Raw genomic sequence first — 67,488 nt, forward strand, 5'->3', positions numbered from 1 at the left:
TGTGATATCAATTTTGAATAGTGCCAAAGCCAAAGCGTTCAATATTCTGAATGAAAATCTTGGCAACGTCTATAATGACTGCATCTTCCTTTTAATTATGGATGAGCCAATTTATTAAATGAATGATCTAAACTTTAAAAAAAATTGGTTGATTTTCCTCACTCTAGGCTCTAACAAACAACATATGAGCTTCTACCAGTTATCTATCACAACTTTGTCTTCAAACTGTCATGTCAAGCCTTTATTATTCAAAGTAAAACTGAGGCTGAAGTCAAATTCATGTACAAAAAGATGCACCATTTGCACTGCAAACTTGTTGAAAAGTTCTACTATACTTGATAGTCTTCACAATATATGCCCCTTTGACATTTACACCTTATTTATTTTTTTGAAATTGACATTTACACCTTATTCTGTAGGGACAAAGACTAATACAAATCTAACCTTCTTGTCTATGTATGTACAAGAAAAACGATGTCTAAGCACCTCATACTCATAGCTAAGCTGTAATTTTGAGCTGAAGATAAATACAAATGTAAACTTAGTTAAGCATCCAATCCAGATATAAAAGGTAAATTCAATGATGTTGAAAATTCCAATTATTGCTTTGTAATATGATTTTCTAGGAATTGATTGGCCTTTCGGAGATTTAGACGCCAACAAAAATTATAACGAATTTCTGATACTTTTATATTATATTGTTTGCTTGGTATGTTAACATACTAATAGTTTTATATAGTAAAGATTTGAGAATCACTAAGACTTGATACCAGTAACTTTTATTCTCCCCATATCCAGGAAGTTTCACAGCATTTTTTATTGTTGACGTGTATGCATATATATATATACATACAACAAAACCAGATCTTGGTTAGTATACAAGTCTTGGTCCACTGATGCCCTATATAAGCAGCTCAGATATAACAACACTCTCTAGTTAATCTAAATCAATTAGTACCTCCTTGAAGAAGCAATGAACATCACCTTCCATTCCATTCTTGTTGGTCTCCTCCTTATTACAATGAGTTCCGCCTTGCGTTGCTCTGGGGGCTTGGATGGCAACAACTCTGTTATTAACTTTCAAGTGGGTGTGATTCTTGATTTGGAGACACAGCTTGGGCACAGGGCTTTCAATTGCCTCACAATTGCCCATTCTGACTTCTATTCAAGTCATCCAAACTATAAAACAAGACTGGTTCTTCATGCCAGGGACTCCAAAAGAAATGTAATTGATGCTGCTGCTTCCGGTAAGTAGACTTTTCCTTTAACATCCCTATACACTTTGTGTCAGAAACAAATGTGTAAATGTCCACTGTCCAATAGAGTACTACTAAAAGGGAAAAATAGGAAAAGAAGTACCTGCGAGGATCAGTGTAGAATTCAGAAGCAAAAGAATCTTCTTTAATCCAGAAACACTATGCTGTAGTTGATAACAGGAATTGCTAGCTTTATGGGGTTACTGAGGTTCACTATACCATCAATCTCAGGTCATCATGCCTACAAAAACAACAACATACCTGGTATAGGTGGGGTCGGGAGAGGGTAGAATGATCGCAGGCCTTATCCCTACCATGTAAGGGTAGGGAGACTGTTTCAACTAGACCCCCGAATCAAGGATAGAAGATAAAGAAGCAGTAAAATCAACAAGATAATAAGATAAACGAAGTGAAACAAACAATCAGGTAATACTAGCGATCAAAGAACAATGATTTTCCTTTCCTTTTTTTACTTCATTTAACGACTACTACCTTCAGCCAGGGTGGAGCTATAAGCGAGACACGAAATAGATCGAGTTCAGTAGCGTTTGTTCAAACAATATATTTGTGTTAAAAAGATCCATCAAATATAATATTATTTAGAACCCAGTTACTACCACTTGAAGTCATTGTTCTAAAATCTAGAACCCATAAAGCTGAAATCCTGACTTTGCCTCCAACTTGTAGTTCCAGCAAGTATGTGATAAACGCCTTGAACACTAACTACCAATTTCAGTAATTTACTCGCAGCCAGTCTAATCAATCCATATCATGATATCTGGTCTGCCTGAATGGACTGTATGCACCCCTAAAATAGGAAAGTAAACCATGCCTTATTAGGAGAATTAAATTTTTAATCCATCTTCCTTTGGCATAAAAAATGCAGGTCTTGAATTGTTGAAATATTTAAAAGTCGATGCAGTAATCGGGCCTCAAAAATCAACACAAGCCAACTTCTTGATGAATCTTGGAGAGAGAGCTCAAGTCCCGATAGTATCTTTCTCTGCAACCAGCCCTTCTCTTCAACCTCCAAAATTTTTTGTTCAAACAGCCCAAACTGATGACACTGAGGTTGGTGTCATTGCTGCCATTGTCAAAGCCTTCCAGTGGAATCAGGTTGTGATCATTTATGAAGATTCAGACTACGGTAATGGCATTGTTCCTTACTTGTCTAATGCCTTGCAAGACATCAATGCTCATGTTGCCTACAAAAGCCTCATCCCTGTATCAGCTGATGAGGATTTTACACTCAAAGAGCTGTACAAGATGATGACCATGCAGACTAGGGTATTCATAGCACATCTGTCGCATTCTCTTGGGGCCAAGTTCTTTCTAAAAGCCAAGGCAATAGGTATGATGAGTGAGGGCTATGTCTGGATCATCACCAGTGGTCTTATGGACTTCCTTCCTTCCATGAATTCACATGTTGTGGAAGCCATGCAAGGGGTATTGGGGGTAAAGCCACTCATTCCCAAGACTAGCCATCTTGAGACATTAAGATTGCAAAAGACAATCTTTGACCCCGTCAATCCTGGTTATAAATCAGCAGATATGGTGAGCATTTTTGATGTATGGGCATATGATACTATGTGGGCACTAGCTATGGCTGCCGAGCAAGTTGGAAGTCACTATCCAGAAGCTTCATATCAGGACACAACTGCCGACCTCAATTCTTCTGACCCATTCAAACTTCCTATCTCAAAAACAGGTCCTAAGCTTCTCAAAGCAATTCTGACAACTAGGTTTAAAGGGCTTAGTGGAATGTTCCATCTCGTTGGTGGAAAATTGTATCCCACATCATATAAAATACTGAATGTTGTTGGAAATGGAGAAAAAGAGGTAGCAGTCTGGACACAGGCTCATGGATTCAAAAGGGTGAGACACAACACTAGCGACAAATTTGATTCAACCCCAAAGGAGGAATTTAATAGTAACATCATATGGCCAGGGAAATCTAGAGTGCTACCAAGGGGATGGGAAGTTCCAGTTAGGGGTAAAAGGCTAAAAGTTGCAGTGGCAGTGAGACCTGGTTTTGAGGAATACTTGAATGTGATGAAGGATTCGAGGACAGGTGCTGTTCATTTTAGTGGGTACTACATAGAAGTATTCAAATCAGTGATGGCAGCTTTACCATATGCTGTGCCTTACGACTTCTTTCACTTTGAGAAGCCGGATGGCTCATGTGCAGGGAGTTACAATGATCTTGTAAATCAAGTGTTTCTACAGGTAACTAGAGTATAAACTAGTATTGGTAGCAGAATCTTATTTTTACTATCCAGCTAGTCGTTCCTCTTTTTCCTTACCAGATTGTGTTTCTGTTCTTTGACCCTGCAAAATCAGAAATATGATGCTGCCATTGGAGATATTACAATCACAGGAAACCGATCAAACTACGTGGACTTCACTCTGCCATTCGCAGAAGGAGGAGTGGTTAGAATTGTTCCAATTACTTATGAGGATGACAATAATATGTGGACGTTCTTGAAGCCCATGAAGAAGGAACTCTGGCTCACAAGTATAGCATTTTTCTTTGTCACGGGATTAGCTGTTTGGATTCTTGAACACAGAATAAGCTCAGCTTTTCGGGGTCCCCCTTCTCACCATCTTGGCATGATCTTCTATTTTCCCTTCTCCACTTTAGTATTTGCACACAGTGAGTTGATCCCCTGAAAACGCATCTTCTTCATCTCCCCATAAATGACTCTACCTGACTAAATTTATTCTGACATCTTATTCTGCAGGAGAGAGAATAGTGAGCAATCTGGCTCGTCTGGTTGTAGTAGTATGGATGTTCGTAGTACTCATATTGAACTCCACTTACACTGCTAGCCTATCATCAAGATTGACCGTACAGAGGCTACGACCAGCTATTGCAGATGTGAAGGAACTCATCAGGAAAGGACATTCTGTGGGCTGTTACCAAGGCTCATTTGTATGTGATATTTTAAAGGGGGTGGGTTTTGAGGACTCAAAGATCAAGATGTACAGGTTTCCAGAAGATTATGAAGAAGCTCTGTCAATTGGAAGCAAGAGTGGCAACATATCAGCATTTTTTGATGTGGTTCCTTACTCCAAACTCTTCCTAGCAAAGTACTGTGACAAGTACACCATTGTCGGCCCTACCTATCGCACGGACGGTTTTGCCTTTGTAAGCATAAAAGAAGCTCTACTTGCTCTAGTCTCCTTGTAGTATATATGATGATTATGATGTCTGCCCAGCTTGCGAGCAACTCGACTAATCCACTCGATACCTGCTACCTCCTACGAGGACAAGTATCAAGTAACTCTGCCCACCATGGTTTAGATCCACTAGGATTTGAACCTGAGACCTCATCGACCATGGTTCCCCCCTACCCCAATTCATTGACCACTAGGCTATACTCTATTATATATATTAAGAATTGTTTCATCCACTCCCCCCTTGTAGTATATAGTAATAATAGTTTCATCCCTTTCCGCAGCTGGTGTACTAATTTGTCTTTTGAAAATGAACAGGTTTTCCCAAAGGGAAGTCCTTTGGTGGCTGATGTCTCTCGAGCAGTTATCAACCTAACAGAGAACGGTGAGATGCTAGACATCCAACGGAAGTGGTCTGTAGGTGATCCCACATGTAATGGTCCAGACAGCATTGTAACCTCAGTCAGTGTCTCACTACAAGGTTTCAAAGGGCTCTTTGCCATAACTGGCACCATCACATCTTCATGCGTACTTATTTTCATAGTCATCTATGTTACCAAAAACAGAAGTTCTCTTCAGCAAATTTTGAATTCCAGAAGTACCGTTTGGTCCAAAATTAAAGAAATAGGTCGACACTTTGACCAAAGAGACCTCTCATCTCATCCTTCTACCATGGCAAGAGACCCCCAGTTTAAGTATCCAAAAGCAGAAGTAGCAGAAATTGTTTCTTCATCACAGTCTGTTGACTTGTCCAACTCTAATCTAATGGTACTCAGTCTGCCTATGAATATTCTTTCCACTCACTCCAACAACATTGCATTGCCAAACATACCTACAAATGCTACTTCTTCAAACTCCACCATCTTGGCACCAATTTTGCCAGAAGAATCAAACACCGCCATTGATGTCACTGACAGGTTACAACAGCAATGCTGTGATGCACAACTAGAATCTTAGCAGCTGCGCATCAGTCATAATTTTCTATCCAGCTTAGTATATATTAGTCATATACATGTATAGTAGATTTTCCATTCAAAATTCCAGTTCATGAAGTGTAGATGTAGCAAAAATGGGAAGAACAAAGATCAGGTTCTTTAGCACCTTTCGCAACTCAGATATCAGGCCCCCAGTAGAAACTGCAACCTGTTATGGATCTAGGAAACCAGCTTACACCCAGTAATGAAAGGCAATAAATATGCACCATGTCTCCCACTATGATTACAAATGAACCCACACACTACCACAACAACCCAGTTCCCCAATAAATTTGATGAGAGATGGCAACATCACATCAACAAAAAAAAAATATTAAAAAAATCCATGGCATTAATTAGATTTATTTACTTTTTTCCAGAAAATTTTTCACTTTATTTCAAAGTCGGTGTTGGTTATAAAACTTCCAAATCCAACTTGGAGTTGGATTCCAAATTTGGAAAAGAAATGCTCGAAACATGCTTTCCAACCCCATCTTCATGAAGTCCAAATAAAGGGCTCTCCTCTCATTTTCAAAAAGTATAACCAACATAACTCCTACCTAATAAATTCCAAATAAAGTGAAAAATATTTGGAATCTATGCCAAACGCCTACTTACTTTACAGTAGGTTTATGTTGGAAAGGTTGCAAAGAAAGCAACGGAAAGCAGGTATAAGATTCCATGCGAAGATTTCAGCTATCAACTACTACAAATGATTATCAAGTTTCACAAGGAAAAAGAAAAGAAAAAAAAATGCTTAAGAAAGCTTATTTTATTGGAGTAATTGTACAATTGCAAATAGCTAGGGAGAAAACAATATGGCTTTACCATAACAGATCCTGCTAAGAATGGCAAAAGGAACTGCTTTCTGCTGAGAATATGATTAACTAAGATGAAAATCAGTTAGTTATCTTTAGTTTTCATCCATGTTCATGTGATGGAAAAGAACATTTACAGCTACAAGGCACACGCCTTCTCTTTCTAAACTACAGAAGTAAATATATTTTTATCACCCTCTACCAATAAAAAGATACTGAACCTACAGGGAGCATTTTGTAACATGGATTCAGAAAGCTGGAAGCTAGGACTACTTTAATCTGGAAAATAGAGTACCTAGAACACATCAGGCGTTTATATGGAACCCCCTCTGACTGATACACTAGATACTACATGTCCCTGCTAGCTAGTACTTGCTTCGTATACTCGAACTTGACCTTGTTAATAGCTTGACTACCTCTTTCATTGAGGGTCTTTTGCTGACTTTCTTCTCTGTACATCTAAGAGCTAGTGAAAGCACTTCAATTACTTGTTCCATGACACTTGAGTCTATGAATTCGTCCAAAAGTCTTGGATCCACAATCTTCTCAATTTCTTCAGTTTCAGTCCAAACAGACCTAACCCAACACATAATATCTGTATCCCCATAGAGTGAACGGTCCAACACCTTCTTTCGAGTTATAAGTTCTAACAGGACAATACCATAACTATAAACATCTGACTCCTTGCTCTTCGTAGCTGCAAATGCAGTTTCTGTCAACAAAAACAGACAAGACACAGACAATATTATTTTTCTACAGATGACTAGATCTCTAAAGAGACAGCTAACTGAAAGGAAGTGTGAGAAAAAAATGAAAATTACATACCTGGAGCCATGTATCCAACAGTGCCCTGAAGGGCATTGGAGGCGGAAGTTGCTGCAGACTGATCCAGAAGCTTGGCAATACCAAAATCTGATATGTGAGGCTCCAGATCAGAGTCCAACAAGATATTCATGGGCTTGATGTCTCGATGCACAATGGCAGGATCACAGTCGAAATGGAGATATGACAACCCTTGAGCAACTCCAATAGCAATTCGGTACCGAACGCTCCATTCTAATGTTACAGGTGGCTTAGTCTCATGGAGAATATCATGAAGGCTCCCGTTCTCCATGTAATTATAAAGAATCAGCCCATAATCCTTTCTCAGCCAGAAGTCTTCTAATTTGACAAGATTGCGGTGCCTAACCTTTCCAATTGTCTGAATTTCTCTAACCATACTTCTGCTTCCATCCTTTATGCCAACAAACACCAGCTTTTTCACAGCATACACTTTCCCTGGACCCAAGATGGCCTTATATACAACTCCATGAGCTCCCCTCCCAATGACATACTTATCGTTTAGGTTCCCAGTAGCTTCCAATACTTTATTAAGCAGGGACGATGCACCTTCTTGAGCAGAGATTGCAACTCCTTTCCCAGAACTTTTGCGCCACAGAAGCATGTAAGCAATTACTAGGAGTAAGGAAATGGTAAATATCAGTGCCCCAAGTGCAATCATTGTCGTTTCTGCTACACTTAGGTGCCTTCCATTGTTTGATTGAAGATCACAGGGCCTTAACGTGATATTCTCAGGGCAATTTGAGCCTTCTTCTGGATCACAGTGCACGCAAAGGCCCGAGTTTCCCGAGAAAGAGGTAGGAGTTAAGTTGAGGAACTTCATCAGATGTGCAGGTACTGGACCAGAAAAGAGGTTGTATGATACATTGATGAATATCAATGAACGCATTCCATCAAGAACTCTTAAAGTTCCAGAAATGTTATTGCCAGCTATATCTAACTCCTCCAGGAAAGTAAATTTTCCTAGCTCCGCAGGAAGTTCACCTGTCAACCTGTTACTACTCAGATTTAAACACCTCAGTGTTTCTATTGATGCAGTCGCAATTGCTGAATGAATTTCCCCACCAAGTGCATTTCCACCAAGCTGCAGCTTGGAGAGCTTCTTGAGTGCAAACAAGGAGGTTGGAATACCTCCTGAAAGATTATTCTCACTCAGACTCAAAATGGATAGCTCTTCCAAGCTTCCAAAAATGGATGGGACCGATCCACTCAACAAATTATGACTTGCATCAAACTTCAACAGTCTCTGCCAGTTTGAAAGCTGAGATGGCAGTACACCTTCCAAACCATTGTACGAAAGATTCAAACCCTGGAGGTTGACAAGGTTTGCCAGCTCTGGTGGTACAAACCCTGAAAGCTTATTCACTGATAAGTCAATTGATGTAGCATTTCCAAGATTCGCCAAACTTGGGGATATTTTCCCACTGAAGCCATTCTCACTGAGATCCAAGAAAATAGGATTTATATTCTTAACAAAATCTGGAATGGCACCTGACAGATTATTTTTTTTGAGAATTACTCTCGTCAAAGTATAACATTGTCCTAATTGAGAAGGAATGCCACCTTCGAGATGATTATAACCTAAAATAAGCTTCTCAAGTTTCTTTCCAAAACAAAGATTAGGTGGAACAGGACCTGTGAAGGTGTTGTTTGTGAAATCCAGCAGCGTTAGACTGCTGTTAATCCCCAAACCTTGAGGTATAACTCCGGTAAACTGGTTTTCAAATAAGGATATGTTCTTCAATTGTTTTAACTCAGTCATTTCAAGAGGTAATTCCCCAGTCAGGTTGTTCCGATAGACAAGAAGATGTTGAAGACTTTGAATCTTCCAAATAGTGCGGGGAATCTCACCACTCAATTTGTTGGAATATAGAGAGAGATACTGCAACTGGCTGAGTGATCCTAGTTCACTAGGGATTTCACCTTCCAGTTGGTTTTCCGGTAGAAGCAATTCCTGCAAGGCCTGGCACTTCCCCAGCTCAGGTGGTATTTTTCCAGAGAAATTGTTGTCAGTAAGGTAAAGCTTCTCCAACTTTGTGAGCTGGCCTAGAGATGCAGGAACAGGGCCACTTAAACCAGAAGAAAAAGCAGCAAGAACTTTTAGGTTAGTACAATTCATCAAACTTGGAGGAAGTTCCCCATTGAAAGTGTTGGATGACAAGACCAGAGTGTCAAGATGTTTGCAGTTACCTAAAGTGAAAGGGATACTTCCTTGTAGACTATTATTGCTCAAGTCCAAATAAACAAGGTGTTGTAGCTTATCAAAATTCTCAGGCAAACTACCAACTAAATGATTATCATTCAAATACAATTCTTGCAAGTTAGTACAGTTTCCTATGGAAGACGGAATTGGACCGGACAAGTCATTCTGATAAAGATAGAGAAAGAAAAGGTGAGTCAAGTTACCAATGTTGGATGGGATGGAACCATTTAACCTGTTTTGGTTAAAGTAGATAGTTTTCAAATGTGGGATAGAAAACAAGGAATCAGGAATATTACCAGTCAATGAATTAGAGAGGAGGCTTATGTAGGTTAACTTGTGTAAATTTCCAATGTTTGAAGGAATTTCTCCAGTAAAGGTGTTGTAGGATAGATCCAAGTACTGAAGAAGAGTGCAATTAGTGAGGTGAGAAGGAATGGAGGCAGAGAAAGCATTATAACTCAAATCAATGGTAAGCAAGTGTTTCAAATAAGCAATTTCAGGTCCCAATTGGCCAGAGATATCATAGCCAGAGAGGTTCAAAGAGGTGACAAAGTGGTTGTTATCACATTCAACACCAACCCAAGAACATGGAGTGGAATCTGAAGCATTCCAAGAAGAGGGTACACCAATCCAGTGACTAGAAAGGGAGAGTAAAGTGGTGCCATCAGAAGTGAGAGCAAATACAGCATAACCCCACAGAGAGAAACAGCAGCAGTAAAAAAAGATGGAATTTTTAACAGCTATCTTCATAATTTGTGCTACTATGAAAAATGATTTAATTTGGGGGAAGAAAAAGAAGTGGAATGTAGCGAAATTTGAAGTGTAATTTAAGGAGGGGAAAACAAATTGGGAATTTTCTGGGTTCAAGTGTGAAAAGAAATGGGAACACAAGTGGGTAACTTTAACTACCTTAATCAGTAGTGGAGAGAGAAAGAGCGGGGGGGGAGTTATTCTTTATTCACAAAAGCATACCATACCATTTTTTTAAAATAGTTCCGTTCACTTTTACTTGTAAAATTTTGACTTCACAAATAATTATTGCTATAGATATTTTACTAAATTATGTTTTAAAAAATGATTTTTTAATGATGAAGATAAAACGTGAGAAAGAATTATTATATTTTCTTAATATGTAAAGGTGGCAGATAAAAATAAAAATCTAATTTAAAAATAAATGACAAGTAAAAGTATTAAAAGAAATATTTCCTCTCTCCTGTAATAAATTATAAGGGTGGAACTTGCCAGAAGTATTCCGGCACAATTTTAGCTGTTTGTGGACTCTTTTTGACCTTGTTTTACTCAATTTTCCATGTCCCACGACACGACCAAGACCGACTCACTCTAACAACATTCATTCATTAATAAAATGTAGATACACCAATAAACTTTTACCATTCTGGTGATTAATAATGCTTCAAGTGTTATATATATTATATTATGCATTCTTACTTCATATATGTAACCTCCCATTGTTCCATAAATATTAAATATCTCTCCGAATTGGCTTTTCAATATTTTCTTCAAAATAAGTAGTACCCACCCTTCATTAAAACTGACACACCTAATATTTTTTGCTTCTTATCATCTATAATATAAATAATAATAAATATTGGTACGTCTTCGAATTATTGTCCTTTTCAAAGTTTGTTGGGAGACCTGCCATAAATTCCTTTCCAAAGAGCATCTGTATTCACATTGCCAAAAAACCAATCAAGTTGCCGTCAATCATGATTCCACGGAAATTTGGAACCAATATTACAATTGGATTTTAATCACCAATTAGCACATCACTTTTATTTGTCCACCACGTTTGAAATACATTTTCACTTTTACTAGTTAACTTGAGCAATCACGGTAAAAACATGTTATTCCCTTATCTTGTTCCTCAAATCATTTTTCAAAACATTAAAAATCAATTATTATGACTTGTGATAAAACACCATATCAATTATTATTTCTTAAAAGGATGTGCAAAAATGAACAGATGATATAATAGTAACAGCAGCGCACACTCCAACTCAATCGAAGTAGCCAATTAATGAAACCAAAAATGTAGAAAAATTACCCTGTTTACACCAAAACATAATTTGTCATGATCAACTGATACATTAAAGTGACTATAATTACTGGTTACCAAGTACGATTTAGTGGCAACGGGGTATCATCACATATTCATTGTTTTTATGTAAACACCAAATGCGGATAAATTTTTACTTTACTCAACCGAACTTGTCATACTATAACCCAAAGCGCATCACTGCTTAGGATCATTTTCTGTGCTTACTAGTTACACGTAAATTTCAAGGCACTGATAACTTGCCTAATATATAAGATAAAATGAGCAATAATTATGCAGTATATAGTACTCCACACAAGTAATGTTACATAGATATATCACTTACTTTAAAGATATATATTCCACATACGTTAAACAATTGTACAAAAAAAAATTAACAACTCAATACGAAAAATCATTTAATGCAACACACCAAACATTGCATTAGTTTAGGTAAAAATTACTAGATCTAATATAGCCAACTAAACACTGCATTAGTGGTAAAAGGTATCTCGTATGGCCAACCAAACACTGCATAATCATGCGGAGATCATCTTTTCAATCCCTCCAACCAAACAACCATTGATCAAACTTACGGCTGTGATATTCAGTGCAGGCACTGCACCATGATGATTTCATGTAGCATTCCGAAATATTAGCCAATTAAATCAAGTTATTCGGTTATCACCTTTATATTTTTTTTAAAAAAAAAGGTAGAAATACTGGCTGATTTAGAAATCTAATGGATTTACTAATTCCTACAAAATCCTCTAACTATTGCTCTTCAAAGTCACTCACTCTAAATTGTTACAGATCATTTATCCACAACCAGTCAACCATGAAAAATCAAGGAGTCCAACTTTTGTTTGCAATTGGAGTTAGCTGAGCAAAAAGGAAACATGCGAGAAAGCTCAAACATAGCACACCAGCCTGAAACAAACAAGAACCATCTTCTCACACTGTGCTGCATCAACATCTATACGATCATGCACACTCTGCATGAGGAACAAAATACCTGGATAAAGCAACTCCAGCAATTGCCAATCCCCAAGTAAAAGGAAGTCCCCTCTTTTTGCACAAATCCTGCATAACACAAGCACAATAGAATTTCCAGGACAATCCAGTCTTCCAGGATCTGAAAACCTGGATGTTATAGCGTTATCATCAGTTTAAGTAAGGGGTTAAAGGAGTGACTGACAACCCTAACCAGAGAGAGTTGAGATGGATGCTAATCACACTAAGATCTCAATTTATGATGCAGATTCTATTTCACTCACACATAATACGTTGTTAGAGGTGCTAAAAAGTCACTTAAGGTTTAAAACATATGTTAACACAAAATAAAGAAATTCCCAAATGTAGAATACAATGCGACACCACAGACCAACAAGATTCAAGGCCAAAAATTAAATGCATCTTATGACATGTCACAAAATGTGAACCCTGAATAAGCTGACAATGTTGAGATGACTGTGCTTCAAATGCATGTCTTGGATAAACTATGATATGGTCCAAAAAGATGTTCATGTCAAGATGATAATGCTCATGACTTGATGATAGCAAGGATGCATGCAACAGCTGCATGATGCATTTGTATTTGGCAGAGCATAGAGAACAGAATACATCCCCTGCAGCTACTAGTATGTCAGAGGTGGAGGAGCTCCATTTGCATTGGGGGCAACAGCTGGGTGGCCAAAGTCCTTCCTTTTCCCAAATGGATTCTTTGAATATGTAGCTAAATATTAAGGAGAAACATGGTCATACAAAGAATGTTACAATAGATTACAAATTTATGAAACTCAGATTCCTAAAAGGAGTACTTTGCATGAGCTGGTGATCACACCTTTGTTAGATAAATTATCACATCTACTTCTCACATACATCATGGTTTAATATGTATTTAGGAAAAGGCTACAGGAAAGTGTAAGCTTTCAAAGAAGCATAGCCCCTTCTCAAATGTCACATGCAGAGGCACACAAAGCACTATCATCATTTTCTCTTTTCATTTTGGATGCTAGGGAAGAAAACGAATGGGGAAAGGATGAAAAGGTTGGCCACAACATTTGCAGAGGAAGATTAAACCAACATCACGAATAAAATGTTAGTAAGGTGTCGGCCTGTTAGCAGCAATCATAATGATAATTGCCAAACATCAAGTCCACACTATCAAGTAAACAGTCAGACTCAGACCGCTAAAACAATAGAGTGGCAGAAACAAAGTAAAAAGGATGACTGAAATATCAAGCTCCAGTAGACCATAGATGAGACAGCTAAACAAGAAAAAAGGATATTGAATTCGCATGCCAACTGAACCAGAGCTCGGTATGACAGCACCCTGCAAACTGTGATGTACATTGGTGGCGCTATTCACATCCTGCATATACCACGGGCAGAAGTTGATAAGAGGAAGAAGCATAGAATGTACGCAAAAACTAAAGATGAATCAAGAAGAATCTTGTACAGGATAATACGAACTTACTTCAAATTCAATGAAACACACTGTATGTCTTTCCTGTCTCAAAACCTTCATCTGCTTAAAACCAGGTTGTCTGGTAGTACATTAAGCAAATGAATAGATTAGGCATTAGCGGGAGACATAAAAATAAGAAATAGTACTTCCGCATAAATGGAATAGCAAAATGCAGAGCCATACCCGCTGATAAGGCCCCTCAGCTCTTCCTCATTTATATTCTCTCCAAGATTACCAATGAAAAGGGTATTGCAGGGAGGGTTGTCTTTAGTATTCTACAAGAAGAAGAAAAAAATAGATCAGTGGACAAAGCAAAACACAAACTACACGATACAAGATGCATTAATCATCAAAACAAGCATATACTGCAGAAATGCTACATCCACCAACTATATAAAGCATAACTCTGTCCCAACAAAACCAGCCGGTAACAGCCTCAAAAAGATCTGCAGAACACAGATACTATTATACTGAAAGAAGTCGGATCCAACCAACTTAACCATAAAGTCATATCTAAGCCGTAAACAAATATGCCATAGTAAACCCAGATCAAAAACAAAAACAAGACAAACCTAAAAAGGAAATGCAAAAGAGAAGGCATGCCGGAAAAGAAGTCAAGCCTTAGCTCTCCGCACAAAACATTGCAAATCTAACACAAATGACAAGAGGCAGAGACATGCATGCATTACCTGGACAGGCGCATAACTGCTTGGTGCTGGCACAGGAGCAGGTGCAGCCATTGGCATGTGCGCAACAGGGTAGCCTCCATATGGATTGTATGGTGGAGGAGCTTGAGTTATATACCTGAGAAATACAATCCCTTACTTTTTTGTACTTGGGGAATGGGTTTTGGGGGGGGGGGGATTGGAAATAAAGGAGATACAATCATTTGATACTAATAAAAGAAATCATTGACCTCCTTTTAACTTTCTTTTCTTTTTTCTCCTAGAAACTTGACTATAAATAGTTCAAAAATGAGCTCTATGTTGCTAGAACAATCAATTCCTACTGTTATCACACTTTTCATCATAATGTTGTCTTAAAATGCAAAAGAAAATTTTGCATTTAAAAAACTCTTACCCATGTGGTGCCCAGACAGGTGCGGGAGGAGGGTGGAAAGGAGAGGGACTTGAATAACCACTGTGTGTGTAATCACCTCCAGTACGCATACGTTTACTCTGGTCATGTGCATTTGAATCAGCTACAATTCCTGCAGACAAATCAAATAAGAAGAATCTAGTGTAATGTTGTTTTGTCATACAAATAAAGGTGGGTAAAACCACTAGAGCAGATTATCTCTAAGGCGCTAAGAGATCACCCAAAAATTAAGAAATTTAAGAAAATCCGCAGCAAACAGTGAAATAAAAACTAATACAAATCAGAAAAAACGATAAAGCTGCAACATTGAGGAAGTCATCAAAGTTCATGTGGTCCAAAATATTCCTCCGATTAAAATAAAATCAGTGAAGTGCCCCAAAGTATTCCCCTTTCCCTTGCTTAACACTTCCGTGAAAATTTACAAGCAATGTGAGTAAGCAGTTTGCCAGATTAACAGCTATTCTGGCTCTAAGAAACATTTTATTTTCCAATATGGTCTATAAACAATAGAAACAATCATTTTTCCCTGCTGCTAATCTTACCCTTAAAAATGTGGGTTGGCTGGCAACATGCGCGGGAGGAAGAACATGTAAAACTAATGTAAGCCTTTAATTCCCTAATCTTCTGACAGAGTGGTTTAGATCATGCTTAGTATCCACGTATAAGATATTTGAATTTTCCACTGCTACCATGCCTAAGGAAATCTCATTGTAAGTTTATCAAGTTCTTTTCATTGGACATCTATTCAAAAGAATAAGATTGACCCCTCTGGGTACATATAGCCTCCTAATCTCCAACAGACAATCCCATGGAAATATAAACTCAAAATTATCAGCCAATGCAATTCTATATATGTAAACTCAACACAGTTCACAACACATCTCACTTAGTAATCACAAGCTAGCATTTGACACATAAAATAGCTTGAGCTTGTAAGATTGAAGTGAATAGCTGAGGCTGCTTTAAAAATAAACCAAATTCTTCATTAATCTTCTCAAGCACCTTAAAGACTATGATTGCAGAGGCAGATATGGATTTAAAAAATACAGTAACCCATAGGCAACCAAGTGACAATCTCCCTAAGCATTTATTTATTTCAAAACAACATAAAAAGTACCTATAAGTCAATATAATAAATATTTAAAAAGAATTTAAGAAATTGTACTCAAATAATCGATTGACTTTCTATATATTAACACATTCACATAAAATGGCTTCTAAAAAGGTACTATTTTGTGCACTGAATAAAATGGTATTAAGTCTTTATACTTGCATTATTCAACCAAAGAAATTAGCCCTTTTTTCCTGCACTAACCTCGACCACAAGGACATGTATATAACTTTTTCGAGTTGAAAACAGAAAGAAAAGCAAGAAATAAAGAGAGAAGTCAAGAATAAAAACTAACCTCTTTTGACAAAGAGATTTTTCTTGGCCATCTCTGTGTGCAGAACACACTTCCCCTCCGTATCAAAAATCAAACCCTACAGCCATCCAAGTAACAGATCATGCAAAAAGACATTCTCAGGGGCGAGAAAAAGCTCCAGAAGAGTCATGAAAACTGACCTGAATGGCTTCCTTTGCACCGATTGCGCATTGATGGTTAGAGAACAAGGCAAAACCCATGGGTAGTTCGCCTTTGAAATTGAGCTGAGATGCTTCGTAACCTGGTAACCACCTCAGAAGATTCACCAATTCTCTCTCCTTTACATCCTGCGGTAGCCCGGAGATGAAAATCGTCCGAACCTAAAAATGAATGACAGCACCCGTAATTGATTAACCTGAGAGTAGCGGAAAAAGCAAGCAAGAAACTGCAAGTGTTTGATATGGGTGTTTACCTCATCGATGGGCATTGAGTGATGGTGATGATGTGGAGGAGGGCCAGAAGGAAGAGGAGGGGCTGGAGCTGGAGGCCACTGTTGGTGGAATGGGTGAATAGCATTACCAGCCATCTGCAATCGAATGAATCCTTAGCTCAATTACAAGTTTACAACCACACCCTAAACCCTAGAACACCGATTTGGGAACTTTTGGGTGGGATAATAAGAAAGACGACAAAAGGAGAGGGGTTTTGTCCAAATACATTATTATTTATATAGTTTCGATACATCTAATATTTTTAGGTTGATTGCACCGTCTTTAATGATTTGCTTCAGACTTCAATCGGATATTTTTTTAAAATGTAAATATACTATTTTCTTTTTACTATATCATGATTCAAATTTAATTTGTAAAAATTATCTCAAAAAAAGTTGATTTTGGTACAATTTGATTTTTTAATGTCATCTAACAACCATAACAATTGATAGATTGAAATACTCAAAAGTTACAATAGCATAAAATAAAAATACGTTTTCCTTTATAATATATCCTAAAATGACAAATCCTTTGTAATATGGATAGTTTGTTTTGACTTTCATTATTCTATTAACTTGGTTTTAAAATATTTATTTATTTAATTTTGTAAAAGACAAAATAATAATCTGTAATTAAATATACAAAGTAAATATTGTAAAATTTTCACTATTATCGTTAAATTGAGACTATCTTTTGTTGCGATGCTAAAACTTATTCCCTCCATCCACTATTGTTTGTCAGGTATACTAAAAATAGTTTACCAAAATTAATTGTCAATTTAAACAATGAAGAAACAATTAATCACTTTTTTTTAATTCTGCGCTTAATAATTACATAACTACTACTCCTGTTTATAACTTTAGATAATAACAAATTAGTATTGAGTACTTGGATTATCGTAACAATGACCTTAGGTTTTTGAATTTGATGTTTCTTTTTTAATAAAATTTATTGCAACCCCCAAGTATACCAAGGTTTGAGGTACGCTTATAAATTTATATACAATTCAATTTGATTGATTCAACCAATTTTGAAAAAATCATTGGCTTCTCTCTTTCCCATATTTCAAAGCTACTGTTTAATTTTTGTATCTTAAAATAGGTGATCTTTAATTTGAAATAGGAAGGTCAAATCACTTAATTTCGTTTGTGGAGTTGAATATAAATTCTTTGGAGAAGTGGAATAAAAATTACTACTACTAAATGAAAAACAGCATCATTATGTCGAAGAAAAGCACAAGGCATAATTGGGTCACCACCCCTGCCCGCCCGTAGTCTTATGATTAAGTTTCTTTTGATTGATTATGATACTTTTATTAAGAGAAGAAGATAAGAATATTACACTGATAATTAACACCGTAGCCTTTGCGATGCTACTTTATTCGTGATTAGCATTTTTTATTCATGTCATCCTTTTATTCTTACTACTATTTTTTTTTGCCTTTGTTGTTTTACCTAAATAGAGCACATCATAAAGATTGTGGAGTAAAAGAGAATAAGTGTTCCTTGTAAATAGAAATTTTTTAAGGAGTATTAGGATTACAGGAGAAAGAAATTTGACCAACACCTAAATCCCCCACATTAAGCAGACACATAGCAAATGCTCAAATTTCATTACACTTTATCTTTTTCTTAATACTGGTAATACATAACAAGTTCCTTCCATCAGCCAGCAATATTGACTATAGTTTAAGGAAGACAAATTCTTCAACTGCAGACACCTCTCCAATCTTCTTCTGAGTATCCTTGTCTGGTTCTTCGTCTACTCCAATTGCCATAATAGCCTGCTTTCCCTTCACCGTTCTCCCAACACTCATAAAACTCACATTCACATTACTCTCACCAAGTATGTTCCCAACTTTCCCTATCATACCAGGTTGATCCACTTGTTTGCAAAGGATGAGGTTACCCTCCAAGCTCACATCAACGCTAAATGGCCCAACACGTGTAAGATGGGGAACTCCATACTTCACTTTACCCTCAATACTGATGTTTCCATTCTCTGATAACGCACTTGCAAATCTTGATTGCACATTGCTAATCTGCACCTGGATTGACTCAACAGGGTACTCTGGAGATGAATCAACAATAATCCTTTCTTCACTAATGCGAAGACCCTTCTGCTTTGCACTGAAATCTGCATTTACAAGGTTGATGATTGTATCGGATATAGGCTCAATAATGCCTTTTGTTACCATGGCTCGGAGAAGTCTAGTGTCCAAGCTGTCAGGGTCCCTAGCCGATTTGTAAACCACTTTCACACTCTGAATCCCACTTCCTCCAGTCACTAGCTGTACTGCCAATCTACCCAGTTTCTCAGCAAGCACAACGTAAGGAGCCAACTCGGACAAAACCTGATAACAGAAGCAGGAATTTCATTATCCTTTTCCTTCGTATGGGTGGAAACCTAAAAGAGAAAAATAAGCAAATAATGCTAAAGCTTACCTCAGGAGGGACCATCGGAGCATTCACAGCGGTAGCAGAAAGTTCCCCATTTAGAGCACCAACAACAGCCTCGGCTATTTCAATTGCAACTCCTTCCTATGAAAACAAGATTTTGAAAACACAACAACTCAAGGGGCAGGACAGAGTATAATAAAGCAAATGCATAGGACAAGGAGGTGCAGCAAATGATTTAAACGTAGATAATAATTGTACCTGTGCTTCTTTTGTGCTAGCTCCAAGATGAGGTGTAACAGTAACGTTCTCATGCTGCACTAGTTTACTATCTTTTGGAGGGGGCTCCACAGTGAACACATCAAGTGCTGCCTGTGAAAGAAAGGGATGACTAGTGAATATTGGAGCTTCAAAGTTTATACTAATTGAATAAAGGAATATACTGAAGTGAATGAACTGAACATACCTGAGCAACTATTCCACTGTCAAGGGCTCTAACTAATGCATCCTCGTCAATAACACCCCCTCGAGCAACGTTTATTAGTCTGACTCCTTTCTTCATCTTTGGAAATGTGTCATCATTGAATACCTTGTTTGTAGCAGGTGTAAGAGGCATGTGGAGTGAGATGAAGTCAGCAGTAGATATGGCCTGCTCAAATGAAACCAAATCGACTCCAATAGCACGAGCTCTGTCAGCTGGAGCATAAGGATCATGGGCAATAACATGCATACCGAGGCCTTTTGCACGTCTAGCAACCTCGGAACCAACTTTACCAAATCCCATAATAGCTAAGGTTTTCCCAACAAGAGAAACACCCACGTACTTGCTGCGCAGCCATTTTCCTGTAAGAATTGATTAATTTTTTATTGAGACCATAAATCAAAGTTGAGATCTAGCTAAGTCAGCCAAATTTAGAATACAAAAATGTCACAATCTTGGACTATCTACTCCCAGAAACCAACAGATCTGATTCCAAAAATGCCCCCACCCACTTCTTGTTATTTCTCCTCTCAGTAGTCAGGCTAAACTTGGAAAAATGAAGCTTCAGAATAAATTTATGTGACTAAAAGTGGTTATGGTGAAAACGGAAAAGAGTTCACAACTTTCTATGCCCTTTTGTCTTTTTAAGTAAAAAAAAGATGGTTTGTGCTAAATACAAGACTAACCTCTATGGAAAGAAGTGATGATCTAATTTTTTTAGTTAATACCTAACCTTAAACTTCAGCACCAAATGCTTCGTTTTATGTTATAGAATCATTAGTAGTCCAACTAATTAATTACTACTAAATTAGTAGAGGTTCAAATATTCATTCAGATCAAAGTCATAGTAAAAAAAACTACCTACCAGAATTTTTTAATTTCACCTAAAATTTCTGTTGTAAATGAAGACTGAATACGATCCGTTTCCTAATTCATAATGAGAATTTTGCAAATAGGACTTGTTTCCAGATCTATAGAAATTGCTGATAGAAATAAGTTTTGCTAGTACATTAGACGTACCAGCTTTCATGGAGGCATCAGACTGAGCAACGTTACGGGCCATGGAGGTGAGCAAAGCGATTCCATGCTCAGCTGCAGCAATAGTATTAGCTGTGGGTGCGTTAACGACGAGGCAACCAAATTCAGTTGCAGCTTGCAGATCCACATTATCTATGCCAACACCAGCTCTCCCGACGACCTTGAGCCTTCCCTGAGCAGCCTCAAACACCTCACGGGTCACCTTGGTACCACTACGGACGATGAGCGCGTCGCACAGCGAGATCTTAGCGCAGAGATCCTGAGGAGACAAGTCGTAAGAACAATCCACGTTGCCGAAACTCCTCAGCAAATCTAGACCCGCCTCTCCAAGCTTCTCGGATACGAGAATGGTTGGTTTGGAAGTCGAACCGACGCCGTGAAGATCTCTAGAGAGGGAGATGTCAGCAGATTCAACAGTTTTGAGGACATTACAAATCGCCGTCGTTGAAGAAGAAGAAGAAATTGATGGTGAAAATGACGACGAGTGAAGGAGTTTGATGGAAGATGGATTTGAGGAGGCATGGAGGAAAGAGAGATTTGAAGGTTTGTTGTGATTGACGGAAGAAGAAGAGAGGAGAGAATTGAGGTGGGCTGTGGCGGCAGTGTTAGGAGAAGGGGTGGACGCCATTATTATGAGCAAGAAAACACTGACTGGAAAACTCAAAAGTTGTTGGAGGCTTTGAGGAGGGGTTTGGACACAAAATGAAACTAAAACATGTTTGTTTATATAGAATGGTGAATGAAATTACTTTTACTAATTTTGTATTTTCAATCTAATACCACATACTTACCGCTCTTGACTTTTCTGACAAACTTCCTAATTTTTTACATAAACATTTTCTCTTATTCACTTTTCTTTTTTTTGGAAAATAGTTTAAAGCATCCAGAAAACTAAGTAATAAGGGGTCGTTTGGTGTGAGGGATAATACCAAATAGTCCAGGGATTAAATTATAGTATCGCTTATTTTGTTGTTTGGTTGGCAAGTTCGGGATAACTTATCCCGGGATTAATAATTAATACCGGGATAAGTTATCTCTCTCTTTGGGTGGTATAGTAATCCCGGGATAACTTATCCCGGGATAAAATAGGTAAATGACAAAAATGTCTCTTTCAACCCTTTTGTTATATCACTTTTTACATTAATGAAGGGCATTTTTGTAAACAAATAAATTGTTCTTAAAATTTATTATTTTGAATACAACAAACCAAACACTCAATAAAAAATAATCCCAACACAACTTATTCCATCATAATTAATCCCAACATAACTTATCCCATCATAACTCATTTTCAAACCAAACGACCCCTAAAAGTACAACAAGGAAAATATGGGAACAAGACTTTAACTACAACAAAATTATATGATAGTCAAAATACAAAACAATAAATAACAGAAATTGAATAACCTGAAACTATATATAAGAGCAATACGATAACTATTAGTATGGACGGAGGACAAGACAACATACTACTACCCACTAACCTTCTACTCTTCTCGATGTTATTCACAGCCTTCTATCTAAAGTCAAGTACTCGGTAAGTTGGAAAATGAGAGTTTTTAACTGGCTAACATTTTGCTCCATAAAATATAGGTGGTCTAACTACCATTGTAGAACTTTCCTCACACAAAACTACGGATACAACACAATTTCATCTCAGATGCGATTAGTGGCATCCTTGTCACTCTCCCAAATTTCTTGAATAATAGACCCAAAATACTTAGAATTTTCTCTCTTTTGGATGACAAGAGTATCGAGCTTCACCTTCATATCTTCTTTATATATTATATTATTGAATTTGCACTCCAAGTATTTTATATTGGTCTTGCTCAATCTTATCCCTTCGGACTTTATAGTTTATTTCTAAATCTCCAACTTAGTGTTAACCTAGTCGATCGTGAGCAGTGTTAATAAAAACTGTCATCTGCAAATTAAATAACATAAAAGCATGACATTTTATCCTAAATTTGTCGTGTTAATGCATCAATCGCCAAGACAAATAAAAACAGACTTACGTCGATCCCTGATGCAACTCCATCAAATTTGAAAAGTGCTTCAAGTCTCCTTCTGTCCTTATATTTTTACAAAATATAAACTTGTGAGTCAATTTTGTATTTGAAAAATCCCCAAATAATGATTTTTGGAGAATTTGGCATTTCATTTCATGATATGAAATCATGGGATGAAATCAACATGAAATGGCATATCCAAACGTTGATTTCATCTCATAATTTTATATTACAATTTCATATCGCATATCCAAACGCCTACTAAATATATAATCAACATTGACCCATAAAAAATCTTTAAGAAAACTATCAACAATATTTCTATTTAGACATTTGTTATTTAGCTTTTCATCGACTATGGATGGATGTAGCCAAAATTCTCATTGTCATTACCTTACAACGTTTATTTTTATTTTTATTTTCGCTTGGAAAATTCGCATATACTTGTAATCTACTTCTCAAATATTCTTCCTCATGTTACCATTAAATTTGATCTGAGTATTCATAGAAAGTCGTTATTCATTGACTAGTCAACTTTAAGTTTTACCAAGAACAAATTATTTTGAATAGTAGCATTATATATATATAATAATTTTATCTCAATTATAGTGAAAATGGCGGAAATTATCTAAGAACTACATCATACCTTCAATCAAACACAAGATAAAATAATTATATACTTTATTTTGAAATTATTATATCTTATATCACAAACCAAACGACTCCTTAGAGTACGCCACTATTTTTTTCCGCAATCTAGAAATTATTGATTGTTCTACAATATTTTTATACATGATTAAATACTTTTTATGTATGTATAATATATATATTAAATGTTTTTTCTTTTTTGTGTGTGTTTATTTCTTTATATTTTGGTGAAAATTTATATAACGCTATTGCTCTCACTAAGAACTTTTAATTCCTTACAACACCATCCCAAAAGGTTGTATTTGTGTATAGTCCTCTATTTTTTAATTAATAAACTTTAAATTTAATTTTTTTATATATAAAATCATACGGAACACCGAAGAAAAATGACTTAATAGGGTGATGAGGAGATGTATGAGAGTTGGNGGGGGGGGGGGGGGGGAGTATTGCAATATTATTGGAATACAAGTTTATGCCATGTGCCCACATCCTTGCCTCAATTTGTTATGCTTCTGTATTGGGTCCCGCCAAAAGATTCATTTACGAATTTTAGAAATTATTAAAGTTAAATGCACATGGACTTAATTTTAATTTAAAAACCTATAAGACGGAGTAGCATTTTCATAAGTATCATATTAATCGAGACCCCACGATAGATTCGGCGTTTGCTTGGATATGTGATATGTAATAATGAGCCAAAATCATGATTTTAAATTGAAAAACTTTTGTTTGAATATATAATTTAAAAATTTTTATACGGTATATTTTGATATAAACATGAAAAATACGCCGGTGGTGAATTATCAAAATTTTCTTTATTCTTAAATAAACAGATCATAATTCATAGATAAAAGTATGAAAATATACTAAGGCGGCGTGCCACATTGATGAATCGTATATCTTCATGCAAGTTATCAATTCCACGTGTTAGGATACTTTAATCTTTCATTTATGAATAATGATTTGCTCATTTTGTAAAATTGTGTAAGAATTGAGAAATTTTAATAATTTTCACAACTTATGAAAAAATATATATATAACTTAAGAAATTTAAATTATATATCTAAATAAATAATCTTATATTAATTTAATTTCAGATCATAATTTTAAATTGCATTTCTAAACGAGTTTTCACAGGACATTGCATACGACTGAACGTGGACCATTTTTGTTGTTGTTGTTGTTGTTGTTTATGGGTGAATATGGACGTAAGCACATAGCTAAATGAGTAAATTATATATATTGTGCATGCAGTGACAGATACACTTACCAACTCCATCGGCCTTTTCCTCCAAGAATGGAAAATTAGTAAAAAAATATACGAAAAAGAATACTAATATATTTGTACATTTAATGTATTTTACTAGTGAAATGGAACTTTATTTCTACCTAATAATTTTATGTTAATCAAGTAATTATTCACCAGACAAACGAATCAAATAATGTAATTTTACTAAGTTCAACTATATGATGTCCTTTCAAACATGCCATATAAAATTAGTTGAATAATTGAACTCAAACGTCATCTCAAAATCGAAAATTAAGTAAACTAATTACAGACTCAAAATTATATCCCGCCTTAATGCTTTCAACGAAAAAGCAAATATGTTACATAAATTGTATGACACTTTAAATAAAAATCTGCAGAAATTTTGTATAATTTTATGGTATTTGTTTTTAAGAAATAAAAAAAATACTTTAAAAGTTATATTAAAAAGAGAAAATTTGATTCATATAAATGTGTCCATAAAATAGAATAAAATATATTGGGTTTTATGATATGGACATTCTACCAAAAAAAGAAAGATGTGCAATTAAGAAAGTGATTTAACATGTGAAACATACATCATAAAATTTATTTGCAAGTAAATATCCGAATGTCATGAGTTTGAATATAATTTTCTTTTACTTAATCATACATAATTAACATTTATTTTTATTAGATGAGTTATTTATGATTTTTTTTTTATTCTTCTTCCCACGAGTTTGCACCTTTTAGTGATTCAAATTCATAATTTTAAGATTGGAAGTGAGGGATCCTTACTATTTGAGCAACTCTTTCTGATTTGATAAACTTTATTAATTTTGTGTAAATACTTATTCGAGCAATATTTTATTGATATCAACTATCTAAAAAAATAACTGATATATATATATTTAACATAAATTAATTTCACATAGTTAGAACCATACATATCTTGTTCTTCTAATATTGATAAATTATATGAAAGTCACTTTACCAAAAGTTGGTATGTTTTATAAAATCAAATCGTATGCCGATCCGATCCGAACCTTACACTTTTAATTCCACTTCGAAAAGTACTTTTATATGAAATTCATTACATTTGAATTTTTTAATACGATTTCATTTTTATTTTTAATTAGAGGTTTTATTTTGTTAGAAGCATACCTCAAATTAAAAATCAAATCAAACTACATAAAGTCGTTTTTTTTTTAATTTTGGCTTTAGTCGAATCTTTTGGTTTTTTCGGTTTTTTTGATTTTTTACAACTATACGGTATTTGAAAAAGAGATCAAATACTTTTCACTAACCTGTGTGATAAGCTAAACTTAAAAAATGTTAAATGAATAGAAATTTTCGAAAAGACGGTAAAATTCACATGGATACAAAATATTTTTTTTGAAATATCAACGTTCATTATGTTAAATTAATAAGATTAAAGACTAAACGCAAACTGAATACAAAACAAAATATTTACAAAGTAAATTGTTAACTTCGAAGTTGAAAAACTATAACAATATTATTGTAACTTCGGATCTTAATACAAAATAAAATATTTATAATTTTTACAAGCCCAAATTTGAAATAAAATATATAAACATTGAAAACTATAAACTAACTAAAAATATATTAACAAAGTAGATTATAAATAATATTTTTAATCTATAAATAAAATAATATTATGTCGGATTGATTTGGGTTCGGTTTGATTTTTTTTCTTTTAATATCAAACCAAATCAAGAGTGATCATTTTTTTTTTCAACCGCCAAACCAACCAAACTAAATCATAAATCAGTTTTTTGTTTTTGGGTTTATATGATTTGTTGATTCAATTTGACTTTACGATTTGACTTATACACCCCCGAGTGTGAGATAGTACCAAATAGAAGAAAAAAAAAATTTTAATCGTAAAAGACAATGGCCCACTAGGCACGAGTAATGAATAAGGGCCCAGAAGCAGCAGCTACCTTTCCCTTTTTATTACTCCTAAGTCCCATGTTGTGTGGACGAGAGAGAATATGGCGCTGCTTTTTTTCTCGTACCATTTTCCACAGCCCAGTGCGGAATGTTGACCCTTTGCACTCTTTTCTTTTAATTCGACTCAGCTTCGATTTTGTTTGAATTACATTTGGGATTTTTTTTTTCAATATAGAGGGGTGCGGGGTGTTAATAGGACAGTTTGGTTGGTTATTTTTTAAAAAAATATACTATCTCTATTTTTTTTGGGTATTTTATAATGTATAATCAAAAGTAGATTTTTTAAAGTCATTCTAATCATATTGGTTTCTCTTCGTTTTTGCTACGGTTGTTTAATTTTTTTACTTATAAAATGTCACCTCAATATATACTATTATTAAAATATTTCTTTCGCAAATATGTTTTTGAAGAAACATTCAATTTTTACCAAGAAGTCAAGAATGTAAAACCTTATTGCTGTATTTTTTTCATCTTAAATATCTTGCATATGTTTTGTCATATTGTTTGATGGAGTAGCCATTATAGTATCTTTTAATTTTAAACACCTAATTAAAGAACAAAGACTCAAGTTGTCCAGTCACCACCAGAGACCTAGGACCTAGGTTATATTTATATTTAAAAAATGTTATAAAATATATATATACACTAAATTTGACATATTGTTATATTTACATACATGTAAGGTTATTCAGTTTGAGAATTTTTTGGGGTTTTTTTTTTTTTATAAATTAAAAAAACCATCCCAATTGTTAGGTTAAATAAAAGTCGAACGGTTTTATTGAAACCAATGATATAAATCGGTTAAGTAAGGTTAGTTGTCGATTCAATGGATTTTTCATATTTTTTTGATTATGATATGCTAATGCTAGCACGATTCATCATTGATAGCTTAAGATAGAAGAATTTGTGATGTAGGAAAGGATTGTATATATAATCCGGAAGTATGTAGGAGTGTAATTTAACGTAATGTGTATCATCATGTAGTTACAACAATAGTAGTAATATTTTACCTGGGGATTTCGATTCCATCCAATGGATAGAGAAATATCTTTTACCTTTGCCTCCAATTGAACATGAAGATGAGGAGATTTGTTGGAAAAGTGTGAGTAGTGAAAAGAGGTTCAATTTTGGGATACAAAACAAGTTCAACTATTGCATAAACGAGAAAGAGACGATTGAAACTGAAGAGCTCAAATGCTAGTATTGATTGATGTCGACATTTTTTTCTCTACACCAAAGAAAAGAAAAGAATTTTTTACTAAACAAAGCCTATCATCATTTAACAACCTGATCACTAGTTCCAAGCGACCATTGATGTTTCTAAGACTTAGCACATGCTCCAACCCACCATTCATTACTTACAACAAACAATAAGCACAACTACTTCTATGCTAGTTAGAATTCATCTAAATTCAAAGGCAAAGATAACTATACCTGACCCACCCCTGATTTGAAATAGTAATCCATTAGTCCACAACTGTGATCCGGATTAACAAGCAGTAGTAATAGCAATTCAGATGCAAAAAACTTGAGTATCATTTCTCATCATGCATTTTACAGAATTAACAAGTTGCACCAAACATTACAACAGATATCACTAGTAAAAACAAACCATTTACAGAAGCAGCAGCAATGTATAACAGAAAAAAGAGTCTGATAGTGTTCAGCACACATAACAGCGACTATCTGAACCTCTCCCTGAGCATCACCATACCAACATACCTGCAACCAAAAATCTTAATTATCAAACTCTCCACCACACTATAATTAAAGTCAGACTAACAAATTAACACTCACCGCCCAAGCATGAGAAGAGTAGCCTGGGGATTCGTCCCTGGTGACACTCTGAATATTGAACCATCAACAACTCTCAGGCCATCAATCCCAAGCACTCTCAAATTTTGATCAACTACCTTCCCCACAACACACCCACCATGATAGTGCCAAATGGTACTCACTGTCTCATGGCAGAACTCCTTCATAAGTTCATCATTTGACTCATCAACAGGCAAAGCAGGACCAACGTACCTAAAATCCCTACTGCCAAACCACTGATCAAACTTGAAAATCTCCATTGTTCTGCTTCTCAGCACTTGTGCTATTTTTCGGGTCCCATTCACACACCTCTCTACATCTTCCGGGTTGCTGAAGTAATTGAATCGAACAATAGGGTTCAGTTTAACATCTGTTGATGCCAATCTAAGTGAACCAGAAGAAACCGGTCCAACAATCTTTTCCATGAGGGTGGCCACTGTAAGATAAACTGGAGACGGGGAAGTTCTGATAAAAAGGGAGCTAGCAGGGGAAGCAAATGGAATGACATTAGAGGCAGCCTCCAAGTAAGCCCCCGAATTAGTGATCCCCACAACTTGAATCAAAGAGTGTTCTAGTGGCATCGGTGGCACAATTGAGATACCATTTCTTGGATTATCAAACAGAAACCTCCCCACATAAGGTAAATGGTGAGCAACTGGTATACCCCATGTAGATAAGTAAGGCCTTGGACCAACACCACTCAAGAGAAGCAACTGTGGGCTACCAAGAGCTCCTGCAGATACTAAAACTTCACCTTTTCCACGCAGCATGGCGTGGTGATAGCGCCCAGATTGGTCACTAAAAACTACACCAGTAGCAGCCTGCTTAGACGGAGAATAATCTGCGGATGGAGCTAGCAGAATTCTCTCCACACTTGCATAAACGGCCACGTGAATGTTTGAAGGATTTGCAAAATTGAGAAGATCAGCAGCACTATATCTGCGGCCAGAGGTATCAAAGGTGGAGCCACCAATCTTGGTACCAATAACATGATCCAAAGTGAACCCATTGAAGGGATCAATGCCGGACTCCACTAACCCATCCCTGACAGCCGACTGCCAATTCTTGAGTTCCGGCCTAAACACAATAGCCTTCTCAACCCATTCATAAGATTGATTTACAACTTGCAAATCCCAATTCAATTTCGACCTAGTGTAGAAATCTTGATCAGCCCTACTGTAAAAACCGGCATTAATTGCACTACTTCCACCAAGAATGCGACCTCTGGCATTTGGAACTCCCTCTTCGGAGACGAAGGCTTGGGCAGGGGACTCAAAATCATCAACATCTGTAATTACAGTGAGAAAGCCTTCTTGGGTCATCAAATTAGGTCTTCCATATGGAACACCGCCTCTTTCAAGGAGTAGAACTCGGTACTTCTCCGACAATGTCGCCGCCAGTGGACAGCCGGCGGTGCCACCTCCCACAACGATGTAGTCGTAATAGTCTTCTGATGGGAACTCCGTCGCGTTGGCCACAAACCCCATATAACTTGGACCTGTAAAACAAAATTTAGACAAGAAATCGTTAAATTCTCAAAGAATGTATGTCGCAGTGCAAAACTGTAATCAAAGTTGAAAAAAGAAGAAGAAAAGAAACAGAAATTGAACACCATACTTTCGTTGGAAGAATGAGAGTGCGTAACCGGAAAGGAAATTAGTATGATGATGATGGTGAAGAAGAGGAAATATGAGCTGGAAAGAGCCATTTTTGGAAATCAGAAAAAAGGGGGCGGCGGCGATGGGTTGTGAAGAGAAAGAAAGGCGGTGGTGGTTACTGAAATTAGCTTAGGAATTGGAGTAGTAGAGAGGAGAGCAGTGTGTTTTTGGTGGGAAATTCAGTTGGATAATCACATGCATCTCTGACACCCAAAGAGCGTTTCCACTTATTACTGTATTTATTTATATTTCTTCCCTACACTTCACATTTTACTATTGTATTTCATCTTTTCACAATGCCAACAAATTGTCTTCCTCTTATTACATTCACATCTTACTATATGTGTGTTTGCGTATTCCACATTACCTAATATTAGGTAATTTTGTTTATCAAAATCAACTTTTCATGATTTTAATTTCACTTTATTAGCTAATAGAAGGTGCACAAAAGGTGTGAGAGGATAGCTATAATAGGTAGGTGTAGGTTCAAGAATTTTTGTGAAAGGTGATTATATCGAAATGGTACACCTGCGACTTATCAAGTATATGTCTTTAGATAGGAAATATATGAACGTCAAGAGTTAGGATATATGTTAGTAGATAGTTAACATTGATTAGTTTCTTTATTGGTATTATTATTACCCTCTTACTATCATGTTCTCTGATATATAATATGATATTGTTGTAGCTAGTGTTGTCTTCTTCATTGTTTTCAAGATGATTTCTTCAATAGATTAGCTTTACATACTTGATGTTTGATATAGTACTTTACTATAGCTGAGAGTCTATAAAAAATAGTTTTTCTATCTTCACAAAATAGAAGTACGATCGTGTACATACTTATCCTAGAACTTCACAAGTGAGATTACACTGAATATATAATTGTTTATTATTTTTTGAGCTTTACAAATCACATTAATTATATATTGTATCCATCGTTCTCTTCTTCATCATTGATTGCTATTAAGTTTCACATCTCACAACTCTTTTTTTTTTTTTTTTTTGCTATCCTTTATCTCCTCTTAACGATTTTTATGAATTCAATGTTGACTATTAGGCCATGAATATTTGAGTTTCTGGTTGAAATATTACTTATTTAGTTTTAAATTGAAATATTGGAGACTTGCAGAAGAAGTTGAGCCAAAGCCCAAATCAATTGGAGCGGAAGTACGTTTCCCGGCCCGGCCCATATTGGATGAGAGAGGTCTCTTCACTCTTGACTCTTGAGAATAGTAACCAAAAAAGTCTACACGTTTTCCCCCATATTCCGACTTCCGACTTACCGGCGACTCAGGTAAGCCTTAAACCTTTGTGTTTTACTGTAAATTTGCGTCCCTATTGTTCGTACAAAGTTATTCTGCACGATCATCGTTTATCAGTTGGTTTCTCTTTGATTGTGAAATTTACTTGGGATGTTCTATATATTCATAAGCAATTTTGGAATCATGAATAGCGTTTGTTAATTCTTACATATACTAAAAGATGAAAGCACAATCCTCATCCAATGTTGGGCAAAAAACAAACTGGGATACGTAATAGTGAGACATCAATACTCCATGTTAGACAAAAAGGGGCTTGAGCTAATATGAGCATGGATCACACTCATATTGGAATTGGATGCATGTAATGGTGACAATATCTTCAAGCTTCAAGTTAATGGACATTAATGAACCATCATTGATGGACGTTGCACATGACACCATCAATTTGTTACTTCCCTTCTTGAGTTGTAAAATACAACTCAGTATTTTGGCAACTCTCACACCATAGTCCCGTATAGAATCCTCTACTACCCTGTGTCGTGGAGAGCCTCTACTTGGGTATTCATCTCATTGCCTTCTCTTTTCACAGAGAATTGTGATGAGTTGAAGATCAAGTAAGTAGTTTGCAAAGAGGGAGTTCACTAGTTGGCATCCCAAGCACCCCTATCCCATGATAGGGCTTTGGACTCCCAAAATTCATATGGAGTATGATCCCCTTGTTTCCTTCCGTCCATACTAAATATCCCCTCTCTTTTTTACATCCAGTATAAACCTAACAGACATGATCTTGGACCCTATGTGGTATAGTACCAAATAGACAAATCGCATTCCAGAACCTTAAATGTAAAGGGGGATCCTCAAAAAAGAGTGCCGCAAATCGAACAGGAAGCACATCAGAACCAAATCGAGGGAGACTCTAGAGAACTAGCGGTAATCCAGGTGGTAAATGGGCATTGAGATGGTTTAAGCCTTTAAGGTTAGAGGAGAAGAGTTATGGTTTCGGACACAATAATGGTAGGAATGGTAGGACCAGAAATAGGAAGGACCAACCACCGATAGTGTTAACTGGTGATGTGACAATTAAGATACGGCAGGATATGTGGGGAAAAATGCTAAGAGATTATGTTAAGTGATAGAGGTCCGATACTGCTAGGAGTTCTGCTCTTAAGATGTTCCTTTTTTTAGATAATCGAACTTTATACTTTAAAAAAAAATTGTTTCCAATCTTGGCAACCACATATATTTACACTGGGTATGCTGTTGTTGTCGTACCAAAGAAGATATATTGTTGAACTAGACATTTGTAAAACATTAAGATTCACTAAACTAGTTGTTTATGTTAATCCAATATTTTATCCATCCTTAGTTTATCTCCAATCTAAATTCTAAGGCACCTGACAGTTTACCACGAAAAAAGTATATGTCAACCCAAAAACAACAATAATTATTGTGTCAATTCTATTGAACTTTAACTACTAACCTAATTGATACTTTGGCCTTCTTTTCGCACTATTACGGATATGAAAATAATGGTCAAAATCTAATTCAATTGGCAACTGCCCCTATCGGAAATAGGATTGACTACTGATTCCGAAGGAGCTGGAGTTACATCTCTTTTCCATTCAAGAGTTCTTATGCGTTTCCATGCCCCTTTGAGACCCCGAAAAAATGGAGAAATTCCTTTTCTTAGGAACCCATACAAGATTCGTCACTACAAAAAGTATAATGGTAACCCTACCATTAACTACTTCATTTATGAATTTCATAGTAATAGAAATACATGTCCTAACGAGACAAAATTTGGAACTTGCTATCCTCTTGCCTAGCAGGCAAAGATTTACCTCCGTGGAAAGAATGATTCATTCGGATCGACATAAGAGTCCAACTACATTACTAGAATCCATGTTGTATATTTGAAAGAGGTTGACCTCCTTGCTTGTCAAATGTTCGACAAGCTGCTGCATTAGCGGCGCATAAACTATGTTCGTCAACCAAGTTTGTTTAGTGATCGTAAGCTTATTAATCTGACCCAAATTGGTACACGCCAATTCCATTTTACCGGATTGAAAGAGCCATCAATCACTATGATCTCTTTCTTAGAAAAGATATTGTGTTATCTTTGTTTGATTCTGTATAATTACCTTTTTTCTACATCTGACCAATTTGACTTCAATTTGATGTCGCCGGTTCCTCCACATTGTCAGTTCAGTTGTGGTTTAGCACCACCCTATATGGATCTTAATGATCTGAACAAGGTTTGGGAAGTCAAACCTTTGAAGAAGGTGCGTGATGATGAGGCGAGGGAAATTCTTGAAAATGTAGCAAAACAGGTGCAACCTATAATGCGCAAACGGAAGTGGAAAGTTAAGGTGCTCTCTGAATTTTGGTACTGGCCATTCCTTCCTTTCTGCCTTTTTATTTCCTAATGAGTCTTTAGGTTTAATGAGTTTCCTGCTTTTATTTATATCTTCCATTTTGTTGCTCATGAGCTAATCTGATTTCACAGTCCTGCCAATCCATCTCTTTTGGGACTCAACATAGGAGGAGGTGCTGAAGTTAAGATTAGATTGCGCCGGCCAAACAATGAGTGGGACTTTTACCCTTATGCTCAAATTCTTGATACCATGCTTCATGAACTCTGCCACAATGAATATGGCCCACATAATGCTGACTTTTATAACCTATTGGATGAAATCAGAAAGGTTGTGCCTGCATGAGATACTTTTTACTTTGTTTGCACCACTTACGTTCTTTTTGCTTTTTTGGTTTTCTGACAACGTTTTTTTGCTAATTTAAACCCTTCCTGCATCCCTTTTCAGGAATGTGAGGAGCTTATGGCTAAAGGAATTACAGGTACTGGACAAGGATTTGATCTCCCAGGAAAACGATTGGGTGGGTTTTCTCGTCAACCTCCGTTGCCATCATTGCGTCAGAAAGCACTGGCTGCTGCAGAAAACAGAGCACGATTGGATGTACTTTTGCCATCGGGGCCTAAGCGTCTTGGGGGTGATAGCAGCATCAAGGCTGCACTCAGCCCAATTCAAGCTGCTGCGATGGCTGCAGAAAGGAGATTACACGATGATCTGTGGTGTGGCTCCAAAATGTTAGAGAGTGAGGGACCTTGTGAAAGCTCCAAAGCTTCAGCGATACTGGAGTCTCGTCATATTTCAATTGTAGGAACAAATTCTAAGATAATGTGGGAATGTTGTGTGTGCACTTTATTGAATCAGGTAATGTTTTTGGCTTTATCCTTGCTCTTTTATTTCCTATGTTAGTCCTGTACCACATAGGAACTATATAAGTCTTCTTTGAAATACAGCTCTGTTCCAACCATGTGATCTAAACAACAAGGCACTATCCCTTAAGAAATAGAAAATTTGGCCCAAGCAAATGACACCTAGCCAGAATTGAGATCATTTTCAGACATATCGATCTAATGGGATTTCTCATAGCATTATCTCTGTGACTGTAAAGTCCCCCCACCCCAACTGATGTTATTCATTTCACCGTTGCAGCCTCTAGCCCTCCTTTGTGGAGCTTGTGGAACCCCAAAGGATAGAGGAAATGAAGCTAAGGAAGCAAAGGCCTGGTCTTGTAAGTTTTGCACGTTGCAAAATAGCCATGAGGTTGAACGGTGCTTAGCTTGTGGAGAGTGGAGATACTCTTATGGTCCACCTGTTTCAATGACAGATCCTCGTATTGGCACGTAGGGCAATAAGCAAAGAATTTTACAGAAATTACAGGCGGACTTTGTTACAGGTCAGACACGATTAATTAAATTAATTTGTAAAATATGTTTTGGTGTAATGAAAGCAGTCATATTTACCCACTCTGCTCGAGAAACCATCTGTGTACTTGTTAATATATGATGAATGAGATGGTAAGGCCTATGATGTTGAGAGAACTCGATACTGTGATTCGAAATATGATGATTTGGTATGCACATTAATAGAGTTTTTGGCTAAAATCATCCCTCAAGTATAACCCATACTTAGTGTACATCCTTATGGTATAATTGTGAACAAAAAACATACTTATACTATCCCAAAACTTGCATAAACATCCTTTTTGTTAACTACTGTTAAAAACTAACAGACCATGACTTTCCCCCCAAAATCTCCATATACTGTGAATTGATTTCTTCATCTTTATAAACAACAGCTCACAAGAGACTTGTGCCAGAACACCACAGACTCCTTCTCATAACCACATTGTTCGATCATATTTTTAAAATCTGATAAGCTTATCATTGTCCTGTTTACATAGTAAAAAAATTCATCTTTTCCACCTATGTAGCCTCTTGTCGGACCACGCACAAATGATTCGCCGTGATGTACTTTAATTGTGAAAAGGACGCCTTAGAAATAGGATCTACACAAATATAGAACTCGTTCTTATATATATATAATATGAAATATATAAAGTCAAGAATGAAGTACAAGTTCAATAAAACTAATATCATAACATGTATAAGTTACTGAAAAGTCTGTTATATATGATATTAACAAATGCTTAAAGGTTTTGAATATCAACAATACCATAGTTGGGTGTGACTGATCTGTCAGCTAAACTTCGAGCCAACATTCTTCGTATTGTTTCTTATTTTTCAACCTACAAATCTGATGTTTTTGAGAATGAAAACGATGTTTAGTTTGAGAAATAACAAAAATATTACAGTAATGGTAAAATCAAAATTTCTTCAATGGCTATTTCTTTTACCTTGTTTGTGAGGAGATAGAAAATAACTCTAGCTTCAGTTCTTCTGTTGAAAAAGAACTTGTCTGGTTGCTTAAGTTCAGAAGAAGATGAAGTTTTGTTTTGGGAAGCTGATCGGGCAGGATTTGGGAGGAAATCAATCGTACAGTATGTGGGGATTTGGGCTAAGTCATGTGCTTGACACATGTGTCTCTTTCTGTTAAAAATTTAACAGTAGTTAACAAAAAGGATGATTTATGCAAGTTTTGAGATAGTAGAAGGATGTTTTTTGTTCACAATTATACCATAAGGATGAGTTATATTTGAGAGATGAATTTAGCCAAAAACTCCACGTTACTATATCAAAATTTCCAAGTTACCGCATTAATTGTATAAGGTGCTGGAGTACTTTTGAAATATGATTACATAAAAATAAAAAGTTGCAGGTTTTGTCTTATCTCATCACAACATGTTTCCGTGTTGACGATAGCACTTTTCCATGTATGCATTTGCGCAAATGCAACGTATAGTAAGTATAATATCTTGACCATTTTGTTAAGATGCCAACATTTAACGCTTTCACCATAACCCACATTGTCCACTTCCTAAGAACCAACCAATATAGTATAGATACTCTAGAATAGATGAAAGTAATTATCTAGTGTTTTGTCTCTGGTGGGATTTGAACCCGAGACCTTATAGTGCTCAACCCACTTCATTCATCACTAGGCCACACATTGGCTGTTCAAACTACATGAATTTTGACCAATTACCTTATTGAGTATACTACTTTTTTGTATAACTTTTAAATACTGTATTTAAATTTAGCTCTGAATATTAGTCAAATAGTACCATAATTTTGGGACAAGAAGAAGTATTTCATATCTATGGACTTTGAATTTCCCATCATTGACATTAATTGGTAAAGAATTATGGTTGAAACTTGTGATAAGTATAGATAACCTGCTCAATACTTGTATATTTAAATGAAGGACCAATGTCATAGATGAATACGCTGATGCCGTTGTAGTTTGGTCCCTTATGTTTATTTTTTCATGCGACTACAACATTCAGGTCTCGTTGATGACAAGTCCAACTAATTTGAATTTGTGCATTGCAGGACTCGAGGTCAACGCTCCCAACAAGATTTTTTCCTTGAATCCCCGAGACTTGTGATCAAGATTGAAAGGATCTCAATTATCCCACCACAACTCATGTTGGTACATTATGGGAGAAGCTGTTGTTTGCACTGGTAAATAGTATTATTATGGTTTTAATATGAACTTTTCGAATATATAAGCAATGAAATAATTCCTATCATCATTTGGTAGAATGAAAAGTTTAACAATTCCAGATCATTAATGGATAACAAAAAGTAAGTGAGATATCGGTTTTGTGTCAAGAAATGAATAATTGAAACATTCATTCAATTTGAATGAGTTGAGAAAACCTTGTAATTGTGTATTTGGCAACGTAATGATTCATGCTAATCAACAATTGTCTCCAGTTCATTTGATTTTAAACAAATCATTGGATCTTGAGCAATACTATAAGACTTCTTTCCCATTTTCAGTTTTACAAAACTAAATTCCAAATATTAAGTTCAAAAGTCAGACAAAGAGCTTTGGAGTGATGCGGTATGACCAATTATTACATAAATATGCCTAAATTTAAGTAACTTAAACTAATTATTTAAGCTTCAATCCTAAAATTTGCTTTTGGGACTATGTAACACTGAATTTTTTGAATGAACTAAATATGTTAGACAAGAAAAAAGAATACTACTGATATTTTTATAATACAAAACGTTTTGATTTTAAGTGAAATATAAGTTAAAACTAAAAATATGAAAGTAAGTCTCCTCCCCATTCCCACTAGAAGGAATTAACCACTCATAAAATAGACGAAAGGAAAAAAATTATAGTAAGTAATTGACAAACTCAATTCTTCCGCCCCGAACCCTATGCTGACTTGGATTTTCTACTATCCTATAATATTTTTCTAGATCGCATGAAAGCAAGCAAGAAATTCATTTATTTTCCTTTTTTACCAAATACACCCAATAAGTTTAAGGTTAAAATGTTCTTTGGTAAGTAAGGTGAATGAATAAACAATTTGATTAGTATTTGTTAATGAGATGCTAATAGTAGGATTTAGCGTGAGACCCTAATGACCTACTCATCCACCCAATACAAATGCATATACAAATAGGTTTACCTTTTATTTTTCTCTTCCAAGAAAGTTCTCTCTCTATTTGTCTTTGGATGGCTGCATTTCTCCTTCTCTCGATTTTCTTTCCAGCTTAGATAGAACCTAAAATCCCCATTCCATTTCTCTTTCTCTCTCTTTATATATATATATATATAATTGCAGACAATCCAATATTCATTCATTCATTCAATCAATCATGCGACCTACTCAACCAGCTGCCAACTCCACCTCCTCCGCCGCCGCATCATCCATGCCTCCTCCCTCTTCCGGCGGACAACGCAGTCGTCCCCGGCGTCGTACTGATTTGACCCTTCCTCTTCCTCAACGTGACGTTGCTCTTGCTGTTCCTCTCCCCCTTCCTCCAACCTCCGCTCCTTCCTCTTCCTCATCCTCATCTTCCTCCCCGCTTCCTACCCCTTTACATTTCTCTGAGCTCGAGAGGGTTAATCGCATCGGTAGTGGCACTGGAGGTACTGTTTACAAGGTTCTACATCGTCCCACTGGCAGACTCTATGCTTTGAAAGTTATCTATGGTAACCATGAGGATTCTGTCCGTCTCCAGATGTGCCGTGAGATCGAGATTCTCCGAGATGTAGACAACCCTAACGTCGTTAGGTGTCACGATATGTTCGATCACAACGGCGAAATCCAAGTTCTTCTTGAGTTCATGGATAAAGGCTCTCTCGAAGGGATCCATATCCCTCTCGAACAACCTCTCTCCGATCTAACTCGACAGGTTCTCTCCGGCCTCTACTACCTCCACAGGCGTAAGATTGTTCACAGAGATATCAAACCTTCTAACCTCTTAATCAACTCCAGGCGCGAGGTCAAGATTGCAGATTTTGGGGTCTCTAGAGTTCTCGCACAAACTATGGATCCTTGCAATTCCTCCGTGGGTACCATCGCTTACATGAGTCCCGAGAGAATCAACACAGATCTGAATCACGGACAGTACGACGGATATGCTGGGGACATATGGAGTCTTGGGGTGAGCATCTTAGAGTTCTACTTGGGAAGGTTCCCCTTCTCTGTGGGGAGACAAGGAGACTGGGCCAGCCTTATGTGCGCCATTTGTATGTCGCAGCCTCCTGAGGCACCACCCACTGCTTCCAGGGAGTTTAGGGAGTTCATTGCCTGCTGTTTGCAGAGGGATCCTGCCAGGCGGTGGACGGCCGCGCAGCTCCTGCGCCATCCCTTCATCACCCAGAATAGCCCAGGCACCCACACCGGTCCTGCTACTACCTCATTGAGTAATCAGGCACATCAATTGTTACCTCCACCTCCTCATTTTTCTTCGTCTTCTTCTTCTTGACGTTTTAGGTTCGGAGAAATTCCCCACTCTTTTGTTTTTCTATTTTACTTAATTTTCTGGTTTTATTTTGTGTAATCTTAAATGTTGTTACTCTCTATTACTGATGGTGGTGGTTGGATTTTTATTTCTGGAGAAAGAAAAATGGGGCTGGTTTTGATAAAAGTTAGAGTCTTTCCTCTTTCAGCTGATTAACAATTGTTGTATCAGGAGAAAGGAAAGTAGAAATTATGGGTTTCCCCAACTTAGAGATTCAATTAATGATATTTTGGATATATGTTTTGTCATCTTCAAAAATGAAGTCGCCATGGACATATATATTTAGCTGTAAATCATCCTCCCATGTTGAAAAGTGAAGAAGAGAAAGTTTTGCTATTAAGTGCTAGTATCTTTTCCCTCAAGGATGCAATATCTGTTTTTTTTTTTTTTTTTGCTTGTGATTCTGTATTGGATTTGTTTTATGGTAAAACAATCCATTGCTTTTATAGGTAGAGAGCCTTATGAATTACTTACTAGTACAAAGCCTCCTATGGTGTGATTTAGTTTAATTTTTCGACCAGTGTAGCAAGAAGTTGGTAAATGGGAAAAAAAGCTTTAAAAGTAATGCTTGCTAGTAGGAAGAAAGCTGCAGGTGTTTTGCCTTAACGTTCGTTCATACTATATCTTCCTTTGTTTGAGTTGAGGTAATAGACTTTGCATGCTTGGTTAGTTGATAATATTAGAGGATGATGATATACATACATACAAGGCTGGAAACACAAATCTTTTGGGGTATATTGCAATGCAAGGCTGGAAAAGAGAGATTTGTTACTAGATACATTGTTGCTGAACAAAATCTGCTATCCAGTGAATTGATACCTCTTGTCTGGTTGGAAGATTCTTGTGTTTATTATACTAGTTTACGTTCCGTTAAATGTAAAAGGAGGACGGGGTGGGTTTGAACGGAATTTCTGAGTAAAAACACGCAGAGTTAGTTGATCAATTCTAAATAAATAACACGAGTTGAACTCCTTCCTCGTCAATCCTGCTTGGCTATTCTGACCAAGATCACTCGTTTTAAAGCAAAGACTTTTCCATCTTCCTCTGCCAATACATGAATGTGAAATTAACATGTAACCAAGGGTATCCGCTGTCCTTTTTTTTATACATACATACATATAAGTTGAAAATATGGTATGAGTGAATCTATAATTTTAGTGAATGAATCACCATAGTTGACATCAATAAAGGCATAAAAGTCGTACCATGCCCCCATATCATACATTCTTTTCTTTTTTATTTTCACCATTTACATCTTCTTTATATAGTTTTCCCGAAGAAATTTCAAGCAACGGTTTGAAACTTGAAGGGAATTTTATTCTTCTCCAGTTAAATATTTGACTTTATCCCTATGAGTCGACACATTCAAAAGGAGAAAATGATCAAAATGGTCCTTAATGTATAAAGGATTGAATAATATTCGTCCTTCATATATATTACTTTATTGAAATAGTCCTTAATGTATACAAAAAAAATGATCATTTTGGTCTTAACCCTAAAACTAATCATAAAAGTTAAAAATTCTGTTAACTTTTAAGTGGGTCCCTTGAAATTAACATGTGAAAGTATCATTTCTCCCTCCACCAAGTACCATTTTCTCCGATCAAAAGTCTTGAATGAATGGTACTATTGTGATTGAGGGAGGAGGAATGCAATAACAATTACAATACACAGTGTCGGCAAACTAGGCTGTCATGAAAAGTCGTTATAGTCACAATCACTTAGGATCTAACAGCTCCTTCCGATGGTTATTACCCTTATTTTTTGTTTTCTTCGAGATAACGATTCATTTAGTGGTGTGATTATGTTGTTATTTTTATTTGTATTTTATTCGTAGATAAATCAGATAACGATTCATTTAGTGGTGTGACTATAATGTTATCTTTGTTTTTGTTTTATTCATGGATAAATCAGAGAACAATTCAATTAGTGGGGTGATTATATTGTTATCTTTGTTTTTGTTTTATTCGTGGATAAATCAAAGATAACGATTCATTTAGTGGTGTGATTATATCGTTATTTTTGTTTTTGTTTTATTCGTGGATAAATCAGATAATGATTCATTTAATTGTGTGATTATATTGTTATCTTTGTTTTATTCATGGATGAATCAGATAACGATTCATTTAGTAGTGTGATTATATCGTTATCTTTATTTTTGTTTTATTCGTGGATAAATCAGATAACGATTATTAATGATCATGATTAAAATGTATATTAATTATGACATTCAGTTAGTTAGATTCCATTTTTCTGTTAGTTAGTGCAGTTAGTTAGTGATGTCATAGTCGGTTAGAGATAATTAGTTAGTTAGATATTTTCTCTTTCTACAGATTCGTTAATGCATATTCACACATGTATATAAGTACTTCATGGTTGATCAATGAAAGGTGTGAGTTCTCATTTTTCCAAATCATATTTTCCTCTCTGTCATTATTTTCTCTCTGTTGCCAATTATGGCTTCCATGGTTTCATCTATGGTTGAATTCTCACCATCTGTATAATTCTTAATATGGTATCAGAGCAAGGTCAGTCGATCTGTTCTTCGTTTTCTGTTAGTTGTATTGCTGTTTGAATTGTTATTTTCGATTGATGCGAATTTCGATTTCTGTGCTGGTTCAGATCTAAGTTTCGATCACAATTTTTTCCTTCTCTTGTCAAGTAATTCACGATACGTTTTGTTGTGTATATCCATGGCTGTCGACGACAATGTATCCACATCTGAGGGAACTAACACATCTGGAAACGACACTAGTAGTACTTTGTATGTGCATCCCTCAGATAGCCCAGGGATGATGCTTGTCCCTGCTCAATTTGATGGAACAGGATATCGATCCTGGAGAAGAGGAGTTATGCAAGCTCTGTCAGTGAAAAACAAATTAGGTTTTATCGATGGAAGCTGTGAGAAACCAAATTCCAATTCGCCTCAATTGCGCCAATGGCAGAGGTGTGATGATATGGTAACATCTTGGGTTTTGAATTCATTGATTAAGGAAATCTCAGATAGTGTGGAGTATGTGAATAACTCTGCTGAACTTTGGAAGGAGTTAGAGGATAGATACGACCAAACCAATGGGGCAAAACTGTACCAGATACAAAAGGAAATCAATGATCTCACTCAAGGAATCTTAGACATCACAGTCTACTATACGAGGATGAAAAAATTGTGGGAGGAGTTGAACACTTTGAGTGTGAAAAATCAATGTAGTTGTGTATGTGTGTGTGGTGCAAAAGATGGTATGCACAAGGCAGAGCAAGATAGACGTTTGATTCAGTTCCTTATGGGACTAAATGAAGTGTACACAGTAATGAGGGGAAATATCCTCATGATGAATCCACTCCCTTCCATGGGACAGGCTTTCTCACTGTTAATCCAGGAGGAAAAACAAAGAGAATTTAAGCCTATTGGTCGAATGCCCACATATTCAATCTATTTGAATGCAAATTCTCTTGATAACAAGAGTCATGGAGGAAGGACTTTCAGGACAAATTATCAAGGAAACAGTTATGCAGGTGGTAATAGCAATTATGCTGGTGGTAATAACAGTTCAGGAGGAAACTATTACTCAGGCAGTAGTAGTGGTAGAAATGCTATAGTGTGTGACTATTGTAAGAGGATTGGACACATTAAGGACAAGTGTTACAAGTTGCATGGGTATCCCCAAGGCAATAATAATCAAAACTTCAAGTCAGGGAGTTACAATGGTGGTCAGAGTTTTAGACAACAAAGCCCAAACTTCAAAGGGAAGAGAGTGGTGGCAAATGTATATGGTGCTGCAAATGACATGATGAATACTCATGGAGAGGAACAGCCACAAGGCAACAACCATCCAAATGTCAGCTTCACAAAGGAACAATATGAACAGATTATGAACCTGCTGCAACATTTCCAGAATGAAAATGTGGGAGAAGATACTGGTGCTAATAATGCCTCCAGTGTTGCTGCTGGATCCATGAACTTTGCAGGTATTGTGGTATGTTCTTTTTCTACTGATTTTGACAATCCTTCATGCAAATATTTTGAATCAAGTGCTAATTTGTGGATCATTGACTCAGGGGCATCAAATCATATAACCTTTAACCGAACTTCCCTAATCAACATTAGAACCCTGCCTTTTCCTATACTAGTTTCACTTCCAAATGGATACAAAGTTAAGGTAATAAAATTTGGGGATGTACCAGTCACATCTAATATCACTTTACATCAAGTATTATATGTGCCTTCTTTTAAGTATAATCTAGTTTCAGTCCATTCCTTAACAACTTCTATGAAATGCATAGTCTTGTTTACTAATGCATTGTGTCTGTTGCAGGCCCCTTCAGTGAAGAGGCCTCAGGTGATTGGTAATAGCAGAGATGGGCTCTACTTCTTGTGCTCAAGATGCCTGAAGTCTTCTAATAGAATCAATACAAGTCAAATATGTTGTTGTTTTCCTACTAATAGTCTCTTTTCTTGTTCTAGCAAAAATAAAACATGCAATTCTTCTTCTGTCAAACCTTCTAATGCAGATAAATCTCATAGTGTTCACAACTCTGTTCCTCTTGTGTGTACTTCTACTTCCAATAATATTGATGTCTTGTTTGATCATAATTCTAGTAACACTTTTGGAGATAATGTAGACTTGTTGTGGCACAATAGACTTGGCCATATACCTTTTGTTAAAATGAAAAGTATCACTGCATTACCAGCCACTTTTTCTCCTAAACAACCTTTTTCCTGCAACATTTGTCCAATGGCACGACAAGAGAGATTACCTTTTAATCACAATACCAGTCAAACCAAATCCATTTTTGAACTACTTCACATTGACTTATGGGGACCATATCATGTGTCCACATATGACAACTACAAGTACTTCATTACATTAGTAGATGACTACAGTAGGTCAACTTGGACACATCTTTTAAGTACCAAAAGCAATGCCTTACAAGTTTTGAAAAATTTCATAAATATGGTGGAAAATCAATTCAATACCACAGTAAAAACCATTAGGACAGATAATGGTTTGGAATTTACCAACAATGAAACACACCAATTTCGTTTATCCAAAGGGATCATTCATCAGAAAACTTGTCCATACACACCACAACAAAACAGTGTGGTGGAAAGAAAACATAAATATTTGTTGGAAACAGCCAGAGCACTTTTGTTTCAATCTAAACTACCTATAAGGTATTGGGGAGAATGTGTTCTGACAGCCACCCATCTCATCAATAGACTTCCCTCAAGCCATCTGAAAAATAAATGCCCCTATGAACTGCTGTATAAAAGAAAACCAAACTATAGCCAACTTAGATCCTTTGGGTGCCTTTGTTACCCCACTGTCCCAAAAGTACTTAGAGACAAACTTGAACCAAGAACCACTCCACATATTTTCCTGGGATATCTTTTTGGAACAAAAGGTTACAAGGTAATGAATCTGGCTACAAAGAAGATACATGTCTCCAGGGATGTGATCTTTCATGAACATGTTTTTCCTTTTACTTTGTCAGCTGAAAGCAATTCTTTTCCTTCTGTTTTGAGGTCTATTCCTTCTCCTGATTATACTGAATTAGCCTCATGTGATAATTGTGTAAGTGAATATAACAATGTAACTGATACAATTTCCATTCATCCACCTGATCACATCATTGAGGATCACATTGCACAACCACCTCCTGCCCTTACCATTACATCTCCAACACCACCACAACATGTTCCTTCCACAGTAGTGCAAAGAAAATCCCATAGAGTCACCAAAATTCCACAACATCTGAAAGATTACATTGTCAACATTCCTAGTCTAAAACCTGTTGACATCACCACACAAAACACACAACATCATCCCAACAACCTTTCTCTTACTGCCTTATTTACCAAACACCACCATGTGTCTCCTAATGTCATTGCATCTAACAGTCAAGCTCTTGTTGAGAATGTTTGTCATGATAGTGAGCCATCATCATATGAGGAAGCATCACTGAGCCCTGCATGACAGAAAGCCATGACACAAGAATTTGAGGCATTGTATGCCAACAACACTTGGGATCTTGTAAGCCTACCATCAGACAAGCAGGCAATTAGATGTAGATAAGTGTACAAAGTTAAACATAGAGCAGATGGAAGCATAGAAAGGTTCAAGGCAAGACTGGTAGTCAAAGGATATACACAACAGGCTGAAATAGACTATACTGAAACCTACTCACTTGTGGTTAAAATGACTACTGTAAGAACCTTAGTAGCATGTGCTGTGAAGAAAGGTTGGGGTATGTTTCAACTTGATGTTAATAATGCTTTCCTTCATGGAGATCTTCACGAAGAGGTGTATATGAAAGTGCCTCCAGGTCTTGAGATACCTAATCCAGGACTGGTTTGTAAGCTAAATAAGTCGCTCTATGGTCTCAAACAGGCAAGTAGGCAGTGGTATGCCAAATTGACTGAGGCATTATCACTCAGGGGTTACACACACTCACATTATGATCACTCATTGTTTTACAGGAAGGCAGTGTCACGACCCAAGCCTAGGGCCTAGACGTGACATGGCGAATGAGGAACCCGAAGGGACCCTAAACAAGCCTCTCAAACTTGTCATCACACTTCATCGGTCGCGGAAATACATTCAACATTAATTAACGGGAAATAGGGACTAAGGGCAAACCATTTCAAAATGACATCATAGAACAAGAGTCAAGCTCATTTACAAAATACTTGTCCAACGCACACCTCTACATACATAGATAGGACGGGGGCCATGACATACTACCGGCTCCCCTCATAGTTAAAATACAATTGCAAGCTAAAGTCTCAAAACATAGGAGTAGGAAACATAACATAGCCCTCGAATCATTGTGGACTCACCAACAAACTCGGATAAGCGCCGTACTAGCCACGTGAATGGAGAGAAGGATCAAGAGTAGCTCCGGTCCCTACATGGTGACATCATGTAGGCAAAATATGTGTTAGTACTTGGAATGTACTAAGTATGTGGGGTGCAACACAACAATAGACAAGGACACAATCGAAATACAAGAAATAGTTTCATAGGCATTATGAATAACAATATGAGGATGCATGATCAAAGTGAAGTCAAAACATGTTTAAGTAAATCTATACTAATAGTAGATATCATATGTGTATGCATGATCCAACCAATCTATAACCCCAACTTAGGATGGGGGATGCCGTTCACACCCGGACACCCTGGTGGCAAGGTATAAACCCCTCACATGGTTGATGTTGGTCACACCCCAAGCATCCTAGGTGGTGAGATATAAACCTCTCACATGGTTGATGTTGGTCACACCCCAAGCATCCTAGGTGGTGAGATATAAACCTCTCACATGGTTGTCCGGTTCTTTTCCCCCGGACCGGGCATGGTCATGCAACACTTTATATAGGAAATTCCCATTAGGCTCTAATGCAATCTCACGTATGGAATGAACATATACACAAGCTTAGTTTGTCATCAACACATCTCTGGATTGCCATACATCTCATAACTCAAGCTTTAAAGCATCGATTCATCAATTCTCCATGGTTGGACATTTTGTCAAACACCTTGAAGGCATGTAGTGGAATCAAAGAGCATGGAAAATATGGTAGTAATTATGCAGCCAAACCAATGAACAACCTACAACAACACCCTTTTTAACACCCACAATACCATATGAAAATCTCCACATCCATTCCAAATTTAGATTCAAGTTCTAGAGTCACAACATGCTCAAAACAATCACTTTTCATGTTTAAAATTCAATGTGCAGGAAATTACTACAAAGAACAAGACTAATTTATGAATCTTAACTTAAATAATGAATTAGTGAGTAGAATAGAGTCTAGACACTATAGGTGGAAGGACCCATGAGTTCAACACCACATACCTTGAGTTCTTATGAAGGTCTTGAGAGTGTCTTCAATGGAAGCTTGGAACTTGGAGCAAGAGTCTCTTCAATCTTGAGGAAGGTTTTAGATTAGGGTTCTTGAGGAACTTGAGAGAAAATGTGTCTAAGTATGGGAGAGGTGTTTTGGGAAATGTTTTAGAGATGAGAATTGAACTAATGGTATATAGGAAATAACATATACCCTTTAGAAAAATGGTCCAACACTTAGAAAAAAAAAATGAGGCGGGTGAACAGTAATTTCGGTCACTGGAAATTTGCATTTCCTGCCGGACAGATTTTACGAAAATGGGCATAACTTCTTCGTCCGAACTCCGAATGAGGTGAAACGAAGTGCGTTAGGTAGCTAACTCAAAGGGCTTTCCATGAATATGTTATGGGCCACCCAATTATTTGTGTGCTAGGAGATATGACCCTCCAAAGTAGACCCTCGAAAAAGGCTTCACTTGGAAATTTCGGATTTTGATACGGTTGCTCTAAAATTTGGGTTAGACCCATTTTCCACTCAATTTAACCCCCTAAACAAGAATATGAAGTCGGATTTTCGAAAAACGAAACGAATTTTTTTTGATATAGCTAAACAAGTTTCCGGTAACTTCCGAAGCACATTTTTAAGAACTTTTTGGGTCATTTCAGGCAGGACCCTTGGTAGTGTTTGTTGCCGTATATGTAGATGATGTTATTTTGACAGGCACAGATACAACTGAAATTGTACAACTAAAAGTGTATCTCCACAACACTTTCAAGATCAAGGATCTTGGCAGACTCCATTATTTTCTGGGCTTAGAGATACTTGACACAACAGAGGGGGTTCTTATTTCACAAAGAAAGTTTGTTTTGGACTTACTCAAAGAATATGATTGCTTTAATTATGCACCTCTGTCTTCACCACTAGATCCTATTGTCAAACTAAGAGCCAAGGAAGGTCCTCCTCTATCTGATCCCACCTTCTATAGAAAGTTGATAGGCAAGTTGAACTCCCTTACTAATACCAGACTGGACATAGCCTTCGGTGTTCAACAATTGAGTCAGTTCATGCAAGATCCTAGAGCTCCTCATCTACAAGCAGCTTATCACCTTCTTAGATACCTAAAGAAGGATCCTACTTTGGGAGTACACTTATCTAAAGACCCTGACTGTACAGTTCAAGCTTTTTGTGACTCAGATTGGGCATCCTGTCCAGACTCAAGGAGATCAGTCAGTGGCTATTTAGTATTACTTGGGAACAGCCCCATCAGCTGGAAATCCAAGAAACAAGAGGCTGTTTCCCTATCGTCAGCTGAAGCAGAATATAGATCACTCAGAAAGGTTGTGGGAGAGTTGACTTGGCTTCACAGGTTGCTTACTAAATTGATTGTTCCTATCTCTTCTCCTATTGCTGTTTACTGTGACAGTCAATCTGCTATATACATTGCTCGTAATCCTATGTTCCATGAGAGAACTAAACACATTGAAGTGGATTGTCACTTTGTGCGCAATAAGCTTCAGGAGGGGCTCATTTCTCTGCACCATGTGTCCACCTCTGACCAACTTGCTGACATTCTTACCAAGGCTCTCCCTGGTGTCAAACATTCAGCCATTTTACACAAGTTGGCAGTGAAATCATCACCTCCAACTTGAGGAGGGGTATTAACCATCATGATTAAAATGTATATTAATTATGACATTCAGTTAGTTAGATTCCATTTTTCTGTTAGTTAGTGCAGTTAGTTAGTGATGTCATAGTCGGTTAGAGATAATTAGTTAGTTAGATATTTTCTCTTTCTACAGATTCGTTAATACATATTCACACATGTATATAAGTACTTCATTGCTGATCAATGAAAGGTGTGAGTTCTCATTTTTCCAAATCATATTTTCCTCTCTGTCATTATTTTCTCTCTGTTGCCAATTATGGCTTCCATGGTTTCATCTATGGTTGAATTCTCACCATCTGTATAATTCTTAATAGATTCATTTAGTGGTGTGATTATATCGTTGTTTTTGCTTTTGTTTTATTCGTGGATGAATTAGATAATGATTCATTTAATTGTGTGATTATACTGTTATCTTTGTTTTTGTTTTATTTGTGGATAACGGTTCATTTAGTGGTGTGATTATATCGTTATTTTTATTTTTGTTTTATTCGTGGATAAATCAGATAACGATTTATTTAGTGGTATGATTATATTGTTAACTTTGTTTTTGTTTTATTCGTAGATAAATTAGATATCGATTCATTTAATGGTGTGATTATATCGTTACCTTTTTTTCTCTCTCGATTGTCTTCAACTTATTATTTACGTCAAAGAAGAATCCATAATTACATATTCGTTAAGATTGCTATGTATATATACTAGATAAGTCAAGCCTTTGCCCTAGGTGATTGTCCGATTGAAACCTCTCGTAACCAATCGAAAATCATACCAAAAAGCTATTGTTGTAAGTTACATTTCACGGGAACTTCTTCCAGGGGCGGCTCAACGTTATTGAGGGCCTAAAGCAAAATTTTAGTTTGAGGTCTAAATTATAAACAAACTTCATATATGTATTTATTCAAAAAAAATATTTTTCTTACACTATTTAGATGAAAATTATTAGTATTTAATTGTTTTTTCAGTTATTAGTTTTAGGTAAGATTTTATCAATTCAACATTAAAAAACATCCTTTCAGTGAGGCAATTATTATATGAATTGTTAACATAATTCTATAAGTAATAAGTTGACAAATATTAAATAAAGATAAGAGTTAGAACCATTAAATTTGACTCAAAAAGTTGATGACTTGGTATACCCCATTTTAATATGCTTGTAGTAATGCTTGAAACTAAAGTCTAAAAAGAAATAAAAAAGAATCTGTAATTCACTTCGTTCAACACTCTTCACTATTGATTGTTAGTTTTAACAAAGTACAAAAAGTGCAAAAGTGGATAAAATAATATATTTTTTAAAATATACTTTTTATAATAAATAATTAATTTTTTCTATAAAATTTTTAACACATAATTTATTCTTAATAAAAATTTGGGCCCCCAAAATTTGGGGGCCTAAGGCAAAAGCCTTATTTCCCAAAGCATAGAGCCGGCCCTGACTTCTTCATGTATTGTTGTCTCTATTTGTGAGCGTGTCATTCTTAACTGCAACATATTTAGCTATAAGTTAAAATAATAAATACCAGGTACAAGAATATGATATGACGCTACCAATAATTAAGCGTTTTAATTAATCTACTGCAAAAATGACTTTTTAGCGACAATAAATATGCAAATTAATAAAGAGTGTTAGAACCTTTACTGACATTAGTTGATTTTTGTTAATACAATATCACTATAGACTTAAACAATATTTACAAAGAGAGCTAATGGACCCTAAAAAAACCATATTTAGCAGCAATTAAACTATTGTCATTAATTAATTGTCGTTGCCGCTAAAAAATAGTTTTGGTGGAGTGAACCTTCACATTGATGCACGAATGATATCAAATTTGAGACCTGAAAAACATATAGACACAAAATCAGAAAATATACATACATGACGCTTGCATATCTAGGCCTGTTGATTTATCTAACAAATGAGCTAGAGCTATTGTCCACAATCTAGTTTAAAGCTAAATAAGATGAACGTTTTACTTTTAAGTTAAATAAGATGAAAGTTTAATTTTAAAAGGGTAAATTACATAAATCCCATAGTTTTAATATGAAATTACAAACTATCCCTAATAAGTTTCTAATTACATTAATCCCTTAAAAATTAGAAAAATCGGATACAATAATTGAAGCTCGGATACATTAAATACTGTCTCGGATACATTAAAAACTAGGTCGGATACATTAGATATTGATTCAGATACATTAAAAACTAGGTCTGATACATAATATGTAGCTCGGATACATTAATATGCAGCTCACATACATTAAAGAAATAAGGGATTTTGGAGATTTTTAAAAGTAATAGGGGATAATGGAAATAAGTGAAACAAAAAGTGTGTATTTCTGTAATTTGTCCATTTTAGAAACACACAGAACAATCACGGAAATGCACACACAAAAATATTTAATCTAAATAAGATGAAAATTTATCTTTAAGAATGAATAACTAAAGCTTGCAAAGAAAATGTAAAAAAAAAACACTAAATAGGGTAGAGGGTATTTTTGTAAACAAACACCTTATTCTTAAAAATTATGCAATGAATATAAGTTGGCTTAAGTCATCGACCGCCCCTTAAAATTGTCCGCATAATTCACTTAGACACCTCAACTAAGACTTGTACCTATTGAACACCTAAATTGTTCAAAACATGTACCTATTAAACACAAAACGCTGATATGGCAAAAAATGTGTTTTGCACTTCCCTGAAGCGCGTGAAAAGATTCAAAATAGTGTCTTTTTGAATTTTTTTTACATTTTTTCTTCTTTTATTGACACTTGGCATTATAATTAAATTTAAAATATTTTTCTTCTTTCATTTACATTTTTTCAAAAAAAGAAAAAGACCCCACTCCTTACCTATCATCTTCTTCATACTTTAGTTTGCAAAACATTCTTCATTTTACCTCCAACATTGTTTTTCTTTCTTTTTTATAAAAAAAATAAAATTATTTCTTTCAAATATGAAGATAAATGAAAATCAACTATGAAGATTCAGATTTGAAAGAAGTATGATTTATTTCAAATCTCATAAAAATAAGGAACAAATATGAAGAAGAAGAAAGAAGATAAATGCTTTTTACGTATAAAAAAAGTTAGCTGATATTTGTTTATCAAAATTTTCGAACAAAGATTTTTACTCAAATTCATATATAAACCCATTAAATTTATCAAAAATGATATTCAAAAAATTGAAAGAATTAATTTTTGAGCTATCAATTTCATTTTGTCATAGATGTAGAAATGTTTAATCGCCAGCAAAATTTTCTTTCTTCTTCACTCTTAGTATGAAAATGTGTATATATATATTTTAAAGTTAATCTTCAAGTTATTTGAAAAGAATTAGGTTTTGTGATTTGAGAAAGAATGTGTTTTGGAAAGAAGATGAAGATGAAAGGGGGTGGGTAGGGGTGGGGTTGGGTAGAATAGGTTGACATTTTCATTTTTTTTTTTAAAAAACTAGATATAAAAGTATTTGAAATAATTTTATACAAAAAATTTTTTTTAATAATTTTCGGGGCCCAGTGCCACATGTTATTTTTTAATTAGCCATTTTGCCACGTCACCGCAAGTTTATCACACACTCTTCATATATTTTGTTGATTATCAAAAAATGTCTAATAGGAACAATTTTTGAATTGGTAAAAGTGTTCAATAGGTACTAGTCTTAATTGAGGTGTCTAAGTGAATTATGCGGACAATTTTAAGGGGCCGCTAATGACTTAAGCCATATAAGTTTGAATATGACAAACCAAACAAGCGATAAAAACTAATTCCAGCATAACTTATCCCAATATAATTTATCCCAACATAACTTGTATTCAAACCAAACCACCTTGACTAACTAAATTCCATGCGTTGAATTGTTATTCTTTATTGCATATATATTTGTTGGCATTGAGATCAATTCATCTTTTACTCTGCTCACCATCTCACTAGTCAATTTAACTCATATAGATTTTTAATCATCTTTTTGATAAAGATTAATAATAACATGATTAATAAAATTTCACAAATGAAGTATATATATATAGAATATACATAAATTTTATTTCGAAAGGAAACTATTTTTAATAGACTTTCAATTCAAAAAGAAATTAAAAAAAGCATAAATAACTTATAGTAACAGTAGCAAAATATTAAGATAAATAGCAATTTTCACATATAGCAAACACAAAATTCATATTTGTATGCTATAACAAACTTTGCATAATTGCGCTCCATAGCAAACATAAATATGTATATTTCACTATACATATACAAAAGAAAACAGTTGTATAATCTGCTTTGGTATACATATACAAAAAGATCAATTGTATAAAGTGAGAGAGGCGAGTGAGCGAGCGAAATCTGGAAGAGTGGCGAGTGAGATCTGGGAGAGAGGCGAGTGAGATTTGGGAGAGGGGAGAGAGGAGAACGAAAATATATGTATATATACAATTTTCACGCATTTTATACATTTACGTTTTTGTAAAAAGTGAGAGAGAGAAGTGAGAGAGTGAGATCTGAGAGAGTGGCGAGTGAGATCTAGGAGAGGGGAGAGAGAAGAACAAAAATATATGTATATATACAATTTTCTCTCGCTTTATACAAACACAAACGCATTTTATACAATTTGTGGTTTTTGTATAAAGTGAGAGAGGCGAGTGAGAGAGCGAGATCTGGGAGAGTGGCGAGCGAGATCTGAGAGAGAGGAGAGAGGGGAACGAAAATATATGTATTGTTGACACCCAATTTTGGCCTTCCACGTTATAGATTAATCAACGAGTTTCTTTAATTCCAAATGATTCGAAATAATTAGTTTTTATAAAGTTCAAAATATTTTTCAAGTTACTTTTAATTAATTTTATGATTTTTTTAAAAAAAATATTTTTTAAGTGACATATATGTTTTATATAATTTTGTATATTTTATAAACACTTTGAAAATCATCTCAAAAAGATTTTAATTTTAGTAAGTATTTTGTTATATTAATTTAGTTTAAATCATGGTAATAATTTTGAATTACTAGTTTATAATTAAGTTAATTATTTTATTTCATTAAGATTAAGAAGCTCATTAATTAATTAATATTAATTCGTTTTATTTAGGATATAGCCGAATTGTTAAGTTAACACAATTTGGCTATTTCTCAAAAAAAAAAAAAAAACCATTTTCAGACCCATTTTGGGCCTATTTAAATCAAGTCCATTATTCAGCAACCCATTTCCCACAATACAATACCCATACCTAATTCCTACAACTACCGATCCATTTCAATTTCCTATTTTCCCGCAACGCAGACCTAACAAAACGACCCCAATACCTGCGCTTCCTCTTTCTCGTGCAGTCCAGAGACGCGACCCATTTGCAAAACCAAATTCGTAACCCAGAATCGGTGAGCCCATCGATTCCGAGCCCATCGCGTCTCCTCTCTCCTCTATCCTTTCCGTACGCAAATCGTACAAGAGTATTCTTAAACGAGACAGGTGTTGCGATCTTGATACCTCAATCGTCCTTCTCAAGAATCAAGCGCTCCAGATCAATTTTCCAATGGAATTGGTACTTTTCCAGCTCACGCCTTATCCTCTAAAAATTTCAAATTACTCACAGTCCCACATCGATTCTAGGTTGTGATTTTCAGATTTCTCAACCCCTATAAATACCCTTCTTCTTACTGTTCATGGGACAGTTTTTGAGACCTGATAGTACCCATAAAAAGCTTGGGAATTCTCGGCTCAATAGTTTAAAATTTTGTGGTCATTTGAGTTGAAAGAGGTGGAATTGCCTCTGTCGAACTTGTCGTTCCGATTCGCTGCCCAGAACCAGTGGCAGCAGCTAAGTAGCAGTGTAATGGCAATCCCAAATGACCGAAAAATTGAATTTTGGATTTTAGAATCCAATTCAATTGCATCAGTAGCAGCAGCAGTCCCAAATGGACTAAAATTGGAAAATTTTGGACTTTAATTAGTCCAATTTACAGCAGCAGCAGCAGCCCGCAAAGGGCTAAAGGTTTTGAGATTTAAGACTTAGAGGTCCAATTTGAGCATAAGCGATAAAAGTGGTCCGAGCATTAAGTCCAATGGCTTGATTTGGAGACATGCTTTACTTCCTTTATTTGTCTTATTATCTGTTTATTGATTGATCGCGAATTAACTCTTTATCTAATTTAGATGAATCCTTGGGAGTTTTTTAAAATAACTCTTCTATTTCCTTAGTTATTTACTTCAAATATCTAAGTTTTCAAAACCCGTTTTAGTTAAGTCACTCTAAGCTTCGAGACTAACTTGAGAATTATCTATATTCTTTCATAGTTAGTATTTAGCTTTCAAATCCACGCTTAAGTTATTGTGTTGACTTCTCGACTCAAAAACTTGACTCGGATAAAATGTTAAATTAATTTATTATTTTGGCACTTCAACATTTGAATTATTTCATTAATTGGGATAATATGAATGTACAAGTATCAAAGATTTCTCATTTATCAAAATAAATAATAATAATAATAATAATAAAAAATCAAATAATAATAATAAAAAAAAATATATATATATATAAAAAAAAAAATAAGATTTTTCAAGTAATTTAAGTTTTCTTTTAAAATTAGCCAACCTTTAAATCCGTCGGTTAACCGCGTGTTAGCGGATTCTCTAAGATGCCTAAACCCTTCCTTAGAGAATTATTTGAACCCTTACCCGACTCTGGTTTTATTTAAAATATTTTCTTTCAAAAATTTCATTTTTAAATGGTTTTCTTAATTTTTCCCAAAAATTAAGTGGCGACTTCCAAATAACTCATTTTTCCAAAACATGTACAAAATTGCCAAAGTTGCAAAATTGGTTTCGAAACATTAATTTTCGAAATCAGGTCGTAATAGAATGGCGACTCCGCCGGGGATTCATCTAGGTTCTAACCAAAAGGATTTTATTGTTTGGCTAACTATTATTGTATTAATTGTTACTTTATGCAATTATGTATTTAAATTTTGAATATTAACTGTCATATTGCATTCATGACATTTTCCAATATGTATGTATGGTATATTAAAGAACGGTTTTGCGGAATCGCAACCGGACTTTTTTTACTCAACCCTTTTCCGGAATGATCAACAATTTATTGGTTCGTCATGCGTCCAATGGTTGTTGCGAGTTCCAGCCTAAGTTGTCCGCTTGGGTTCCCGGTCTTTCAAAAGCCACTCTTAGTCAACTAGCGTAGAGCGAAACCAAATCCCGAATTTAGCGCATTTTGAATTAAGTTGACCCAACACCCAAGGCGTGCTGGGCCCATTAGAAGACCACCTTAAGTCTAATTGACCCCCGATCAATATAAGACGATCATTCAACTATTTGTTAAATTTGAAGGATATGTGTGTCGATTTGTGCGTACATGGCCCTTTGGGTTGGGTTTTTATTTACATAGGTAGTCTCTTTATTGAAGTCAAAGAAAGATCATCCTCACCCAGAAGAAATTCAAAAATACCAAGAAGTTCGGGAATGAAGATTACATATGGAAGCTTAGTTTAGTTTACCATTGTACCCCTGCGTGGGACTGCCATTTATTTCCCATTCCTCTATTATGTATCCCCCATTTGCTTTATTCATAAGGTTTGTATATTTATTTTTATTTTTTGTTGGGGCAATGGAACGTTTTACAATCGACATACACATCCTTCAAACGTTAGGCCTACCTTTGGCTCAAAAAGGTCACATGTATGTTAGGAGGCGTTATATATTGTTTGTGTGTTAAATGTTACAAATTTTATGTCGTTTGTGCTTGTTGGACCTATGTGTTTACATACATATGTTCTGCTTTAAACATAATTGGTCCATTATTCCATTCCAAAATCTTAGAACATCTTTCAATATATATACTCAATTTTCAAGCTTTCCGAAATATTCTTGACTCCATTATCAAAATATGTTCAAAATCACTAAAGTTCTAGGTTCAATAGAACTTTACAAAATTTATTAGGTCACTATTCAAATTCACGTTGACCTTGTTATTTCTTGAAAATTATTTTTTTATTTTTTATTTATTTTTTTTTACGCCTACCTAGCCGGTATTACTAAATATTCCTTCAGTTTCAAGTCAACTTTAAGACGTCTTTGTTTCTCGAAAGGACTTTTCAATTAAACCTTCCAAAAGGTACATTTGAATCTTTACTCAAATCATATAGTTTGCTTTGTTCAAATTCCCTTATTTCGCTAAAATTTTAGTTCACAAAATGATCAAAATTTTCCCATTTTGTCATCCTTTTAGAATATTTTGTTCTTCGGATTTTGGACTAATTTGTTTTAAGCAAAACAAATGTTATTTGTTTTATATGTTACTTTGATTGATTATTATGATTAATGGACTAACTCTTTATTTTTTGAGTTATTTTTAGAGGGAGAGACTGATTTGTGTTGGTAATCAAACTTGCTCACTTCATCAAAGTACCCGCTGGCAGAACATTCATATTTTACACGGTCTAAGGTCAAGAAAATCGCGTCAGACTCATCATTTCTTACTTGGACTACTAAGAGGACTCGTACAAAAATGGATTCCACTATCAACACAGTTGCTTCGTCCGAAATGATCCCCACTCCATCTGTCGCGGCTAATCCTAGCGCCTCGGTAGCAATAGAATCACCCATGGAAGTCATTGCTCGTCTAGAGCGACAAATTGGTGAACTGAATCTCCTAGTAGCTCATTTCCAAGCTGCTTCTCAGAACCTACCACCTGATGCTCGCCAAAAAGGGCCCATGCCACCTTCGTTTCCAACTTCATGTGAGCTCAATCAAGGAGAACATTTTACCACCTTTCAGCCAGCTCAAAGCGCCTCACTCACTCATTCAACTCAGGATACTCCTCTTGTGTACACATTTACTCCTCCAAAAGCTCCAACAGTAACACATCATGCTCCACCAGTGTACACTTATGTCACTGCTCCACATGTTACTAAGGCTCAGGAATTTCACCGCCAAGATGTTAATCATTATGTTGAAATTGAAAATGATACAAAATCAATTGATGCTGAGATGATGAATAGAAAGATGAAAAGCTTAGAGGATGCTATGAGAGGTCTTCGTGGGTTCGATAATAGCCAAAGTGTTAGATATGAAGAGTTGTGCACATTCCCTGAGGTTGAGCTTCCACTCGATTACAAGATTCCAAAGTTTGAAAAGTTCAGTGGATCAGGAAATCCTTTCTTTCACTTGAAAATTTACTGTGAAAAGTTGATTGGTGTTGGAAACAACGAAGGGATAAGAATCAAGCTTTTCAATCAAAGTCTGACTGGAAAAGCCTTGGAGTGGTACTCAAAGCAAGATGTGACTAAATGGCGTACTTGGGATGATCTAGCAAATGCTTTTGTGGATCACTATAAGTTTCATGTTGAAATCGCTCCTGATAGGATCTCTATTACCAAGCTAAAACCAAAGTCGACTGAATGCTTTCGAGAATATGCTATTCGCTGGAGAGAGGAAGCTGCTAGGGTGCACCCACCTATGGAGGAATCAGAAATGATCACCTATTTCATTCAAGCTCAGGACTCAGAATATTATGAGCAAATGGTGACAATGGGTGGAAAGACATTTGCTGAACTTATCAAGGCTGGAGAAATGATTGAAGACGGTCTCAAGACTGGCCGAATAGCGAGTTACACCTCATCTCAGTTTGCTAACAGGGGCTATCAAACTGGTTCATTTGGAAAGAAAAAGGAGAAAGAGGTTATGATGTTAACAACTCGAGGAGCTACCTCATATAACCGTCAACCACCTCCAAGCTATCCAGGTTCACAATACTATGTTTGCAACAATCAAGCAACATTTCATCCTTCACGACCAATGCAAAATCATCGAAACGAGGCACCTCGTCCTAATTTTGAGAGAAAGCCTCCCCGAGTCTTCACTCCATTGTGTGAGACACGGACTCAACTTTTTGACAGATTGAAAGAGGCAGGAATACTCCACCCAGTGGAAGCCAAGACTGTGAATACTTCAGCCGAATGGTATGACCCAAACAAGCGGTGTACTTATCATTCAGGAGTTGTTGGACATGATACCGAGAAGTGTATCACTCTGAAGCACAAAATTCAAGATCTGATCGACAACGAGGTGGTAAAACTTGCTCAAGCCCCACCGAATGTGAACACCAATCCACTGCCTAAGCACAAGGAGTAGTTGTTGGCATAATTAGTTGCAAAGAAGAAGCAAGTTTCATGAAAGTCACACTTTTGGCACCTTTTAGTCTTGCGTTAGGAGTTTGTTGTTTCATTTCCCTATAATCGCTTTTTATCGCTTTCTTTCCCTTGTAATCGTTTGTTTGGATTTAATTTGTTAGCATCTTTCATCTGTAATGAACTACGTCTGACCTGAATTCTCAAGAATGAGATACGTAGGCTGCCTATGTCGGCTTCGGTCACCCCTTTATCCCTTTTTAAATGTTTCTTTGTACTTGAACTACGTTCGACCTGAATTCTCAAGAATGAGATACGTAGGCGGCCTTCATTGGCTTCGGTCGCATTATCAAAAATATTTCAATTTCTCTTTATGTTGGAACTACGTTTGACCTGATTCCTGCTCAACGGGATACGTAGGCGCCACACCGGCTCGGTCATATGCCCCGTGAGATTTTCATTTCCCTTTATAATGTAACTGGGGCAGAATTTTGAGAGGATCTCAAAATTCGTTGGAAGAGGAAATTTTTCCAACAAGTTTGAATCAAGGATTGCTTCAAAGTTGCAACTAAGGCAGAATTTTTGAGATTCACTCAAAAATTCAACCAAAAACTACAGAAAGTTCAAAGGTTATATTATGTTTTAAACCGGGGCAAAATTTTTGAGGAGGTCCTCAAAAACTCCATCATGCGACAATTCAAGACTTGTAATCCAGAAGACAAAGGAGCATCAGGATGGCAAGGCAAAGCCAACATGAATCAGTCTCTCAAAACTAAGAATTTTTCTTTGGATGCAGGAACCACAAAGTTACAAGGCATCTTTAGACCCACAATTGCCTCGTCACAACTCAGATGATTTCTACTCTTACTCATCTACTAAAATTTTCCTTTCACTCTATTATGACTTATACATTCTCAATTTTACAGATGGAATAACTTGGCATAATGGCGAAGACCATAAGACGTTATTCAGACCAATATAAGCTGAAAAACTTCATCCTTAACTTATCTTTTGTTATATCATTTACTTTAATAATTTTATTTTGTTACTAACTCACGACTGAGTTTTGCAGATATCATTACCAGAATTGAAGGCAAAATTTCAAAAGATCTTCTGAAATTTTGAATGATCAAATCAAATATTCACCAGAAAATGACAGGAGCCAACCTTCTTCAAATTTCTTGCTTTTTTGTGGAAAATCTTTCGTTCTCTTTAATTTCCGATAAGCTTCAGGGACGACAAAGTTTTAATGACAACCAGAGATGTTGTCGGCTTCACCAAGGAGCTAATCAAATTGTTATGTTATAACCTTACTCCCTATTTTGAGATTTGTTCTTCATCGTTAAATTATTATTGGAGTGTCACTTCCTTCAATGTGACACGTTAAATTTTTATCGGAGCGTCACTTCCTTCAACGTGACACGTTAAATTTTTATTGGAGCGTCACTTCCTTCAACGTGACACGTTAAATTATTATTGGAGAGTCACTTCCTTCAATGTGACGCGTTAAATTATTATTGGAGTGTCACTTCCTGCAACGTGACACGTTAAATTATTATTGGAGAGTCACTTCCTTCAACGTGACACATTAAATTATTATTGGAGTGTCACTTCCTTCAACGTGACATGTTAAATTATTATTGGAGAGTCACTTCCTTCAACGTGACACGTTAAATTATTATTGGAGCGTCACTTCCTTCAACGTGACACATTAAGTTATTATTGGAGCGTCACTTCCTTCAACGTGACACATTAACTTATTATTAGAGTGTCACTTCCTTCAATGTGACATGCTAAAATTATTATTGGAGCGTTACTTCCTTTAACGTGACACGCTAAATTATTATTGGAGTGTCACTTCCTTCAACGTGACACACAAAATTATTATTGGAGCGTCACTTCCTTCAACGTGACATGCTAAATTATTATTGGAGAGTCACTTCCTTCAACGTGACACGTTAAATTATTATTGGAGCGTCACTTTCTTCAACGTGACACATTAAATTATTATTGGAGCGTCACTTCCTTCAACGTGACACATTAACTTATTATTAGAGTGTCACTTCCTTCAATGTGACACACTAAAATTATTATTGGAGCGTTACTTCCTTCAATGTGACACGCTAAAATTATTATTGAAGCGTCACTTTATTCAACGTGATAAGTTAAAATTATTATTAGAGCGTCACTTTCTTCAAAGTGACACATTATTATTATATTGGGTTGTCACCTCCTTGAATGTGACACGTTATATTACATTGGGTAGTCATTTCCCCCAAAGTGGCGTTATTATTAAGTTGGGAAGTTACATCCCTAAAATGTGACATGTTATATTATGTTATTGAATCATCACCTCGTTTAAATTGACACATCACTTTGGATCACCACTTCCTTCAAGAGCAATACACTTGAAATTGGATCGTCATCTCCTTCAGTATGACATGTTAAACCAGGTTTGCCCAAATTATAGTTGTATTTATATACATTTTCTACTGACAATTTTCTCCGGATTTTGAAACACACAAAGCGGACTACGTCAAAATAGGACGCAACACAACGTGGAATTTTTCTTAGCAGTGAATTGGGACATAGTCCAAAGAGGAATATCAAACTCTTAGGACGCAAGTTGAGGAACGACTTCCACCACAATCAAACCACATACCTATCCTAAGGCATAAGGGTATTTTCTCGGGCTTAATAGTTTCAGTTTCGCCTTCAGTGAAAATTTCAACTCTCACCGAAGGCAAATTTTCAAATTCGAGTGACAATACACCTAGAGATTTGGAAGTTATGTCCATATAAGTTCTTACCTATGAGTGTGAAGGGCCCCACATTCACAGTTGAGATGTTTGCAAGCCTCTTTTCACGCTCAATTAATTTGTCACTCATCCTTAAGCTAAAGGTTATTTCCGCATAAGAGATTTCCTTGTCAACCTGTTGAGTCGAACTACAAGCAGTCTGATTCCCAATGTTTAAGGATATGTGGGCGGACTTAATATTGAAAACTCGACTGTACTCCAACAAACCATTTCTCACTCTATTCTCGAGCTTTTCGATCTCTCCATACTTCGACACCGAAATAGCTTTTGCATTCTTTCAAAATTGTGCGATAAATCAAGAGTCTTTTGAACTACTAGTGGCCTGAGTTCTCATGTAACCTGAGATAAGTAGGAAACTCAATACTAGGGTCCAATCATGATTCCTCAAAAAATCCCTACCGCTCACCGTTCCAAAGAGATGAATTAGTGGACGGACAAAATTGGATTCGTCAATTTCATTTGCCTCGGATCTCTTTCATCCATCCTAGTCAAATGAGGGGCAGTTGTTGACACCCAATTTTGGCCTTCCACGTTATAGATTAATCAATGAGTTTCTTTAATTCCAAATGATTCGAAATAATTAGTTTTTATAAAGTTCAAAATATTTTTCAAGTTACTTTTAATTAATTTTATGATTTTTTTTTAAAAAATATTTTTTAAGTGACATATAGGTTTTATATAATTTTGTATATTTTATAAACACTTTGAAAATCATCTCAAAAAGATTTTAATTTTAGTAAGTATTTTGTTATATTAATTTAGTTTAAATCATGGTAATAATTTTGAATTACTAGTTTATAATTAAGTTAATTATTTTATTTCATTAAGATTAAGAAGCTCATTAATTAATTAATATTAATTCGTTTTATTTAGGATATAGCCGAATTGTTAAGTTAACACAATTTGGCTATTTCTCAAAAAAAAAAACAAACCATTTTCAGACCCATTTTGGGCCTATTTAAATCAAGTCCATTATTCAGCAACCCATTTCCCACAATACAATACCCATACCTAATTCCTACAACTACCGACCCATTTCAATTTCCTATTTTCCCGCAACGCAGACCTAACAAAACGACCCCAATACCTGCGCTTCCTCTTCCTCGCGCAGTCCAGAGACGCGACCCATTTGCAAAACCAAATTCATAACCCAGAATCGGTGAGCCCATCGATTCCAAGCCCATCGCGTCTCCTCTCTCCTCTATCCTTTCCGTACGCAAATCGTACAAGAGCATTCTTAAACGAGACAGGTGTTGCGATCTTGATACCTCAATCGTCCTTCTCAAGAATCAAGCGCTCCAGATCAATTTTCCGTTGGAATTGGTACTTTTCCAGCTCACGCCTTATCCTCTAAAAAATTTCAAATTACTCACAGTCCCACATCGATTCTAGGTTGTGATTTTCAGATTTCTCAACCCCTATAAATACCCTTCTTCTTACTGTTCATGGGACGGTTTTTTGAGACCTGATAGTACCCATAAAAAGCTTGGGAATTCTCGGCATAATAGTTTAAAATTTTGTGGTCATTTGAGTTGAAAGAGGTGGAATCGCCTCCGTCGAACTTGTCGTTCCGATTCGCTGCCCAGAACCAGGTAATATTTCTTTCTTTCTATAATTTTCGTTATGTGTATGTATAAATTCCGTTTAGAGTAGTTTGTAGCAATATGTTAGCATAGTTAGTTTTTTTTTATCTGCTCGTTTAAGCCGAGTCTAAATTGATTGTGTCGTTGCTTATAGTCATTGTTTGTTCTTAATTTTGCTACAATTGATCAGATTAGCTGTATATTTTTCCTTCGCCTGGCTTAATAAAATTTAGCCATGGATTTGCCTAAATATAAAGGAGCCCTGAATTTTCTTTTGTTATACTTCCGAGTTTGAGCAACTAAGTTGTTAGGTTTTGAGATTAACTGTTGTTTCTTCCTTCACTGTATAAGTCGTGCACCTAAGTTAGTTTTTATTTTTATTTTTTATGATCTGGTGTCTATTAACATTTAGTAAAATGTATTTCTTGAGCATGTTGCCTGTTTGGATTCTCTGTTAAGATCCTTAGTCTTGCAATCGGTGTTTCTCTAGCGTTTTGCCTCGGTTTGATGGTTCTTTGCTCATGTTTCTTTGTAGTTACTGTTCATACGAGTTGTATTTTTCTAGATCTCTGTTTTATATAGTTTGAGTCCATTTTAATAATTGTTCACGTTTTAGTTTGATTTTCTTCTCATCTAAGTCGGGTTACCGCTTCGCCATAAGCATAAGAGAGCTTGTTTTAGTTTAAACTTAATTCCATAAGCTGTTTAGATTCTTATAATCTCTAGTCCCTAATTTCATACTTGTTGTATTGATGTCCCTAACATTTGTTTCTCCACAAGGAGTGTTGCTTTGATTTTAAAAATGGAATTGGTTTGTTGGTTTGCCTTTTCACTTATTTTCCAAGATGTTTTCCAGTAGTCTTATAAGTATGTCTTTGCTTTCTTCATGTTTCACTCATGTGTTCCTTGATTAAGTGTAGACTTTATAGTTAGTACTAAAAGAGGATTTATTAAGCTAGTCTTGCCTTATACACATATATCCGATTACAGTCTTGAATGTATGAAATTTATCTTCTTCTTTTTTTTGTAAAAAATCCCACTAGTGTTACTGCTAGTGCTTCATCATTTCATATTAATGAGGTTAGTTTTAACTTGTTAATATTCATGTTCCTTAAAATTACTAGTTGATTATTTTATTAAGATTGCCTACTTGTATTGTTATTTATCTATATTCTTTGTTATAATACACTTCTGTAGTGCATATATTAAGATTTTTACTTAATGCATAGTAATTTGTCTCTTCTCTTAGGAGTGTGTTTAGGCTTTGTGATTGGATTTTAGATGTTGTGTACCTATTTAAATTGTTGTGATCAAAATATGAAATTTAGTATATAATGTCTAATCCATGCTATTCTTTGAAAGTTTCGTGCTTGTTCGGAAGTTTGCCCGTGAGGTTTAGTTTATTATTATAAATAATTTGAGTGTCTAGATTTATTATTAAGATGAAAGGATTCATTGGTGCATCCAAGTGATTTGTTTTAATATTTTTGTAAAGTCTTATCACGTTAAGTTATTAATTTTTATCTCATTTTTGCGCATGAACTTTCTCCGAATGAGTCCAACGGACTCCCCTCTCTTGCATTTCATCTTCTTGAGTCAACCTCATCGGAATCACGAAAGGAAAGCTAATATTAATGGGTTAAATTCCAAATCAGTGGCAGCAGCTAAGTAGCAGTGTAATGGCAATCCCAAATGGCCGAAAAATTGAATTTTGGATTTTAGAATCCAATTCAATTGCATCAGTAGCAGCAGCAGTCCCAAATAGACTAAAATTGGAAAATTTTGGACTTTAATTAGTCCAATTTGCAGCAGTAGCAGCAGCCCGCAAAGGGCTAAAGATTTTGAGATTTAAGACTTAGATGTCCAATTTGAGCACAAGCGACAAAAGTGGTCCGAGCATTAAGTCCAATGGCTTGATTTGGAGACATGCTTTACTTCCTTTATTTGTCTTATTATCTGTTTATTGATTGATCGCGAATTAACTCTTTATCTAATTTAGATGAATCCTTGGGAGTTTTTAAAATAACTCTTCTATTTCGTTAGTTATTTACTTCAAATATCTAAGTTTTCAAAACCCGTTTTAGTTAAGTCACTCTAAGCTTCAAGACTAACTTGAGAATTATCTTATATTCTTTCATAGTTAGTATTTAGCTTTCAAATCCACGCTTAAGTTATTGTGTTGACTTCTCGACTCAAAAACTTGACTCGGATAAAATGTTACATTAATTTATTATTTTGGCACTTCAACATTTGAATTATTTCATTAATTGGGATAATACAAATGTACAAGTATCAAAAGATTTCTCATATAAAAAAATAATAATAATAAAATAAGATTTTTCAAGTAATTTAAGTTTCCTTTTAAAATTAGCCAACTTTTAAATCTGTCGGTCAACCGCGTGTTAGCGGATTCTCTAAGATGCCTAAACCCTTCCTTAGAGAATTATTTGAACCCTTACCCGACTCTGGTTTTATTTAAAATATTTCCTTTCAAAAAATTCCTTCTAAAGATGGTTTTCTTAATTTTTCCTAAAGAATTAAGTGGCGACCTCCAAATTATAATTTTCCCAAAACTTAACCAAAATTGCCAAAGTTGCGAAATTGGTTTCGAAACCTTAGTTTTCGAAATCGGGTCGTAACAACTCCCACAACAATATTTGCATGGTTCCTCAAAGGGGCTCTGCTTAGTATGAATGGGGGTATGCGACTTCATTCATGCATTGCACAAGTTGACTTTGAGAGGGAGCATGGTATGTCTTTTATGATATTATGATTATGAGTTAACATCATGTTTTAAACAGTTTTCCTTTTTCTTTATATTGCACTTGTTTTAAATTGTTTTATATTAAAATGAGTTCAGCTATGTTGAGTTGAGTTGAGTCAGGTAAGTTCTTCAGTTTCTTTCAAATTCTTTCAAGCTTATGTTATGCTTTAAAATTCCCCTTACATGCTCGTACATTTCACGTACTAAGCAATTTGGCCTACATCTTCTCATGATACAGACACAGGTACTCATGATCATCAACATGAGATTCGTCAATACATCCGAGAGTTCGAGTTAGCTATGGTGAGCCTCCTTGTTTCCGGAGGATTTCATTTACTTTTCAGTTTAGTCAAGATGTCATGGGTTTCATCTTTATCAGTTAGAGGCTTCATAGATAGTCAGTATTGTTGAGAAGTCTATATTATTCATTTATTTTATTAAATGTTTTAAAGACTTAAGTTGCCTATTTTATGGCGAGTTGAATATATTATTTTATTCTAAGTTGTTCATTTGAGTTAAGATTTTGAAAAGCTGAGTTTATTGAATTTTATTCAGTTTTAAGCTTTTGCATGCTTAATTTAGTCTTCCGCTTGTAGTCAGTTAGGATGAGGGTTCGCTTGGGGACCAACAATGGTTCTTGAGTGCCGGCCACGTCTAGGGTGTAGACTCGGATCGTGACAAAAAATTTAGCTATACAAATGTTATGATATAATCTATATTTTTATTTATGTTAGAATTGGGATTTCGATTAATTTAAATCTAACTGTATGAATATTTTGCTTAAAGATCTTATTAACTTTTTTTATAATTATACAACTGTTACGGTGTAATCTATATTTTTATTTATGTTAGAATTGGGATTCCGATTAATTTAAATCTAACTGTATGCTTCTTCAGCAAGAAAATGAATTAAGAGTTGGGAAACTATGTACAATAAATGTATTGGATGTCTGGAATTATTATTTCACAGTTATGTCAAATATTATGAAAAATTAAATTACACAAGCTAAATCTTAATCCAAATAACACTTCTACTAAAAAAAAGGGAAATTATTTATACGCGGTTATCAAAGTATATATATACTCTGATGATATTAAAGATGTGTTTTGGTGAAAACACTATTCAGTTAATCTTTGATACCATTAAAATA

At 35.6% G+C, this 67,488-nt stretch overlaps 7 protein-coding genes across 8 annotated transcripts; 3 read left to right on the plus strand and 4 right to left on the minus strand.

Annotated features, from left to right (window-relative positions):
* The first annotated feature begins 877 nt into the window (after positions 1-877).
* Positions 878-6,062, plus strand: LOC125857788 (glutamate receptor 2.8-like). Its single transcript, XM_049537430.1, has 5 exons — positions 878-1,247; positions 2,143-3,482; positions 3,597-3,909; positions 3,998-4,404; positions 4,752-6,062. Exons 1-5 carry the CDS (start codon positions 974-976, stop codon positions 5,388-5,390), a joined length of 2,973 nt encoding a protein of 990 aa, XP_049393387.1. The 5' UTR covers positions 878-973; the 3' UTR covers positions 5,391-6,062.
* Positions 6,063-6,152: 90 nt separating this feature from the next.
* Positions 6,153-10,135, minus strand: LOC125857786 (receptor-like protein kinase). Its single transcript, XM_049537428.1, has 2 exons — positions 7,051-10,135; positions 6,153-6,937 (listed from the first exon to the last, which is right to left on the minus strand). The coding sequence occupies exons 1-2, from the start codon at positions 10,016-10,018 to the stop codon at positions 6,591-6,593; spliced, it is 3,315 nt and encodes a 1,104-aa protein (XP_049393385.1). The 5' UTR covers positions 10,019-10,135; the 3' UTR covers positions 6,153-6,590.
* Positions 10,136-12,060: 1,925 nt separating this feature from the next.
* Positions 12,061-17,008, minus strand: LOC125857803 (uncharacterized). Its single transcript, XM_049537451.1, has 9 exons — positions 16,729-17,008; positions 16,457-16,636; positions 16,299-16,374; positions 14,875-15,004; positions 14,484-14,598; positions 13,978-14,069; positions 13,804-13,873; positions 13,612-13,698; positions 12,061-13,051 (listed from the first exon to the last, which is right to left on the minus strand). Exons 1-9 carry the CDS (start codon positions 16,840-16,842, stop codon positions 12,962-12,964), a joined length of 954 nt encoding a protein of 317 aa, XP_049393408.1. The 5' UTR covers positions 16,843-17,008; the 3' UTR covers positions 12,061-12,961.
* Positions 17,009-18,407: 1,399 nt separating this feature from the next.
* LOC125857793 (D-3-phosphoglycerate dehydrogenase 2, chloroplastic-like) lies at positions 18,408-21,356 on the minus strand. The gene is made up of 5 exons (XM_049537434.1): positions 20,645-21,356; positions 19,610-19,986; positions 19,405-19,515; positions 19,192-19,287; positions 18,408-19,100 (listed from the first exon to the last, which is right to left on the minus strand). The coding sequence occupies exons 1-5, from the start codon at positions 21,288-21,290 to the stop codon at positions 18,429-18,431; spliced, it is 1,902 nt and encodes a 633-aa protein (XP_049393391.1). The 5' UTR covers positions 21,291-21,356; the 3' UTR covers positions 18,408-18,428.
* Positions 21,357-28,209: 6,853 nt separating this feature from the next.
* Positions 28,210-30,062, minus strand: LOC125857664 ((R)-mandelonitrile lyase-like). Its single transcript, XM_049537268.1, has 3 exons — positions 29,972-30,062; positions 28,337-29,888; positions 28,210-28,261 (listed from the first exon to the last, which is right to left on the minus strand). The coding sequence occupies exons 1-3, from the start codon at positions 30,060-30,062 to the stop codon at positions 28,222-28,224; spliced, it is 1,683 nt and encodes a 560-aa protein (XP_049393225.1). The 3' UTR covers positions 28,210-28,221.
* A 1,113-nt stretch (positions 30,063-31,175) lies between these two features.
* LOC125857802 (DNA-dependent metalloprotease WSS1-like) lies at positions 31,176-37,459 on the plus strand. 2 transcript variants are annotated; one of them, XM_049537449.1, is made up of 6 exons: positions 31,176-31,306; positions 33,479-33,660; positions 33,781-33,976; positions 34,094-34,504; positions 34,790-35,033; positions 37,090-37,458. In XM_049537449.1, the coding sequence occupies exons 1-5, from the start codon at positions 31,208-31,210 to the stop codon at positions 34,982-34,984; spliced, it is 1,083 nt and encodes a 360-aa protein (XP_049393406.1). In that variant the 5' UTR covers positions 31,176-31,207; the 3' UTR covers positions 34,985-35,033; positions 37,090-37,458. The 2 variants fall into 2 exon arrangements, with proteins under 2 accessions (XP_049393406.1, XP_049393407.1); XM_049537450.1 differs by having other exon boundaries at positions 31,206-31,306; positions 33,484-33,660; positions 37,090-37,459.
* A 783-nt stretch (positions 37,460-38,242) lies between these two features.
* LOC125857801 (mitogen-activated protein kinase kinase 5) lies at positions 38,243-39,890 on the plus strand. Its single transcript, XM_049537448.1, has one exon. The coding sequence runs from the start codon at positions 38,377-38,379 to the stop codon at positions 39,490-39,492; it is 1,116 nt and encodes a 371-aa protein (XP_049393405.1). The 5' UTR covers positions 38,243-38,376; the 3' UTR covers positions 39,493-39,890.
* The last annotated feature ends 27,598 nt before the right edge of the window (positions 39,891-67,488 follow it).

This window comes from Solanum stenotomum, chromosome 3 (assembly GCF_019186545.1).
Source record: "Solanum stenotomum isolate F172 chromosome 3, ASM1918654v1, whole genome shotgun sequence".
In the NCBI taxonomy this organism is placed as follows: Eukaryota; Viridiplantae; Streptophyta; class Magnoliopsida; order Solanales; family Solanaceae; genus Solanum; species Solanum stenotomum.

Coding starts and splice junctions, on each gene's coding strand:
- LOC125857788 (XM_049537430.1), top strand. CDS start 974: ATGAACATCACCTTCCATTCCATTCTTGTTGGTCTCCTCCTTATTACA. Junction 3,483..3,596: donor TAAATCAAGTGTTTCTACAG/GTAACTAGAGTA, acceptor CTGCAAAATCAG/AAATATGATGCTGCCATTGG. Junction 3,910..3,997: donor CACTTTAGTATTTGCACACA/GTGAGTTGATCC, acceptor CTTATTCTGCAG/GAGAGAGAATAGTGAGCAAT.
- LOC125857786 (XM_049537428.1), bottom strand. CDS start 10,018: ATGAAGATAGCTGTTAAAAATTCCATCTTTTTTTACTGCTGCTGTTTC. Junction 6,938..7,050: donor TGTTGGATACATGGCTCCAG/GTATGTAATTTT, acceptor TTTTGTTGACAG/AAACTGCATTTGCAGCTACG.
- LOC125857803 (XM_049537451.1), bottom strand. CDS start 16,842: ATGGCTGGTAATGCTATTCACCCATTCCACCAACAGTGGCCTCCAGCT. Junction 16,375..16,456: donor GTGCAAAGGAAGCCATTCAG/GTCAGTTTTCAT, acceptor GGATGGCTGTAG/GGTTTGATTTTTGATACGGA. Junction 14,599..14,874: donor CCTGTCTGGGCACCACATGG/GTAAGAGTTTTT, acceptor TGTATTTCTCAG/GTATATAACTCAAGCTCCTC.
- LOC125857793 (XM_049537434.1), bottom strand. CDS start 21,290: ATGGCGTCCACCCCTTCTCCTAACACTGCCGCCACAGCCCACCTCAAT. Junction 19,987..20,644: donor TGATGCCTCCATGAAAGCTG/GTACGTCTAATG, acceptor CAATTCTTACAG/GAAAATGGCTGCGCAGCAAG. Junction 19,101..19,191: donor CTCCGATGGTCCCTCCTGAG/GTAAGCTTTAGC, acceptor TTCTGTTATCAG/GTTTTGTCCGAGTTGGCTCC.
- LOC125857664 (XM_049537268.1), bottom strand. CDS start 30,062: ATGGCTCTTTCCAGCTCATATTTCCTCTTCTTCACCATCATCATCATA. Junction 29,889..29,971: donor CTCTCATTCTTCCAACGAAA/GTATGGTGTTCA, acceptor ACATTCTTTGAG/AATTTAACGATTTCTTGTCT. Junction 28,262..28,336: donor ACTCTTCTCATGCTTGGGCG/GTGAGTGTTAAT, acceptor TTTTGGTTGCAG/GTATGTTGGTATGGTGATGC.
- LOC125857802 (XM_049537449.1), top strand. CDS start 31,208: ATGAGAGAGGTCTCTTCACTCTTGACTCTTGAGAATAGTAACCAAAAA. Junction 31,307..33,478: donor CCGACTTACCGGCGACTCAG/GTAAGCCTTAAA, acceptor CCACATTGTCAG/TTCAGTTGTGGTTTAGCACC. Junction 33,661..33,780: donor AAGGTGCTCTCTGAATTTTG/GTACTGGCCATT, acceptor CTGATTTCACAG/TCCTGCCAATCCATCTCTTT.
- LOC125857801 (XM_049537448.1), top strand. CDS start 38,377: ATGCGACCTACTCAACCAGCTGCCAACTCCACCTCCTCCGCCGCCGCA.